Below are 72,089 nucleotides of genomic sequence, written 5' to 3'. Positions count from 1 at the left end.
GGACACTTGTAGAGAGATGGCGAACATTCCAATGGCAAATCACCTCAGAGAATGTGTATGCACATACAGATGACTGGATGAAATAGGAGCAGCAATATGTATCTCAAAAACCCATGTTTTCAATTTTATGAATTTAACTTGCTTGTGGGACATTGCGGGGCCCACAAGGGATGCAGAAAGAGACTCCTGCACTTGTGTAGGGTGAATCCTGTGCTTGTGTAGGGTCTTCTACGCTTTTGTAGGGAGACACAGGCACAGGTTACATGACACAGCATAGGACTCATCACACAGGCACAATTGTGTAATGTAAACCCTAATTTTGGTCAAAACAACATGCAAATGATCCGAAAAGGGGGGATAAGGGTAGGATAGGTCAGAGTAGCTTAGAAACACCCTGATTTGTGGATGAAATGAGGAAATGCAACCCATAGGAGCAAACCCTAAACTGACAAAATATTCCCCAATTGTGATGTAGAGTCGACAGTATCCATTGATCACGCGGGAGAACTGACCAGACTGCTTCATGTTACGACATAGACTCAGAAGCGCAGACAGAGATACATTAGCAAGACTTGGGATAGGAGGGACATCATCCTTGAGACATGGCAGGGATGAGGAGGATAGAGGGAGCACCCAGTGACAGAGGCATGTACTCCTTAGGACAGAGACAGATGTAGTTTGACATTTTGTAGTTAGCCTGCAGGCCATACTTAGGACAGACAGTCCAATTTTGTACTCTGATATTATTGTGACATATGATATGATATGCATTGAGATGATGGGATGCAATGTGTTATGACTTATGTGTTTACTTTTCATGTATGGATGACTTATGCACTGTTTATTGTGGAACATGTATGGATGCATTTGTATGTGTTGTTGATACATTTATAATATGAAATGGATAAAATGCTTGATATGAGGCTTGATGTAATGCAAATGTACTAACCAAATGGATGCAGGATGCAACATATGTTTGTGGAAATCAGAGCACTAAACCAAACTGACTATCCGAACTGATGGAAGAAATGTTAGTAAGAAGAAAATGAGACGGAGGACAGTTAGAGACGAAGGAAAACTTGCTTTCAGTAATGCACTTTGTAGGTGAGAACCTTTATTTTAATGTAGCAAAATGGATGCGTAGCATCATGTCATGGAAGGCCAAAGCTGAAATGCAACCCTTTTTACAAAAGACAGACACATCACAGACAAACAACAATCACAAAAAAAGAAAGGGACCATGAACCATCCCAGTCACTCTAAATCACTCAGTGACATCATCGAGCAACATAGGAACATGATCGAAAATAAATCAATAAATGATAAGACTCACTAATTCCAACAAGTCAAAAAAACCTCTTGATCTTCATTGTCAAAAGTTGAAAGTGCTGATAGGACGATCATGCTGTCTGGTTTCAGGACATGCGGTACCCCGTCTAAGACAGGACATAGTCTAGTTTCGAGTATACCACACCCTGTATAAGACTCATGATAGTGTGCCAAGGACAAATAAATTTGCGGTTGATTGACATGACAAGTGCAATCAGTTTGAATGTCTGGTTTGAGTGAAAAGTTCATCTGTTTAAGCGTGATTTCTTTAAAGCACAGTGTATGATTGCATGGCATTGGAGGGATGCTCAAGGATCTGTCTATGCACAAAGGGATCATTTATTGCAAAATGCTTTTCAAGTTTTTACAATTTTGTTGTGTTCATTTTTTTATTTTCTTTTTCAGGACTTTATTTGACTTTTTAAGGATTTTTTTCAGGACATTTTTCAATGTTTAAGAGATTTTTTTTAGGACATTTTTCAATGTTTAAGAGATTTTTTCAGGACATTTTTCAATTTTTAAGAGATTTATTCAGGACATTTTAAATGCAAAAGTTCCAGTGATTGATCATGACAAGGGGAATGAACCCAATGCGCATCTAAAAGATATACATAGATCAGGACCAAAACATATGTACAAGAAACCGGAGTATGCAAGACAATGATGTTGACCAATAACAGGCCTGGAATAGGACATTGGGTCAAGACGAAGATAGACATGATAAACCGGCCAAGAGAAAGCAGAGCTAGAGGTCATGATAGATGACGGAGCAATAATCTCATTACTCATGGCACCTGATTGCCAGGTTTTCACCATGGTACTTGCCCAAAGTGCCTGTTTGCCAGGTTTTCACTAGAGGGCGAATCATTTTTCTTTACTCTTTTGCTCTTTTTTTCACTTTTTTTTTTTTTTCTGTATTTTGCTTTTTTCACTTTTTTTTTGTATTTTTTCAGGATCATATTTGAAGAAGTGCTGATAGAAAATTATGCCCAGTACTTGCGAAGATGCATGTTGTTTATAGGATCAGACAGAGGTTCACCTTCTGGGGTAGCAAGCTGATATGCTCCTAAGCCATATGCTGCAGTTACTATGAAAGGCCCAACCCAATTAGGTTCAAACTTGCCTTTGATGATGTCAGTAGACTGTGCATTCCTGGGATTTGCCTTTAAAACTAGATCTCCCACTTCGAAGTGTCGCCCTTTGACCTTCTTATTAAAAGAGCGACGGAGACGGTTTTGATATACTTGCAAATGTGTCAGAGCTGTCTGACGTTTCTCATCTAACATCTCAAGCTGGTGCAACCGAGAGACTCTGTGTAACTCATCATCAATTATGTGTTGCAAGGAAACATGCAAGGAAGGAATCTCCACTTCCAAAGGTAAAATGGCTTCTGCACCATACACCAAGGAATAAGGTGTTGCGCCAGTAGGTGTGCGGATAGAAGTGCGATAAGCCCATAGTGCTGGATTCAACTGAACATGCCAATCTCGACCAGCGTCATTGACAACCTTTTTCAGGATCTTGTTAATGGTTTAATTGGATGCTTCAGCTTGACCATTCCCCTATGGATAGTATGGACTAGAGAAATGGTGTTGGATATGAAACTTTTCACAAAGTTCCTTGACATCTTTATTCTTGAAGGGCGACCATTATCAGTGACTATGGAAAGAGGAACCCCATACCGGCATATGATATAATTCAATAGGAATTTTGAAATTTGCACACCAGTGATATAGGTCATGGGGATAGCCTCGATCCATTTTGTAAAATACTCTGTGGCTGTAATGATAAACTTGTGTCCATTTGCAGATGTCGGGTGAATCTTGCCAATAAGATCCAATCCCCATTGAGAAAAAGGCCACGGAGATATGACAGAATGAAGCTCTTGGGCTGGTGCATGAATGTAATTTCCATGGATCTGGCACTTGTAGCACTTCTTAACAAAATCATGAACATCCTTTTCCAGAGTGGGCCAATAATACCCAGCACGAATCAACTTTTTGGCTAAGCTCAGACCATTGAAATGGCCCTCGCATATACCATCGTGAACCTCGTGTAAAGTCATTTGTGCTTCATCAGAATCCAAACACCTGAGGAGGGTATGGTCAAAGGAACAATGGTAAAGGGTGTCGGCGATGATGACATATTTGGCTGTCTATTGGATAAAGGCTCGGCGTTGGTTAGCGGAAAGGTTGGGTGGTAAGGTTTGGGATTTCAAATATTGATATACATCATTGTACCACGGGGAGTTGGGACCAACAAGAACGCACATCACATCTATTGTCGGAATGTCAAAAGAAGGAACCAGCAACTGTTCAACCAAAAATTCACATTTGTCCATATTGTTTGGCATATTTAACATGGAAGCAATCGTAGCCATCGCATCTGCTGACTTATTTTGCATTCTGGGAACTTGACTGAAATGGATAGCCATGAATTTTGTCTTGAAGAAATCTACCATGTGCTTATAGGGAATAAGCTTTTCATCTTTTGTTTCGTAGTCATCATTCACTTGTCGGATGACTAATTGAGAATCTCCATAGACTTGCAAATGCGTAATGTTCCAGTGGACTGCTACTCGGAGTCCTATAACCAGTGCTTCATACTCTGCAATGTTATTGGTACAATGAAAAGTTATCCTGAAGGACTTGGGAATAGCATCACCTTGAGGGGTGACAAACAAGATGCCGGCTCCGGACCCGAACTTGGTATGGGATCCATCAAAGTATAACTTCCATTCATTAGAAGATGTAAGAACAAATACTGATTCATCTGGAAAATCTGTCAACGTGGGATGATCATCATAAATAGGAGCCTCTGCAAGTTGATCTGCTATGACTTGTCCTTTAATTGCCTTTCACTCCATATACTCAATGTCAAATTCACTAAGAATCATGACCCACTTTGCTAGGCGACCCGTCAAAGCTGCTCAGCTAAGCAAGTATTTTAAGGGATCAATTTTTGCAACCAACAATGTTTGGTGGCTTAACATATAATGTCGAAGCTTTTGTGTTGCAAATACCACTGCTAAGCATGCCCTTTCAATAGTTGAATAATTTAGCTCATAACCTACCAGTGTCTGGCTGATATAATAAATAGCTCGCTCTTTGTCATTCTCATCTTGTTGGGCCAAGAGAACTCCTAATGTTGTTTCAGTTGCAGAGATATGCAATAAAAATGGCTTTCCTTCTATAGGTGGCATTAGGATAGGCGGCGACAACAAATATTCTTTGAGAGCTAGAAAGGCTGATTGACATTGCTCAGTCCATTTGAAAGCGATGCCTTTATGCAGTAGATGCTAGAATGGATGAAATTTGTCGGCCAACTGAGCTATGAAGCAGTGAATTGACTAGACCTTTCCTTGCAGACTGCGTGATTGACGGAGATTAGATGGAGGAGGCATATCCATTATTGTTTTAACCTTGGCAGGGTCGACCTCAATGCCTTTGTGAGAAACAATGTACCCTAGTAACTTGCCAACTGTGACACCAAAGACACACTTCTTTGGATTGAGTCTAAGCTTGTATGTCTCCATTCGGTGAAAAATTGGGCCCAAGATGGCTAAATGACTATCTCTTGTGACAAATTTGCATAACAAGTCATCAACATAGTCCTCCATCAAAGTATGCATGAAATCATGAAAAATTGTCGTCATCGCTCTTTGATAAGTTGCGCCTGCATTTTTAAGACCAAAGGGCATCACATTCCAACAATAAGTACCCCAAGCATAGGTGAATGTTGTCTTATGTTGATCTTCAGGAGCAATGCGAATTTGGTTATAGCCGAAGAAACCATCCATCAATGAAAGCATCTCATATCCAGCAGTCATGTCCACTATGATTTCTATGTTTGGCAGTGGAAAGTCATCTTTAGGGCATGCTTTATTGAGATCCCTAAAATCTGTATAGAGTCTAATGCCCCCAGTTACTTTGCTAACTGGTACTAAATTTGAAATCCAGTCTGCATAATCGATGGGTCTGATAAAGCCCACATCTAGTAATTTTTTTAGTTCCACCTTGACCAAAAGAGCCACCTGGGGATGCATCTTTCAAAGTTTCTATTTGACAGGCTTGGCATCGGCTTTCAATGGCAAATGATGAAGGACTAATTCTGGATCGAGGCCAGGCATATCTGCATAGGACCATGCAAAGTTGATCTTCTTCTCAAGAAAGAAATTGACAAAATCTATATTTTCCTGTTCTGATAGAGAAGCAGCAAAATGAATGACCTTAGGGTTGTCTGGTGTACCCAAATTGATTTCCTTGGTCATTTCCACTAGCAATGTTGATTTGTCCTAACTGGATAGGGGTATGTCCACTCTTCCACCTTTGGGCGCCTCAGAGAGGTTTTCACCCACAGGTACATCTTTTGTTTTTACTTTTGTATAATTAGAGAGTGCCTTACGGTTTTCACTCAAAGATCTATTCTTTTGATTTTTTACCGTTTCTTTTCTTTTTTCATTTTGATGACTAGAAGAGGGAGTTGACTCTCCAAAATATGCTGTGGAATCCAGGTCAATAGCAAATCCTGCCTTATGATCACCTTGTGGCATGCCTTCCTGTAGTCCAAGGAATTCTGCAATTGCTTCGTCATTTTGAAAATAGTCCAATGTGAGTGGTTCTTGTTGGTCATGTTGGATAAGCTAGGGATAGATGAGGGGCACGTCATCATCGATTGTAAGGAGAGAAAGGGTTGATATGGTAAAGATGTTAACATCTGTGGTGTCACTATCTGAACTGCTTGTATCTGATTCAGAGCTTGGATCCCAGAATGACTCTATCCAAGCATGAGGACATGTTTTAGGAAGAGGAGTTATTTCATGTTTGTCTTCCATAGGCAAATTATCAAGGTCAATGAAAATATTGTCGAGGGCATAGGAGCTAGAAGAAAAAGAACTCCACTCCCATTCATTGGAATCAGTTTCGGGTCGAGTATCCTCAGGTGTTATTTCATCATCAGAGTCACGACCTTTTCTACACATGGGCACTTTGGAAGATGAGGGTCCAATTCGCAACGGTACAAAACCTAACCCTAAAGTTAGAGGTCGCATCTTGGGTATAACAGGTTCTAGCCTACCATTATTGTTTAGGCCTAAGCCACTGCAGCCGTCATATCCTTTCTTTTGCAGCATAGTAAATCCTTTGTTGTATCATTCCACTGGCAACCTAACAGGTGGGGTCTCAGTTGGACCTTTGTAAAGCCAATCTATGACATCATCATCTAGAGTTTCTTTGTCAAGTTCACCCCATCTTGTAAATGTAGTGGGAGGCTGATATTGAATAATGACCTTAGGTTCCTTTTGCAATAAATGTGGTTTTCCATACGATTTTGGAGATATTGGTAAATTCCCGATGAGGAATGTTTGATCCATTGAATATTCTCTGCATCCTTGGTCCTATATTTTCAATTTTCCTTTGACAGCATCTAACAATTCATTAGGATCCACATAACTATGTGGTTTGGCCTCTCAATTGACTGGGACTTGCTGCTGCGGAGAATCCTTCAGAGTAGCACAAAATTGAAATGGATTAGGATCTCCTGGAATTGTTATCTCAGTTCCATTGTAAGGATATTTTAAACATTGATGATAAGTGGATGGAACTGCTTTCATTGCACGGATCCATGGATGGCCAAGAATCATATTGTAAGGGAGATCGAGGTCCAAGACCTGCAAGAAAGTGTTTTCTGTCACTGGACCAACTCTGATAGGCAATGTAATTATCCCTTTGGATGGGCGCTTAGCATCATCATATGCTTTTATTGTTATTCTTCTAGAAGCATCAATATCATTTTCTGTATATCCAAGGCCAATGACCACTCTCAAGGTGCAAATATTAAGACTCGCTCTGCCATCTATCAAGACTCGTCAGATTTTGCAATTATGGACAAAGACTTCAAGGTGTAAAGGATCATTATGAGGGAGCTTATCAGGTGAGATATCATTATCAGAAAATGCGACATTTTGGGAAACAGCTAGATGTCCAATCCGGACTTGAAACTGGTCAACATCAATATCTGTCGGGACAGTGGACTCAATTAAAGCTTTATCCAGGACTACACAATGCATGGGAGACATTTTCAATAACTCAAGGATTGATATTTGTGCAGGTGTCTTTCCTAGATGATCCAAGAGATTATACTGGCTTGCAGGAGTTGGTTTGGGAGGAGCTGCAGGAGCTCCTTTCAGGACTATTTTAGATTGACGAGTGGTGACCGCGCAAGAGGGATCTTGTCCCTTTATTCTTAGGGTGGAAACATACTCATTTGACGCTCTGAAATAATTGATGACATTATTATAACCAGTATTCGCATAATTTGTTGTTTGGACAGAGTTGGAAGAAGATGCTTTGCTCTTGTCATGATCAAGCAAAGGAGTTTTGAAAATAGTATGATCAGTGTTAGAGGTCGCATGGGGTGGATCTACCTCAATTACTCCTTGCTCTAATAAATCTTGAATCATATGTTTCAATTGAAAACATGACGCGGTTTTATGTCCTTTGGACTAATGATACTCACAGTATGCATTATCATTCCACCAATGCGGTTTTACCACTGGTTCTGCCTTGATATCTGGTAGCTTAATAAATTTTGCTTGTATTAATTGCTTCATTACCGACTCAATAGGCTCTCCTAATGGTGTAAATTGTCAAGGAGGCCCATCCCTTGATCGGAAAGGTTTGCGCTGTTGGCTTTGGAGTTGGCGTTGTTGTTGATTATATTGTTGAGTATGCTATTGTTGAGTTACATTGCTCATTGGTGCTTGATTTTGTTCCATAGTTGACATATTAGGAACACTCAATTTCTTGATCGTGAATGGGGGTTGATTTGCATTCACCACTCTTGCATCAACAACTCCATCATTAGTGACATTCTTGTTCTTATACCAAAATCTATTTCTGTCCCCTAAATAATTTGTGTTGTCACTGTCTTTATTGAGCTTGATAATTCCTTTAGCTACAAGAGTCATTTCAATGCTCATTCCTTTCTTAATGAGTTTCTCAATAGTACTGGGACTTTTTAGTTTTAGTTCATACATCATTTCTGGGACCAAATTTTGGATAAACAGATTCACTTGTTGTTCTTCAGGTATATCTAGGGAAGAACGACTATACAAGCTTTGCCATCGTTGCAAGAAAGTCACTAATGGTTCACCTTGCTTTTGCTTGGTGTTGCATAAATCTGACATGGTCACATCACTGTCGATGTTGAACGCGAAATGAGATAAAAACTTTTGAGCCAATTCCGACCAAGTCTTTATATTTCCTAGCAGATGTGAATACCAATCCATGGCTTGTCCCATGAGACTTCGTGCAAATAAGCGCATTAAATATGTCTCCTCATAACTCACTTCTGTACATGCCACAAAAAATGCTCGAATGTGATCTTTTGGATTGCCATTCCCTTTATATTTCTCAAAATTAGGTGCCTCAAAATGCTTAGGGAATGGAGGCATGTATACACTCTTGTCAAATGGATTAGGACATAAATCTTGATCTGTATACAACTTCTTTGTTCCTTTAGTTTCTAATGCATCAACTTTTCATTGCAACTTCTCAAGTTGTTGCGCAATTGTATCAGATTTTGGAGGTCCATCATTAATCCCAGTGGGTACTCTTTGTCGATACATCGTATTTCTGATCGGTTATTGATACTCTGAAATGGCCATTTTTGGTGTCTCCGGCATATAATGTTCTTGGTACATCTCTTGTTGTTGTGGTCGTGCTATGCCTTGATATTGACCTTGTTGTTGTGCTTCTTGTAGCCTAGGTTGACATTGCAATTGAGTATTTTGTTGATACTGCACAGGTGCCAATTGCGAATGTGAAGTAGGATAGCTTGTTTGCCTTGGCACATATTGAGGCACATGTTGGTGTTGAGGCTGATGAATCAGAATTTGTTGATTTTGTGCCAATTGTTGTCGCGGTGTGTATCCCATCATTTGTAAAAAACTTTGTTTAGGTGGTTTTCGTTGCTTCTCCTTAAGATGGGGTATAGCACTTGCATTAACTTTCTATGTTGTTTGTCCAATCCATTGTGATGGTTGCAAGTTTGCATTAACTTGTAATGGTGCCGAAGGCGCTGCAATTTGTTGTCGAATGTGATATTGTTGTTGTTGTACATTGCTTGTTTGCACATTCGATTGCACTTTTTGTGTATTACTCAATTGTTGCAACAGTTGTTGTTGGTGCAAACCACTATCTGTAGCTCTTTGTGTCACCATTATCGAAGGATTTTTCGCAATAGTGTTTGGCAAATGTATTGAACTTAATGGGACATAAGAACTTTGTTGCATCATGGAATTTTTTTGGGCACTGGTGATATCAGGCATTCCAGTTGTGAAGCTCTCTTGCATTTTAGATTTTGATCCCATTTTATACATATAAGGAACTACTTCTTGTTGAGGGATAGTTGTCAATATTTGCGTGGTCTTTATTTGATCTTGTGTTACAGGTGTTGTGTTGAATAATGGATTATTTATTGTCTCAAATGGTGACTTTTGAGCAATAGTCACTGTCAATGCCTTTGAAGCACATTTACTCATCAAGGTAGGTTGAGTTTCCTATTGTGCATTTTCTTCATTTGGATGCGAAGAGAAACTTAACAACTCACCGCCTTGTTGTTCTTGCACATTGATTTGCTCACTTGAAGAGGTCACATTACTCATCATGTTAAGATACTTTTGTGGAAACATCTTAAAGACCTTGTTCAAGAACTTATCCATTTTTTTTGTTATCTTTGGATCTTGAAGGAAAATGTCAACATCATCAGAAGCATCAGAATCGGATGAAGAATCTGGCTGGATATTTGGATTCATTTCTTGGTGAATGCCTTGATCTGAACCAAATCCTTGTGAGAGGGTTTGTTCTTCATACAATGTTTGTATTTCATGTTGCAAGTTTGGTTGATTCCAATTGAAAGGTGCATTTCCTCTTGGAGTTGGTGGAACACTCCCATGTCCTGGTTTCATAGGTACAAACATTGGTTCATATAGTGGAGGTGGTCCAAGTTGAACCATTCCATATGGTGGTAGTGATGTTTTTGATGAACCTTCAATTTGTACTGTTTGACTGGTTTGAAATTATGAATTTGATATGTTGTCAATGGGTTGATACGTTGGTTCACCCATCTTTTTAGATTTTGATCTTGTTTCAATAGGCATGTCACTTATGCAAATGCAATATTTTTGGAATTTTTCAAAGACAATATATGATATGCAACTTAAATTCAAACTAAATGAATGAGAATGCAATCTATGGCAAGAATGTAACCTATGTTTTTGGTTGTTTTTCAAGATTTTGACAAACTTTTCGGAATGCAGATCTAAAAGAGACCCTTAGGAAATTGAAAATGATGTCTAGACCTCAAAGGACAAAAGGACCAAGTGACAAAAAGACAAATGACAAAGTCTCCCCTATATGCTTGGATACTAAGCTAGGTTTGACCAAATGACATTGATGACAAAAAGACAAAAGTTGGATAAGGTCTAGACTTCCTAACAATGACTTAGGGTTTATCAAAGATCTGGATTACTCAAGTATGACAAAACCTAATTTTGACACTATATGCAAAGGGACAATTACTATGCAAATGACCTTAATATGATATGATAATAACCTAAAACTTAATGAAGAGACTTAGGGTATGCAAAGTATGACAATGGTATTACTCTAATGCAAGAGGACACATGCAAATGGATGACCCTTATTGATATGCAAAGGAGTATGACTTAGGTTAAACCTAACCTTGGTACTTGACAATGAACTTTGCAAAATGCAACCTAGGATGAACCTAAATGTAAGTGACATGAATGTTAAGACAAGATTTTGAACAATGTTTGATAACCATGTTTGAAGGTGTTTTGAAGTTTGTTGGATGCAATGCTCTTATGTTTAACCTTGTTTTGAATCAATTTGCCTTGTTTTTGAAATGATATGCAATTCAACTTTTGACAAACAAAGAAGACAAGATATTTCAACTTAGACTCAATACAATCATGCTCATTCACATATTTCTTATGGTAGGCAGGGACATTAGGTACTTGAGAGGTAGACTTGTTATGGGATTCAAGGAGAATACATAGATGCTTGACCCCACAGGCTCCCCTCCACGGCACTCACTTCTTAGGGCAGCCAAGCATCAGTCCCCATGGAAATCTCCCCATGGAAAACTTAGTATCTCTTCCAAGTATCTGAACTTGTCCTTCTCAAGCAACTAGAAGGGTTTTTGGCCTCTAAAAACAAGGTGTTTAGTAAGGATTTTTGTTAAGCGTTACTCCTTGATGTCACGCAAGCGTGATTGAGACATTAAGCCCATCAAGATACCAAACAAATGTAGTCATGCAACCACAATTTAGATCGTGAGGTCCTGCTTAGATGTTGATATGAGAAAGAGTTCAAGGGTCATCACTTCCCAAGTAACTACAATTCCCACGTAACCCTTCCTTCAAAGCTTTCGCCCATCATGTATTTGTTTATAGTGAGTTAGAATGCCAAGGTATTCTAGCCATACTCACTTTGGGTCGTTCCCTTCTCACGATTTATCACTTGCTTGCAAAAGCAAATGGTCGGGAAGGCAGACCCTCTAAGGGTGACAAACAATCAAAGACATGAGCGTGGTATTGAAGATCTGGATTTCTGATCACCCTAAAAAGGATGAGAGCATACTCTCCTACTCCAATGTCAAACTCAACAATTAAATCAAGCATAGATTCATTCCATCCTATTTAGAAATCACTAGGTGCCTAAACATTAATTTCAAACACAAAGTTTAGTTGTAGTCCAAGGCAACTTGCAAAACCCAAGTCAGAAGTTTGAAATGTTTAGTCTTTGACTATCGAACCTACACAAAAATGTGTTAGTAGTTTCATTTGTTTGTCTTTGCCATGCGTATGCCAAGGTTCTGCACAGAGAATTAGTACCAAAAACCAAAAAGCAGAAAACAGAATGCAAAACAAACAATTTTCAAGTAAAACACTGCATTTTTACCTCTGTTTCTTGACTTTACACGGGCGCAGAAGTCATGACACAGGCGCAGAAGTCATGACACAAGCGTAGAATGTCTTTAACACAGGTGCAGGTTGTCTCACACAGGCGCAGAAGTCCCCAGAAAACCCTACACTACCCTGTTTTTGGGTTTTTGCCCTGCAAATCAACTCAAAAGCACTCAAAAACACAGTTAAGGGGTTAGATGGTTAGTGTTCACGTTGGTTTCACCAATTAATGTAGCTAGGAAATTAGGAATCATCACAAACAATATAAAAACTAATCTAGCCCAATCACGAAAGCTTAAATGTAATGATCTATCCTAAACACACTCAATAAAGACATGAAAATAAAACATTCAAAACTAAAGATTATGCAAACCAAATGTGGATCTGAATGCTTCCTTCATGCGGCTCCATTGTTCTTCTTTCTTCCCCAAATAGCTTTGTTCTAGATCTCACCTACTAGTGCATGATCATAATATGAAAGCAAGTAGACAAGATGATTGCTCAAGAGTACTCGAAGCGTGATTTGACAAAGTGATTATAAATTCGATAATCTGATTAGGGGATTAGATTGAAGAAATTCATCCAATTTATAGACAAATTGGAGAGATGGATCAAATTAGCATGATTCAATTCAAATATAAATTGCAAATCAAAAATGTCAATTATGACAATTTATGACAAATTATGCACTTTCTATGCAAAATTTGATTGATTGATAATTCATGACAATTTATGACAAATTTCTATGTCAAAATTGATTGATTGTCAATTATGACAAATTATGACAAATTTCTATGTCATTCCCATGAAATTAGGAGAAAAATAGGAGAAAATTGAAATTAGGAATTAGAAAAATAGAAAATTAGAAATTGATGAAAATTAGGAAATAGGAATTAGGTAAATTAATTAATAATTTGTCATTTATTAATTAATTCACAAAAAGAGGAATAATTAGCCAATTAAATGAACATTTAATTGCAATGAGAAGACTTAGGATAAATAAATAATTTATTAATCCTAAAGGGAGAAATGACAAACAAGGTTAAATGATTAAATCATAAAACCATAGAAGATGAATTAGAAATGCAAAGACGACAATTAGGTCTTGACAAAGGATAATTGATATCGATTCGATCATGATTTTGGATTGATAAATGATTCATACTGATAAGTGATTTGATTGATAAATGCGCCAATTGACGAGGAACAATGACTAATTGATCCAAATTGATATAATTGAGAAGGACGACGATCGATGACAAATCGATCGCAAAATGACAATATTGACAAGTTGATAAGGATCGACCAAAATCATGACTGAAAATTGGTTATCAACAAGACCTAATTCGAAAGCGAGACAACTAAAGAATGCAGAAGAAGGACTCGATGCTCGCAAATGATAAATAACAAGTGCGCAACATAGAAGAAATGTTAATGTGACACAAAAACTCTAAAATGAGGCAATGCACAAATGTTAAAGTATGACTCCGCAAGCGTTGACCATTTTTAGGTGTCTACAGTTTAATATTTATTTGATATTTAATGTTTGTCTAATTCTTTAATTGATTTATGAGTCTTTGGATTATTTTCCCATTTGATTTATTTAATTGTGGCTCATGTTTTATTTATTAGTTGACTTGTATATTAAGTGGGTTGTATAGATACACTTTAGAATAAAATAATAAAACATTCCCACCTAATTGTAAAAGCATGATTTATATTTACCTTACCTACCCTCTTCTTTTATTGGTTGAATTTGGAAAGGGAGGTAAAATTATATTATATGGTGGGGTTGGTAAAATATATTATAGATTGGAATATTTTGACTGGCCGAGATTGAGGCTAGGGTTTTTGGTTAATGTTTGTCTTTTTATTTTCTTTTTCGTGAAGTTTTCAGGGTTGGCTCTCCTCTAGAAATTTTCTCCAGTAAGTTTTCTTCTTCGCTTTAGATTTCTTCTTTCTTGGTTTTTGGCTGGAGCTTGGATTGGTTTGGTTTGGCTTGTGGGAGCTCTTCTTCAACTTCAATCCATTACTTCAAAGTTGCAGTTTGGAGTTCTTCACTTTGTATTTTGGTTTCAATGGCTTCTCTATGTATGCATTATGTCTGCATTCTTTTGGGAATTGGGTTGAAATAATGTTATATGCTATAGTTTTATTATTGCTAAAAGAAAATATTTGGGGAGAACTTTATATTATTTGGGTTTTGTATAGTTGCTGGAAAATAAGTATTTGGTATTTCCTATGTATGACAATCCTGGTTTTGTGAAAACTCTTGTGAAGATATTTGATTAAATCTTGGTCTATAGTTTGAGATATTTTATTGTGTTTATACCCAAGTGTTCATTGTTTTTGGGTGTCTCTATTCATATGTTTTTCGAGCCTTTTTGTAAAGTCTGTATTTTATTATTTTACCCAAAATTTTCTGAGATTTCCGAAAGTCTTGTGCAAAAGCGTTGTCTTTTTTCGACAGAAGCATTGTATTTTTTTGGGCAGAAGCGTTGTCTTTTTTTTGGCAGAAGCGTTGTCTTTTTTTTGGCAGAAGTGTTGTCTTTTTCGGCAGGAACCCTTATCTTTCTTTCGATAGAAGCGTTGTTCTTTTCGGCAGAATCGCTGTCTTTTTCAATAGAAGCGTTGTCTTTCTTTTCGGCAAAAGCGTTGTCTTTTTTTCAAAAGCGATGTCCTTTTGGTAGAAGCGTTGTCCTACTAGGAAAAAATGCTAACCTGCCTGTGTGTTGTATTTTGTGAGTTTTTGGTCATTTCCGAAGAATTTCCCGAATGGATTTTTGTACCAAAGGCTATTTTTGAGGTCCATTAATGCTTTCTAGATTTGTCTTTTATCAGTCTTGATGTATTTGATGGTTTATGTATATTTATTTCTCTATACCATTGTGGGTATTTTTGACTTTCTTCCATGTGGATAGGCCATGGATGATTGAGATGATTTTTATGTTGTTTTGGACCATCAAGTGAGTAGTCCTTGCTATGATGTTATTCTTTATTTGATGGTAGCATTTGATGGCTTGTCATGCTTTGTTTATTGCTATCCAAAAGGCTCATTTTGATATATGGATGTTCTTGTAACCTTGCATATGTTGTGAGACGCTGCTTTAAGTATTGTTTTCATGTATTTATGTTGATAGAGCCTCTTGTGATTTATTGTTGGGCTATGTTAGTAGGAGTGGGCTTCCTTGTGATGATTGGGGTCACGATTGATAGGCTTGCATGAGGTTCCTTGTAAGGATGCATGAAGTCTAGACCACCAGGGCACATTTGAGTTTTCCATGATTTGTAAACAACTGGTAACATTGAAAATGAATTAATGGGGATGAGTATTTATAACTCATTTAAACAAGATAATGAATAGTTTTGGAGCCTCGTGGCTTAGTCCTAGGGAGGATGTTTTAGGATAAGCATGAGAAGGCCGTGAAGATGGTAAGCTAATCTCCCTTGGTTTCTCATAGGTTGAGATGGCCCCACATGTCCTTCAGGCTAGTGCCTTGTGTTATTATGTTATTATGTTGTGAGGATGGCATGTGATGACACTCCATTCCTACATGTGTTCCCCCTTTATGATTTATGATTATGCTTATTGGATACATTTATGACCTAATGAGTTTTACGCCTCTAGGAGTTTATTCTTGTGGCTCTGTGTGAGTTCTTGCTTGACAATCCTTGTTGGTTAGTCTCTTTGGTTTTGAGTGTCAGCCTAGATGTAGAGTGTGTGTCGGTACCTTGTGTCATCTCCTAGCAAGGGGGTGGTTCCTTTGGTTCCACATGGTCAGGTGGTTTGTGCTTTTAGACCATTGGGATGTTCTTGTCTTTGGTTTCTTCTTGCATGGAGGAGGATGCTTCTTCAGATAGTTCCTGGTTAATAAGTGCAAAAAGAATGTAAATGGTGATGTGATTTATGTAATGAAATTCTTATATAATGGTTGTAAAAGAAATCGTGTTTATGAGAAATGACTATGTTGTTCTAGTTGTAGTGATAACTTTGGTTACGGTAGGTGATTGCAATGATGAACCTTGAGTGGTATTGTAACTCATTTATATTAAATGAAATGGGTGCATGAGATGTGGATAAGTATTGTGGTTTGGAATTAAATGATGCATTTTGTATTCTTGATGAGCCATGTTAAAAGGAAATAGTGTAAATGTCATGATAATGGTAATAGCCTAGAAATGGTGTATTTAACTAATGCTTTAAGTAGAAGAAATGTTAGGCCTTGGTAGGATGTATGAGTACGAGTAATATTGGTAGATATCTTAGGACATGTTTATGTTTCGTGATTAAAGAATTTGAAATTATAGTATCATACTTTGTAAACAGTGATCTAATGGTAGGATTGAAATCTTATAATGTTGGGGATGTAGTTGAATGTTCCTTATGAAAATATTGTATGGATGATCTTAAGAAATGAATTACTAATCTTATTAATGGTAATTAATAATGAGTGTATGGGTAGGCGGTAAAATGAATGCTTGTCTTTTAGGAAAGGATTATGATGAATCATGTGTTATGGTTTAAGATTATATCTCCATTTGGTGGATGCTATTAATTGTTATGGATTTAGGATAATATAACTTAGTTGTGTTGAGATGAATTCATGTGGTTACTTAATTTGTAATAAGATGTTGATTTATTGATATAGTGTAAGAGATCTTATGAGTACCAAATGAGATATGGAGTTAAATGTTTAGGAAGACTTTGTGAGTATTGCCTTATGTACTTTCGGAATCATGATGAAGTAATAGGAATGCTAGGAGCATAGAATCATAGATGATTATGTGGAAGTTAATCATAAATGGAAATTATGTTAATGCAATGTAAGGGTTAATCTTGGTATGTGAATGGTGATGTTAGTAGTCGAAGGTTGGTTAATGGTATTAGGAACATTTGGACTTGGTGTATAAAATGAACCTAAGAGAAAAAGGGAAGTAGCTATGCATTGAAAGATAGAATCTCATATTAAATGAAAGATTAAGTAGATTGCATATCATGAGTGTTAGGTATTTCTATGATGCACCTATGTGTGTATAATGATTAAGATTATGAGGTATTGATCTAGATGAAAGTAAATGTTCATTGCTTATATAGGTAGATTAAGCAATGGTGTTGAGATACCCTAGGGAGCTAGTAGTAATGATTTATTGTATTCTTCTTGCATAATTGTTTGAATAGCCTGAGTGAATTATTCTATGTTCATAACACTTGAATTTTGTTGTGTGCTCGCTGCTTTGCTTAGGTGATGTTATGTGTTGTATTGTTAAAAAAAAAATTAAATTAGTGTGTATTTAGCTACATTTCTCTGGGGTATTTTGGTGGGCATTACATTTGGTATCAGAGCCCAAGTTGCAACGCTGGGATCTATGGTTAAGGATGTTTCTATTAGTCTTTTGAATGTGCCTTGATGTTCCTTGAATTAAGTTACTCTTTGAGATTTGTGTTAGAAGAAGTGTTATTGGAATTTTTGGAATCTTAGATATCTATGCCTTGTGTATCTTTAGGAATCATAACTTTAAGTAGAGGGTGTATTTATTCCATATGCATGTCTTCAGAATAAGAGAAGTGTCTATATGTTCTTACTTGCTCTGTAAATTTCTAGTGCTTACTTGAATAGTTAAGGTTTCTTTCCTTATACATAATTAATTATGTTGCAGAATGAGAAAAGTATAGGAGTTGAGAAAATACAACACCACAGGAGCTTAAAGATCTTCTGCAAGCCGAATAACCTGTTACAAGGAGAAGCAATGAAGCAAAATCTGAAGAACATACAAAACACAGAGAATATGCTCAAAAAGAGAGAGCTCAATATTCACAAAAATATGTAATGTGATTCTTACAATGAAAAGAAAGAACTCAACCTTTAATAGGTCAAGAAACCCTAAAAAGGGAAAACCTAGGTTTGCACATAATAATTAATTAAAACAATTAATTATATGCACCTAAAGTTAGCTTAAGTGTAATAGAGATAAAGGGAACTTAAATAATTAAACAAAGAATGTTTAATTAATCAAGTAAATACCCGAATACTCTAACACCCCCCCTTAAGCTAGACTTAGGGAGAAGCTAAAACCTAGAACAGCTACTGAAAGCAATAAAGATGGGTCTCGGCAACAAGGCCTGATCAGGTACCCAAATACAATGAAATCTCTATGAACTGGAGAAATAGAGAAAACCACGTGGGAACAAAACTCTACTCCAAAAAGAGATGGAAAAAATATCACTGAAGCATGAAGACCCTGCAAACTCTGTCGAAGAATAACTGCTGATCTGAAGAACATCCACTGAACTAGAACATGACCAGGTAGAGAAGACTATAATCTGTATGAGTGCCCTCAAATGACACTACTCGAATCAGGAGGCAAACAAGGCAAAACAACTGAAATCGAAGATACAGATGGCATGAGAAACCAAAGCCTGAAGAGCTGATCAATCGAACCACGGAAGCATTAGAACCTACAGATGGCATGAGAAACCAAAGCCTGAAGAGCTGATCAATCGAACCACGGAAGCATTAGAACCAACAGGATAAACCTCCCCATAATGCAGAAGTGGGAGAGGGACAGGAACACTGAAAAAGACAGCCAAAAACAACTGCATGACGAAGAACCAAGAACATCAAAGGTGCTGAGACACATCATCATGAGGCGAATGTCGTGGAAGGAACACTCACTTGACAAAGGAAGATGGCAAACAAAGGCAAACATCAACCCCCTCATGGCACTTGATCAACAGTGCATGTACAACAAGACACAAGATATGCAAGATTCCAAGTAAACAATGCATGATGGCACTTTATCTCAGTGTGTTTGCATAATTACAAGCTACAATGATAAGAAGACTGGAAAATAGAAACGAGAATCAAAACAGAGACACCCTACTCAGAAAAGAGATCCCAGGACCTGAAACAACCACGATATCCACCAGAGTGCTGAAAAGAAAAAAAACTGAATAAAATATGCATGGAGCAGAATCTGGAAAAAAAAACTCATTTTTCTGGAAAGGACACAGAACACGCTTTCCGAAAATATAAAGTTTTCGAAAAACGGAGGTCAGATGCTCATTCTATGTCTCCCGAAGTGCAAAAAAGAGACCTCACTTTGACTGTAAAAAAACATAGTCAAACAGCAAAATTGGAATAAAGTACCAACACCATGAGGTCAGCCTCGGAACCATCTTTCCGACGCCTATTCGTTCACCAAAATTCGACTCCGTATGCCCAAGATAGGGCTAAAAAACCAAACACCCCCTTAAAAGGCCCAAAAAAAGGGGTCTGGTGGCCTGTTGGTGGTCTGGTGGCCAGGGAGCAGAGATCCGGTGGCACACCGGTGGCGGCCGGAAAAAAAATGCGGCCGGGGAGCGGACGGAGCCGGGCTGCCGGCAGTGCTGGTAGGCGGTGGCTGGAAGGTGAGTGGCGGTCGGGCTGTGACTGGCCGGCGGCGGCAGCGCAGGGAGGCGGAGACAGTGGACTTGGTCGGCGGGGAGCCGGAGCGGCGATATGCGGTGGCCGGCGGGGGCAGTTCGCTGGTGGCGGGAGACTCACCGGCGGAGGAAGATCGTGGGCGGCGGGAGCCGGAGGAACAGCGGCGGCGTCCGAAAAAGGACAGAGGGGCCGCCGGCGAGGGCCGCAGGGGCCGGACTGACAGGTCTGACAAGCCTGTCAGTCCGGTACCCTGCGGTACCCACAAACCCCAAAAAAAACTTTCCCAAAAAATTTTTATCTCCCCTTTTTTTTTTTTCACCTTTTTTTTTTCAAAAGAAAATTTCGGCCTGCATGCCGTAAAAAGGCAAATTTTTTATTTTTTTTTTAAAAAATTTCTCGATCTGCGTGTCAGGGCCGTACGGCCTAGATCTGAGAAAAAAATTGCTCCCAGAGGCTCAGGAACCAAAATAGGTCAAATTTTATATGACCATAGGGGTTTTCAGGCCTTCTGAGCACGATGGTGAGGTCCGTTTAGGCCCAAAGTGCTCAGAAAAAAAGCTCAAACCCTAGGTACACAAAAAAATTCCTGAAACCCCAAATCTACTTCCAAAGCCAAAAATCTCAAAACAAGAACAGGCAGCTACAGATCCACGCTCTGATACCATATAAGAGTTGAGAAAATACAACACCACAGGAGCCTAAAGATCTTCTGCAAGCCGAATAACCTGTTACAAGGAGAAGCAATGAAGCAAAATCTGAAGAACATACAAAACACAGAGAATATGCTCAAAAAGAGAGAGCTCAATATTCACAAAAATATGTAATGTGATTCTTACAATGAAAAGAAAGAACTCAACCTTTAATAGGTCAAGAAACCCTAAAAAGGGAAAACCTAGGTTTGCACATAATAATTAATTAAAACAATTAATTATATGCACCTAAAGTTAGCTTAAGTGTAATAGAGATAAAGGGAACTTAAATAATTAAACAAAGAATGTTTAATTAATCAAGTAAATACCCGAATACTCTAACAAAAAGAATGTGTGTATCCTCTTAACTAATACGATGATCATAAAATTAGTCTGTTATGTTGATCTTCCTATGAATAGAAGGATGAGGTGTTTGTATTATACATTTAGGAAGAATTTAGTATAGATCATGATGTGAAAATCGAAGGAATTGTATGTGGTGCTTAATAGAAGTAGTTGGAATGCCTTTTTCCTTTTTTTTAATCTCCTATGTGAAATGCAAGGAAGTTAGTTGGTAATGTAATGATTACCCCATAGAACTATTGGTTGTTTTGGTATATGTGTGATTTTGTATGTAATAAAAGATCGTTTGAGGAAATCATGGCTATCAAAGGATTTGGGATTGCTAGTGGCACGTGTATTGGTAGGAGACCTGATGGAAGTTGAAATTGCATACCTTTAAAAGTGGTAGATGTATTTGGCATGACTAGGAAATTCAAACTGAGTTTGCATAAATTTGTGTGTACTGATTTGTGTGGCAATATCCCTTCTTTTCTCTTCTCTCTTTGGGGTAAAAGATTGAAATACTTGGGTATTATTGATATTAAGTAGAAGGATTGGATAATGATTTATGAATATGAATTGTATACGTTAAAGGGAAGATTAGATGAAATTAATCTGCATTGAAAACTAAAAATTAGGTATTGCATTTATGATCCTTGTTCTTTAAAGGGAAGAATTGATTAAATAGAATATCCCATCATTTAATTAGGAAATGTATCGCAAAACTAAAAGGAGATAAACATGTGTATTGAAGCAAGGATTGGTGCATTGCATATGTAGAAATCAAAATAATATCATTGTGTCTTTATTTGGTTTGGCAAGATAAAAGTTTTCGCTTTGTGTCGGAATTGTGTGGCATTGAATAACTATTTCTCTTAACTAGATGGATAGATTAAGAAAGGTTACTATATCATTGCCATAATTGAATTTTAAGAAGTGCTTCCTTATCAAATTCTAATGAGATAAAATGATAATTAGTTATATATGAAATTGTATTGGGATTTTAAATGTCAATTTATCTTGAAATGTTAAAAATACATAGTCGATGAATGACAGTAATCAAGTAATAATAGGAAGTGATTTTAAATAGAATGATGCGTGTGTTCTTGTAATTTAAGTGGTACTAGATGAAAAGAAAACTAAGTTCCAGAAGTGGGACTGAGATATTCTAAACTTAGATAACTAGAAGTATGTCAGAAGATTATTATTGGTAAGAGTAGAAATTGATATTAAATTTTGGCTTTTGTAATGAGACCTATTTTGCTTGTTTAAATATATGATTGACTAAATTGCTTAAAGACCTTATGAAGGAATTTCTAATCTTCTATAGGTTATTAGTTGTGCATTAATGGAAATGATTTGTGTTGTAGTTTACTATCAAGTGATTAATTGAATCTCTAACCTTTGTTTTTGTTATAACTTGGTGAATATGATCATGGTAGAGATAAGATATCTTGAACATTAGTCATGGTATGAGTATATTCCTTATGCATGTGTGAGTGCATAGTTGCTTTATCTCTTCCTACCTATGTCAACCTTCATAAAGGATAATTGCCTAGATTTTTGAAAAATATTGAATTGCTTTAAAAATAATGAAAAGAATATGGACATATGGATAAAATAGAAGTCTTAAATATGGCGTGCACTCTCTAACACATTCAAGGCATTTCACCCTTGGATGTTGTGTAGCGCTTACTCCCTTTGGTGTGGCTAATGTTGGTCACCTCGTGATATGGGTTGGATGAGTCGTTTATTTTGCCTTGAGTTAATTTATGATTTATGTGATGTGTCGTTAGGATAAATGTGTATTTTTGAGATTTCTTTACTTTTGGATGACCATTGATTTCTTCTTTCTTTTATTTTTCCCTTGTGGTGGCACTTGTCACACTTAAATTTCTTGATTGATTTCGCCAGCAACTTTTCTTCTCTTTTAATTTAATGAATTGATTTGAGGATATCTCCTTTGACCTCCTCTTTTGTTGTCTATGGTGGTCATTTTGAGTGTCGATATATTATGGGCCCAAATCTTGAGCCAGTGTTGTCTCTATCATGTTTATTTTGCACCTTTGATAGTGTGTGTGAGGGAGGACATCACAGAAAAGTGCACTAGACTAAGAAAACAATTAGATAATGTTGCTATTAGTGGAGTAAATGGAAGGTGCTAATAAGATGAAATTTATTGGTAACTTTCTAAAGTTTATAGTAGATAGAAGTGCCTTGGAATTGTGAAGTCTGAAATTTATGGAATAGTTAAATAAAAGAAATTGTTGATTTCTTGCCTTCAAAATCTTTGTGTACACATAATGGATTAAGGATGTCTTTTGATTGATTTGATTGGATAAGGACTGCATCTAATGTTTGTATAAATTGTAGTGCAATGTAAGCATGGTGGAAATTAGGACATTTGAATGCCATGAAATTTGTTCTTTTAAATAAATAGGCTATTTATGATGGGTTATTGTGTGATGTCTTGAGTACATTTAATTTGAGGAAGCTTATTTCTGAGAAATTTTCCCTCATTTAGGCTTACGACGCGATTTGTTCAATACTATAATAGGTGCATATGTGTAAGATATTGTGTAAATGTATATCTCTCTCTCTATTTGCATGCAACTAGATGTTGAAGGAGTGTTACTATGAATATTGGTGTAAAATATAGTGATTTCTTCTTATTGATGCTTAACTTAGTGACTAAATTTACAGTTTTGTATTGCAAGTGTGGTTAAAATGAAGTTCCCTTGTAAATATTTTAATAATTTAGTATAGATATCCTATTTAATAGAAGTTGGTGCTTCATTAACCTCTTGTGTAATGTGTTTATTACAAATAATTGAAGCATAAGGAGGAAATTTAGTTGTCATTATTTTTATTGGAATTAAAAAATATTATAATATGTATGTGTTAAAAGGAATTTTTTGATTTATGTGTCCTAGTTGTCACCCTAAATCTTACGACTTCTGGGAGTAAGTCGAGTCTAAGGGGGGGAGGATGTAGTGCCCACCCTTAACTTGACTTGTTTTGACTAGAGTTGACTTTTAATTCATGCATGATAGACATTATTGGGCATAGGCTATTTCAGATGATTTATATGATGTCGATACTATCATTATTGATCGCGTGATTTATTGGACAATATATACTTATTATGTGATTGATTATCAAAAGATTATAATGATCATGTGATTTGATGAGCATAAGTGTTGATGGATGTTACATGCCTTACTGTAATCATGACTTATACTAATCATGCACTTGATGATGTTTTGATGTACTGACCATATTTGATGATTATTAATGATGAGTTGATCTTATGGTGTATTTGATTGTTGTATGACTGTCTTTGGGATAGAGACAATGCAACATCACTCATTGCGAGTAGGATGTGTCATTGTGATTCTCTAACCCTTGCCTGTTATAATATATATGCATATGTCGTATCGTTGCTTTGTGGATGCAGGATTTGCAGGTACCAAACATCGACTCCACCTGGCTCCACAGGTCTAAGCGTGTCTTTAAATCTCAATGGCATGTGGTTCAGAGTTGACACAAATTCCCCTCACATACTCTAGGTCTAAGTTGTTCACTATGAGTCATCAACATCTTGGCACAAGTTGCCACGTCAGTTAGTAAGCTTGATTTCTTCTATGTCGTGAGTATGTTAGTATTGGTTGGTTAATCCTATTATGTTGAGGCTAATTGATTATTGATGGGAGATTACATAGTTAATAATGTTTATTCTATTTATTTTGATTAATAGCGATTTGATTATTTGATTATCTAATGTTTAATTTAATTTATTGGATTCTTGCCTTTTTGGGTATTTAATTATCTCATATTTAAACATTTACTTATTTTAATGATGATTTAATATTTATTGTTTAGCTTATGTTGTGGTTTTATATTTATTTGTGATTTGACCTTTTATTGGTATTTAATTATTTATTTAATTGTCTATGGTTTAATATTTATTTGATATTTAATGTTTGTCTGGTTCTTTAATTGATTTATAAGCCTTTGGATTATTTTCCCATTTGATTTATTTAATTGTGGTTCATGTTTTATTTATTAGTTGACTTTTATATTAAGTGGGTTGTATAAATACACTTTAAAATAAAATAATAAAACATTCCCACCTAATTGTGAAAGCATGATTTATATTTAGCTTACCTACCCTCTTCTTTTATTGGTTGAATTTGGAAAGGGAGGTAAAATTATATTATATGGTGGGGTTGGTAAAATATATTATAGATTGGAATATTTTGATTGACCGAGATTGGCGCTAGGGTTTTTGGTTAATGTTTGTCTTTTTATTTTCTTTCCCATGAAGTTTTCGAGGTTGGCTCTCCTCTGAAAGTTTTCTCCAGCAAGTTTTCTTCTTGGCTTTGGATTTCTTCTTTCTTGGTTTTTGGTTGGAGCTTGGATTGGATTTGGTTTGGCTTGTGGGAGCTCTTCTTCAGCTTCAATCCATTACTTCAAAGTTGCAGGTTGGAGTTCTTCACTTTGTATTTTGGTTTCAATGGCTTCTCTGTGTATGCATTGTGTCTGTATTGTTTTGGGTATTGGGTTGAACTAATGTTATATTCTATAGTTTTATTATTGCTGAAAGGAAATATTTGGGGAGAACTTTATATTATTTGGGTTTTGTATAGTTGCTGGAAAATAAGTACTTGGTATTTCCTATGTATGTCATTCATGGTTTTGTGAAAACTCTTGTGAAGATATTTGATTAAATCGTGGTCTATAGTTTGAGATATTTTATTGTGTTTATACCCAAGTATTCCTTGTTTTTGGGTGTCTCTATTCATATGGTTTTCGAGCCTTTTTGTAAAGTCTGGATTTTATTAGTTTACCCGAAATTTTTTGAGCTTTCCGAAAGTCTTGTGCAAAAGCGTTGTCTTTTTCGATAGAAGTGCTGTCTTTTTTTTGGCAGAAGCGTTGTCTTTTTCGACAGAAGCCTTGTCTTTTTTTTGGCAGAAGTGCTATCTTTTTCGACAGAAGTGTTGTCTTTCTTTCGACAGAAGCGTTGGTCTTTTCGGGAGAAGCATTGTCTTTTTTGGCAGAAGCATTGTCTTTCTTTTTGGCAGAAGTGTTGTCCTTTTGGCAAAAGCGATGTCCTTTTGGCAGAAGTACTATCCTACTAGGCAAAAATGCTAACCTGCTTGTGTGTTGTATTTTGTGACTTTTTGGCCATTTCTGAAGTATTTTCCCGAATGGATTTTTGTACCAAAGGATATTTTTGAGGTTTGTTAATACTTTACGGATTTGGCTTTTATCAGTCTTGATGTATTTGATGGTTTATGTATATTTATTTCTCTATACCATTGTGGGTATTTTAGACTCTCTTCCATATGGATAGGCCATGGATGATTGAGATGATTTTTATGTTGTTTTGGACCAGCAAGTGAGTAGGCCTTGTTGTGATGTTATTTTTTATTTGATGGCAACATCTGATGGCTTGTTATGCCTTTGTTTAGTATGTCCTTGTTTTCCACAGTAGTTGCAAACAAGTTTCTTTCCTTTGATGTTCTTCTTGTTTCCAGCTCGCTTTGATGATTCTCCTCTCTCGGTAGTGTGGATTCCCTTCTTGGTAGAGTCTTTTCCTTTGTAACCGAGTCCTGCAACTTTGTTGGGTCTTTTTGTATTAAGTTGCTCATCCAACATCTTTGATGCTTCATAACTCTTTTTTCAGTGTTTCTTTGGATTTCTTCTTTGTTTCAAGTTCATCGGTCAATCTTGATAGTTCAAGTTTTAATGCTTGGTTCTCATCATCTTTCAGATTTGCTTCATGATGTGCATAACCCAATTGATCTGACAGATTTTGCTGAATCCCAGTCAACCTTGTGATTTCATCATTCTTTTCAGATACTAATGCTTCAAGCTGTTGTTTTTCTCTTTCTAGATCTCTTACTTTATCCTCAGTTGTCCCCAATGCATCAAGATTTTTAGTCATCTGTGTGCTGAAATGTTCATGTCCTCTTTTCATTGCTTTTAGTTGATCAGTCAGTGCTTTGTTCTTTTCTTTCAGTTCTCCAATGATCTCTTCAGTCTCTTCAGATATACTATTCTCGGATGATGTCTCAATTTGTTCCACTAACTCTTGAGAGTCCTGCAAATCATCAAACAATCTTCTTTTGACTTTCAATGATTTTTGCATTTGTCTTTGCATGTCTGCAATCACTTGATTAGCATGATCCAACTCTTCTTGTAGATACACAATCTCCGAGATTGTTTATAGCCTTCCATTGATAAGATCTTTTTCTTTAGGCTATTAATCCCTTTTCCAAGATTGAAGCTCTACTACCAATTGTTAGGCCCAATATGGAAAGCTAATGTACTGAGAGGGGAGGGATGGATTAGTACTTCAAATCCTTTCTTCAAAAATATCTTTAATGTTATGCATAAACCAAAAACTGTTGTAACATAACATAAAGCTAAAACAAATAAATAACAATCATACATGATTCACTCCATAACACATATATTTTGGTTATGCAGAAACTCTTGGTTAGAGAGAAAAATTGCGATGGGGATGGCACCCACAACTTCACTACTGCAATAATAAAGGTTGCTCGATTAGAGCTACATGTTTAGCTATTTCTGATAGCTTACCGTATTAAGAGTATCAAGATCGTTAGATAGACCTTGCTAAAGGATTTTACAACACTTGTTCTAAATGTTGCACCTGGTTAAAGGCTTTACAATTTATAAACTTTGTTAGAGTCTTTTACCCTGTTAAAGGTTTCTCTTACAACTCAAAATATTACAATAAAATCTTTACAAATATCTGCAACTTTACATCTGAAATGTTATAGCAGATTCTATGTGCTCAAAATGAGATTACCTTGCTTATAGCATACCTCGGTAACCCATAAAGTAACTTGGTAAACCCTTCTGTTTACTCTGTTCCTTGACTATTCTCTGAAATCCTTCTCGGTGACCTTTGTGTCTCTAACAGTCACAATACTTAGTGCTTCCTTATCTATTGCACATATCTTGCTTCATGTATCTCTATGATCCTTAATTCATGCTATATAAATAGATCTCTTATGTCGGTGATCTGTTCATTGCATCGATCTTACAAACATGGTTTATCAAATAAATAACCATACAAAATATTTCATTGGATAGATGACCTCAAGATCATACAAAATATTTAAGTGCAATTTCCAATGTGATAACGGTTCTTTGTTCCTCGATCTTGTAACACGTTTCCCATGTGTGTCTAGGTTCAATGAATCTGGTAACACATTTCACTCGGTGTGTGTTCACTCTGTATATCATTTGCTGCTCGGTAGACATGGAGTGTTACTCAATAGACAGCTCGGTGTATACTAGGCTCTGTGACTACTTTCTTCTATAACAGACTGCTCTATGCTCACCAACTAAATATTTCGGTAGTAGTAACCGACTAGAGTATATAGAATGACTTTGGACATAAAACTAATGGCAACTTAGTAAGTAGTAACACTAACCTCTTCAGGGGAGTTCTTTTTATTTTTCTTTCTGCAAGAGACAATTTCTTGGAGCTGAGGGGGGCTAGCATTATGTTTAGCAGTAGGGTAGGCCGATGGACTGGTATTAGTCTTATTCTAGACGAAGATAGAATAGAGTGGGTAGAGGGCGAGGTGGAAGTTGTAAAGGCACAGGATGAGACCTTGGTGAAGGATGGGGAAATCTTTACCCTTTTTCTTGGCCTCGACAATATCCTTGACATTAGCATCTAGAGAATGCAACAAGAAAAACAGAATGGAAATATTGTCCTTATTTCTCAGATGGTTAAGGAAAGGGAGATGGTAGTAATAAAAGATTCTATACCTTCCCTCTAATGTGAAGTATTTCATCACAATGTAACAGACCTCATCCCATGGAGATGAGAGCTCCTCCCGGTTGAAGCTGCCCGCCCTCTTCACCGGGTTTTTGCCTTCATGGAAGAACTGGTTCAGGCTAGTGGTATCCGCAATGCGACTCTTCTTTTTCCATTTTCTTCCCTCCATAGATAGACTCATTGCCTATGTAATAAATTCTTTAGTAATTTTGAAAGAGATGCCCCCCATAGTAACTCTTTTGTCCTCCCATGAATTCAAAAATTGCTTGGACAGTCTCTCATCGTTCCCCTTCATGCTTTCCATAAATTTATCAATGTCGCCTTCCGAATAGATGAACCACACCGCCAACTTAGCTTTAAAATCATCAACTTTATCAGGTTCCATTCTGAGCCTGTACCCCCCCCCCATTTGTGTTTCTTCTAGTTTAATAGAGTAAATGTGAGACCTGCTAGCAGAATCATAGAGCCGAAACAGGGCCAAAGCAAGGTTGTAATAAAAATTGTGTCAAACTTGAGATAAAAGCACGCAATAAATAGTGTGATTATTATCCCTTATGTCCGAGTAGATATCAAATTTAGGAAATCTACTAGAAATGTGCGGACCTTCAATCCAGCTAGTATGATTTGACCTATCCCATCTATTGCCTTTATCGCCGTTAGTTAGCTCTGTCGGGATATTAATTAGGAAATAATCATTCCTGATGTCAGTACTATCATCATAAACACAACCCTTATGAGGGTGGTGACAAGGCCCTCCGTGGTTACATGGCAGACTGGGCCCATGATGGGCGGGATTTCCTTCCCAATTTAAAATTTAAAAATTGGCTCTCTTCATCTGAAAATGGTTACATGAATTTCTCATTGGACTTGGGTTTTTTTCCTCTCCAAGATCACCTTGGTGGTTACTGGCAGTAGACTGGGGTCCCTCCAACATCGTAAGTTGTTCTGCAACCTTCCCACCGCCGCCATGGAGTCCACAGTCACATTCCCTTCTCTAAAGACATGTCAGATGGTGAAGCCATCAAGATTATCTAGAAGGATCTTGACATCCCTAAAAATGAAATCAACTCTCCATTCAATAGTAGATCTCCCCCTCACCATTTCCACAATAATTTGCGACTCACCTTCAATTTCCAGTTGTTTAATTCCCATGGAATTGGCAAATTTCAGACCCCATAGGAGGGCCATTCCCTCCTCTTGTGTGATAATATTGTTCTTTAGGTTACCAGCATAGGCTTCCATAGTGTTCCCCAAGTGGTCGTGGATGATTCCACCACCCACTTGACAGGCATTTTGGGCAGATCCATCAAAGTTCAGTTTAAACCAATGGAGTTTTTGGGTTAACCATTTGGTCAATCTCCTTTTGTTTTTAGTATTGTTGTTGAAGATTTCAAACTCTGGGGGGAGCTTCCAACTTTCAGCAATTTTTTTCTCCATCCAACTAGGAGGATTGGGGGGGGTTTTCCACTTTGTCATCGATATATTCTCTGAAATCATCTTGAAGCAATTGTGGAAGACACTATCAGAGGGGGTTTCAGTATCTCTGAAGATTTTGTTGTTTCTCTCTTTCCATAATGCCCATCAGATGTGTGGAGGTATTTGCCTCCATAATTGGAGGATGAGGGGGTGGTGGGAGGGGGGTTTCCATCCATAAACAAACTGCTTAATGTCATTCTAGAAGACCCATTGTAGACCATATTTCTCAAGGGTTTTATTCCACAGATGTTTAGAAAAGGGGCAGAGGATGAACATGTGATCAATAGTTTCCTCATCAGCTTTACATAAAATGCATCTATTGGAGAGTTGGAAGCCCCTCTTTTTTAGGTTGTCCTGGGTTAGGGTTTTTCCATGTATTAGGGACCACCAAAAGAAGTTGATTTTGGGGATCAGTTGAGAGTTCCATATCTTCTTCGAGCACTCGACATCAACAGGGGGTCTCAGGAGCTGTCTGTAAGCAAATTTGACCGAGAAGGTGCCTGATTGGGTCTCTTTCCAAATGAATCTGTCTTCGTGAGGGGCCAGGGGGATTCTAGTATCCAACATAATATGTTGTAGATCTCGAGCCATGGGTAACAGGTTGGGCCTGTTAAGGAAGAAATGGACAATGTTCTTCCATCCTCTCCTTCTTGGTTCCATATAATTAGCAATATAATCCCCTAGGAGTTCCTTTAGGTAGTACATAATTTGGTGGAAGCGAGTGTTAGCCAGGGGCCTGTCCTCCACCCAAAAGTCTTCCCAGAACCTAACCTTGCTACCATTTCCAATTTGTCATTTCAAACCTTCTCATATTATCAATCTACTTTTCAGGATGTTATTCATAGCTTAGATCCCTGGGGTAGGTCTCCCATACTCAAGTTATAATAGAATTGCTCCTAATCTAGGTACTTTGCCCTGATAATGTTACACCAGTCCGCCTCACCTTTAGCCAGGGTCCAGCCAATTTTTGCCATTAATGCCTTATTCAGGGCATTTATCTTTCTTATACCCAGTCGACCCATGGACTTGGGTAAGCACACATTGTCCCAAATGACCTGAGCAAGGCATTTTTTCTCCTCCAATCCCGTCCACAAGAAGGTTCTTTGGATTTTCTCAAATTTTTCCCCCATGGCCCCAGATATTTTGAATATGGACATAAAGTACATCGGGATTCCCTGGAGGGAAGCTGCAAGGAGTTGAAGCTTGCCCACGCTACTAAGGAATTTTCCTTTCCAACTAGCAAGTTTCTTTTGCATCCGCTCAAGGATAGTGTTCTAGAAAGTGGGTGTGACCTCTTTGACCGTGAGGGGGAGAGTAAGGCAAGTCCTTGGAAGGGCAGCAGTCTTGCACCTTAGAATTGAGAGAATTTTGAGTTGGAGGTCATTAGGGGTGTTGAAAAAGAAGAGAGTACTCTTCTCATAATTAATACATTGCCCCGAAGCCTTGGCATAATCAGCCAGTAAGTTCTTCCATTGTTTAGCCTCCATGACGGATGACTTACCAAATAGAAAGGTGTCATTGACAAATTGTTGGATATTAGAGGGGGGGAGCGTAGAAGTAGCTTTAAATCCTTAAAGTCTGTCATTGGTCACCAGATCAACCACATTTCTACTCAAGACTTCAGCAAAATGTAGGTATTTGTTTATATCCTTTGGTTATTTTATTAATGGGCTTTTATAATTAATTGTGCCTATGGTTTATTTATTATTGGTTGCTTATAATATTATCACTATTTCTCTTTTTAGTCTTTTGGGTTAATAAATATATTCTCGCTACCTACCCTATTATTCTATTGGTTGAATTATTGGGTAAGTTAATTAAATAATATTTTATTATTCTTACCTTGGTTTTTGGAAAGGGTTGGTACAAAATATAATTTAATTGTTTATTTTGATTGGCCCTCTTGGGAGTTGTGATTGTGAGGATATTATTATTTAATTGTTTGTTTATTTATATTATTTGTGGTTTATATTTAATTGGAACATTTATTTATAATGTCTTTGATTTATTTTATTGGGATTTAATTTATTATTATTGTTGATTATATCATTATTACATTCTCTTGTTACTAATTGAGTAATTAAATATTATGTTTATACCTACCCTATTATTTTATTGGTTAAGATTTGAGGTTAAGTAAATAATATTATTTTATATTTTTACCTCGAATTTGAGTAGGGTTGGTATGATTAATAATATTTTTAATTATTTTGATGTTGGTCGTGATTGGTTAGGGTTTTGGATTAATTTTTATATATTGAGTTTTATGAGTTTTGTTGGGGGTTGGCTTGCTGGAGTTTATTTTCATTATTGTGAAATTCATGATTTGGATTGGATTTGAATTTGGAATTGGAGCTTGGATTTGGGATTGCGCTTCATCGAATTTCACTGTCCATTTTCTGCTATTACCATGTTAGAGGGTTTATCCTTCTTTGCAATTATTTTCAAAAAGCTTGTTTGGAAAAGATTGTCTACGGGAAATTTTGGAGTTGCTAAGAAATTTAAATAAATCAATTATAAATGTGTTGATTGGGATTATTGTATTCTTTGGTTTAAATTTTTGGAAATGCTTGCTGTGAATTTTTGGGTGTTTGGGAGCATCACAGTGTCACGAAAATGTTGTTTAGTCCATTATGTGTTTTGCAGAAATTGTTTTATGCGCGACAAAACCCTGTGTAAGCGTCACAGTGTCACAAAAACATTGTTTAGTCTGTTATGTATTTTGCAGTAATTGTTGTATGTGCGATAAAACCTTGTGTAAGTGTCACAGTATCGCGAAAATGTTGTTTAGTTTGTTATGTATTATGCAGTAATTGTTGTATGTGTGACATAACCTTGTGTAAGCATCAGAGTATCACGAAAACGTTGTTTAGTTTGTTAGGTATTCTGCACTAATTGTTCTATATGTGCGATAGAACCTTATGTAAGCGTCATAGTGTCACAGAAACTCTATTTAGTCTATTATGTATTCTACAGTAATTGTTGTATACGTGACAAAACCCTATGTAAGCATCACGATGTCCCAAAAACGTTGTTTAGTCTGTTATGTATTCTGCAGTAATTGTTGTATGTGTGACAAAACTTTGTGTAAGCATCACAATGTCGCGAAAATGTTGTTTCTTCTGTTATGTATTATGCAGTAATTGTTGTATGTGCGACAAAACCTTGTGTAAGCGTCACAGTATTGCGAAAATGTTGTTTAGTCCATTATGTATTCTGCAGTAATTGTTGTATGTGTGACAAAACCCTGTGTATGTGTCACTATGTCGTGAAAACATTGTTTAGTCCATTGTGTGTTTTGAAATAATTGTTGTATGCATGATAGAACCCTATTTGAGCACCACAGTGTTGCGAATGCATTGTTTAACTTGCTAGATGTTCTATAGTAACTATTATATGCACAACAAACCCCTGTGAATGTGTTGCAGAGTGTCGTAAACACATTGTTTGATTCTGTACTATTGTTTTGGCTTTTTGAGTCACATTGTTTGGGTCTATTTTTCGTATCAGAGGCTTATTTTGATGTTGTTTGAGTAACCTGAGGTGATCTGAGATTGTGTTGTTGATTTTATTGAATTTTTGTATTTTTTTGGTTTTTAATAAACTGGCTTACGCCTTTTGGCAAATTTTGCAAGATGTGTTATGCCTTGATGTTATTACTCTTTGGGGTCATTTTGTTGGTATCATGGTTTATATGCATGATGTGTGTTCCACGTTTTTTATAAGGTTAATGACATATGTTATTCATGTCATGAGTTTATATTGATTGATAAACCCTGGTTATCTAGTTGGATTATTTGAGATCCCTTGTTTATGTGTTGTGCATTGTTGTTACCCTAAGGTCTAGGTTCATATTAGGGGGAGTGGGCTTCCAAGTGGGTGACTGGGGGTCATGAGGATTAGATTTCTAGGTTACCTAGGGTCTAGACCGCCAAAACACCTCATTGGGAGTTTACCTTGTAATCAAGTGATAGTATAAATAATTAATCTTAATGGGATGGGTAGAGGTAAATCACCATAATAAGATAAGAAATGGATTTGTGGCATCAACTCATGTCCCTGGTGTGATTTATGGATCCAGGAATGGTTGGGTAGACCTTGGTGATCCAGGTAAGCCGAACTCTCTAGATATCCTCAAATGTTGAGACAACTCCCCATGAGTATCACAGATATCGGGACAGGTTCCCATGGTAGCTACATGTGATGACACTCTGTCCCTATATGTAGGTCCTAGCACCTTGAGTCTTGATTTGCAAGTTGCCTCTAGAGATTTTGTGTTGGAGGTCTTATGTTTTCTTTGAGTGTTGAGTTAGCCTTGTGTTGTGTTTTTGGTTGTATCCTTTGGTTGTTAGGTGTCAGCCTAGATCTAGAGTGTATGTGGGATCTTGTGTCATCTCCTAGCATGGGGGGTGGTTCCTTTGGTTCCACATGGTCAGTTGGTTTGATGCCTTCTTCCATTGGGATGTTCTTCATTGGTTGCCCTTGTGCGTGGATGTGGATTCTTTCATTACAGCTCAGTGATGGATTCTTGTAGCAAATTATTGTAATATGATTCATATGGCATTGTATCTTTTAGAATTTATGATGTGATTGTATATGTAGTTGAGAGCCATGCTCCTTGATGTAAATGGTTGATGTATATATAATGATAAGTGATACATTAGGTCATGATTATAATACTTGTAAGAAATGAAATGTGGTATCTTGGATATTGCTCATTAATGGAATTGATTCAATGGTATACACTTAGTGATGTGTGAATGATTATGATGTTTAAGGACATGAATTAGTAGTGTGGTCATTAGCATTGGAAATGGAATAATGGTATTAGGATGTTGACTAAGAAATTGGGATTAGGAATATTTGGTATTGGTGCTCTTAAAATGAATCATAAGGGTTATATGGGTTTTGCATTATTGATGAATGGAAATCATGGTTATTGGATTAGTGAAGGATTCTTATGTGTGCATGAAAAGAGATAGTATTAGTTGGTTGGAATGCTCTAGATTGTGGTAGTGAATGTGATGTATGCTTAGGTTGATATGTTCTTGAGGATGTTGTAGGTAATGATGTTGAGATGGCCTAAGGAATGTTATTGATGTATTGTGTATATTTCTACTTGCTTTATGTGCTCTTGTAGTTAAGTTCATGAAGACTAATTTTTTATCATATTCATAAATATTAATTGCATATAAGTAGTCGATTATATATGTTGTAGTAAGTGGTATTTTAAAAAAAAAATTATCTCTATTTGTATATTAGATGGTTAGTTTCTCTAGGGTATTTTGGCAGGGAATACATCTGGTATCATCGCTAGTGTTGCAAACACTCGGATCTTTGGTTAAGGTTGTTTCTCTTAGTCTTGTGTGGTGTGCTATAGTGTTCTCTTTGACTTGAATTGATCTTTGAGATTGGTGTTTAAAAGGACATTAGAATTTTGAAGATTTTAGATGTTTATGCGATGTGTTCTCTCTCTAACCCTTCCTAGAAACCATAATTGTGAATAGTCTCTTAACTAATGTTGTTCTTATCAAATTAAATTGTTATAAATCCTTAATGGAAAAAAAGATGAAGTGTTTGTAATATGTGTAAATGAAGAACTTGTATGAGATACTTTATCTTTCCTACTATATGTCCTCTTTCCTTAAGAATAGATGTTTAGACTCATGTAAGAGAATGCATTGCATTAAAAATAAAGGAATATGGTTATGTAAATAAATTTATGGTCTTAAAGGTCTGATGTACACTCTCTAACACATCTAGGGCATTGTACCCTTGAAAGTTGTGTAGCGGTTACTCCCTTTGGTGTGACTGATAATGGTCACCTCTTGATGTAGATTTGGATGAGTTGGATATATTGCCTTGATTTACTTGGTGATTGCATGAAGTGTCACTGGAGTTAATTTGGTTTATGGATTTCTATAATTCTTCATTCATCTATTTTGTTCTTATGGTCGCACTTGTCATGCTTTATTTCTTGCCGATTTTGGTAGTAATTTGTCATGATTTAATGTTGAATTTGATGATCTTTTCTTTTAGACTTTTCTCTTTTGTTGTTGTTGTTGTTGTTGTTGTTGTTAGCACATATTTTTGCAAAAATATTTTGTGCTATCTATTGATGTTTTATATGTATATTTTCATCATAAGAGCATTTACTACTGGATTGTATGTGTAAGAGATATGTTGTTGTGTTAGAGAAATCCAATTGTAGCCTGAATCTACATGAACAAGTATCACTTGGGAATATTAAGGAATGGAATTAAGTATGGTGACATTGTGATAACCTTCATCATGACAGTCTTTGCATAGCAAGAACACATTTTAGGGTTCATCACAGAAGCAGGGTCATGAGTACATTCAGGGATGATTTCAGTGCCTTAGAAGTCCATTAGCATGGTTGTGGAAAGTCACATTAGTGAAAGAAATCCTTCTCTTCATAAGATATAAAATTATGTTTATCGGCGTAAGTCACCCCGATAAGATTGCCTAAGGATAAAAAGGTGCATGTCGATCAACAAAAATCACACCGATGAGTCCGATGGCATTTTCTCAAGGTGTGATCAATAGGAAGAAGTTTGGCGAGTTAGTAATCCATCGGGAAAAAATACACCGATAGCATAACAAGAAGGCAGAGTCATCAGCATAGCGTTCACCATTGAAAGCATGGGGAAAAGCTTACCCTGACACTCGATGAGGTTATCAGCAAAACTTTTGCCGATGTCGAATGGAGTGGAATACTTGTTGGTAATGTCATCGGGTCATCAGAAAGTGTCATCTTATGCTACTCTGATACCCAATAGACTAGGTGGTGAAGGCAGTGTTATCAGCTTGACCTACTCCTGATGGTTTTAGGTTATGCCGATACCCGATGGGTAAGACAAGCCGGGCACGGAGAAGGAGACTTGATCGGGATAAGTTACATCGATCGAAGTCGAAGTCATCGAGATATCATCGTCTCATCGAGAGGAGACATCTTTTGTTACACTGATACTCGATGAGAAAGTAGAGATAGGTGCGAACAAGGAGATCTCATCGGGGAAACATATGCCGATAGACCAAAGGAGTAAAAAGATACATAGGTGTGAAGGCGATGACATCAAGTCATCGAAGAAACATAAAATGAGTTGTTTCGATACCCGATAAGGTGACCCGGTGTAACAAACGAGATGCGGACTCATCAGAATAACTTCTAACCATCAGAGGAACATATTCAAAGCTATGGAGATACTCGATGGGCAGAATGCCACTGAGGAATAGAAGGAGGGTACATCGGAATGACCTACGCCGATGTGACATAAAGGTGAAAGTAAAGCCTAGCTAGAAGGTGGAGCCGTTGGGAAAGTTATAACCATTGGAATGAGAGAAAATGAGCTATGTTGATGCTCGACAAAGTGATCAGGGAGATCTATGTCGATCAAAAACACAGGTGGCGCCAAGTGATTGAATCATCAAGAGGAGTTATGCTGACTAGCCGTTGTAAAATCTGATTTTAATGAATCCACCCGCCATTATTAAATACAGGCAACAAATAGGTCTGTGCTTGCACGAGGCAAATCATAGCACCATTCCAATTGAGTAAATGCTCCTGATGTATTAAATATATATATGGATGTTGGTATAAGAAATTTGCATAACAGATTGAAGCGAAACTAAAGTGCAAAAATTTGAATTTCAAAAAGCTTGAAGGATTCAAATATGGAGGGTTCTAGTTCCAAAGGCAAGAGGAAGATCACTGAGGTTTCTGAGAGTGCCTCAAAGAAGTATAAAGGTGGAGAAAGTGTGCAGAAGCGAAAGTTAAATCAAGACATGGTCGAAAAAATGAGCTCACTAGGAGCCAAATCCCAAAGATCTAAGGCTAATTTGACTATTCGTGACCAGCTAGAAGATGATTTTAAGGAAATTGGTGATGTCTAGACCAGGGTTAGAGGCCACAAATTGTTCTTGTACCATTACTCATGAAGGAGAAAGCCAACCCCAATTTCAAACCCATGGACGATTGGATTAGGTAAACTAGTGGTCCCTAATGTCTTTGTAAATATTCAATTGATGAAAAAACTCACTAGGGCTTATAATTCCATAAAAAGATGTATCCAATTACCAAATGGCAATGCATTCATCCTTCTTTCAGTAGCTACCATTCATGAGGTTTTTGGGCTTTGTTTCAAATCCGATGTGCCTCTGTCTTTTGAGAAACTAGAAGAAGAATATACGAAGATGGACACTGTATACAATGGGTGGAATTTGGCCATACATAAGACTGAGAAAGGGAAGTTGACAGATGAAGACAAACCCCTGTCTGACATCAACATTTTCAAGCAGTATTTGCAGTATACGTATATGGCATGTGGTCAAGTGGGAGAAGTTGAGGTTCTAGATGTGGCTCAAATAGGACCTTTAGTACTTGTTGCAGATACACAAATGCATAATCCAAGACAGTTTGATTATGCTGCATACATTGTCGAGAAAATGCATGAGGGTTTCTTGAGTCTTCAAAATAAGCCCGATAAATCTTTTAAGTTTTATTCATTGTTGATGCGTATTATCTTGTTTTATGGATGACCCAGGGGGTTGTGGCCTAAAGAATTGAAATTAAATATTCATGGTAAAGATGGGAAAGAGTAGCTAGTACAATTGCGGGTATCACTATGGGATTCTCGGTTCATGAGATCCTATTACATAAAATTTGAAGAGTTTTTTATTAACCATTATACAGAGCTTTTGGGGTTTCATGTGATGGATCATTTTCAGAAGAAATTAAAATATTTCTTAGACCCCATGAGCATGGAGATACAAGGGTGAATCATAATTGGGGTGATTGGTATGTATGCTAAGACTTTACATATGTTAGGATTTTTGGATTCGAAGGTGCTCCCTATGTGCTACCAAAGCCTACGCTAGACTGAATTGCTTACCTAGAGATTGTGAGACAAATGAATGTCTCTAATGCACATCATTTTGGGGGTGCCCACAAGCAAGTCTTTTTACCTAGGACTTTGCATTTTGGTGATTTCATGATTTTATCCACAAAGGCATATGAAGTTATTGACAGGAGGTTAATAGAAGACTATAATCTCTATGAGCACACAAGCAGAAAAAATTATGACCTGGAGGGCTATATACACCCGAGCAGAAAAGGGAAAAATATTGGTGTTTATTTTCATGAGCATATTGAATCCTTGGATATCTTCAAAAACAAGGAGTGTGAAGAAGCTATGCAAATTTTTCAGGATTTGAATCAAAAATTGGATGAAAAAAGATAGAGATTGTAGGAGATGGAGGAAGAGGAAGAAATTGAAAGTGAATCAAGAGAGAATGAGGTTGTCTCGAGATTCAAAATGCCTGAAAAGGAAGAGGAACCTAAAGCACATGACCAAATTGTTGCAAGAATGAATGTTGATTTGGATGTTAGGCTAGAAGAGCATACATCTTTTGTGTCAGATGATGAATTTATTAGGTCGAAGGAGTTTAAGTCCTTCTTGTATCATTTCAAAGGAAATAGGTTAAGAGAAGAAATGGTAGACATGACACCAGAAAATGAGGTAGAGATGCTTAGAAAGTTGAAGGCAGAGATTAATTCAAAGTTAGAAGGCATGACCCATCAAAGGGGAATGTAGCTTCTTGTAGAGGCAGGAATCATTCTCTTTCCAGGCTGGGGCCTAAGTGCATCATTTATTTTTGATAGCCTATTGCATTCAAATAAGAAGGATTTCAAGTTAGACATTCATGTTGTAAATGGTATTTTTATTGGACCAAGATAAGATCTAGATGATGAGGCTATGCTTTTGTGGGCCCTACATCCTCTGAATAAGAGGCCTAAGATTATAGATGTGGTTAAGAGAAGAAATGGCAGACATGACACCAGAAAATGAGGCAGAGATGCTTAGAAAGCTGAAGGAAGAGATTAATTCAGAGTTAGAAGGCATGACCCATCAAAGGGGAATGCAGCTTCTTGTAGAGGTAGGAATCATTCTCTTTCCAGGCTAGGGCCTTAGTGCATCATTTATTTTTGATAGCCTATTGCATTCAGATAAGAAGGATTTCAAGTTAGACATTCATGTTGTAAATGGTATTTTTACTGGACCAAGATAAGATCCAGATGGTGAGGCTATGCTTTTGTGGGCCCTACATCCTCTGAATAAGAGGCCTAAGATTATAGATGTGGATAAGGCCTTTGGTCACATGATGAAGTTACAGGTTGGTGAAGTGGATCCCATGGTCACAACGGATATGGGAATTGATATTTCCAAATTAAATAAGGCACAGATGAAGATGTTGGCAAGAGAAACAGGGAAATATAGGTCATTGTATGGGGAACTCTTGAGAAGTAGAGGTCAGCCTGTACCCTAAATAGCAGATGAATCAAAATTCAAGAAGAGGTGTGAGGAATTGCATAAAGAAAACAAGAAGTTGAAAGAGAGAATGCAGTATATAAGGGCAGAAATAGCATGTGTCTTACTATCAAAGAGATTTGAAAAGTTAAACGGAGTTCTTGAAGGTTTTTGGACAGTTTACCAGAAGAATATGGATAACAGTTTGTCACATAACAGACTTTCTGACATATTACATATGCTCCCGCAGGATAAGAAGGCTGGCCAGATAGATAGTGCAATTATTAAACAAATCCAGAGACCGATGAAAAAACATGAGAAGTCTGATGCAGCCTTGAAGGTTGAATATGATGATTGTCAGGAAATTGTGTAGCATGGTATTCCAAAGGTGATGGATGAAACAAGGCAGTTTAAGGACAAAAATGTATTGATTACAGAATGTCAATCATTACTTAATGCTTCCTTGGGTATTGCACAGGCTGATACCTGGACATGGCAGAGACAATGGACTAGTTGGAAAACTTTGTGACTATAGAGATGGTAGTGCAGGATATCATCTTCAACTCCAATACTTACAAGGATGAGGCCTACCTTTGACATATTCAAAAATGTGGCTTGGTCTTGGATGGCCAAAGATAACTTGTGTCAATTGTAATGTGTTTTGTAATATTGTTAGTTGTTGTAGCAGTTAGGGAGTTATTAGTTAGGTTTTATCAGTTTTATTCTATACTAATGAAAGGGTGTGTCCTTTCATTTATGTCTTTTGAGTCGCCTATGTATAGGGAATCATTTTTGTATACAGGATGGGGTACACAAAAAGAAAAACTCGTATCTTTCAAATTGTTTGTTGGGACTAGTAGTGTTATGTAAAACAGGTCTATAGAAATGAAAAGTCATTATGTGCAAGCAAGTATATCACGAAGTACCTGTGAGTCTATAGCTTTTGTATACCTTTTTATTCCAGAATTAATATATAAGATTTGTTGTCTTTATCTTCTGATCATTTTATGTCACATGGTGTTGATGAATCAACTTCTTTGGATAAATCTAATTAAGATTTGCTGCATTGTGCTATCACATGTTGTTGTGTAGGAAACATAATTGTTTTTGTTATTCTTGCAACACATAATGAAACCATTGCATTGATAGTCTTGCATATTTGTAAGTTTTTCAAGCTATCTCCAAAGTTGATTGCAAATATTTGTCCACTAAGTAACATATAAATTGTCAGATAAGGCACTGGTCTATTGTTAGTTTTTTATGAACAAGTTTGGTATGCATCAGGGAAACATACTTCTTATTTTTGTCAGTATTGCTTTTTCATAATTACTCAAAGTTTCAACAACATTCTTGTATAAGCATTCATTAACTATTAATTACATTCAAGTTTTCAGATTGAAGCAAGTTAAAAGCACATAATAAAGCATAGTTGCAGGAAACATTTTTCCATTCTTTCACACAACTAAATTGATAAGTTTAAATACACTATAAAGAAGTCTCTTTGTGCTTTGGAGATTAAGGTATACCCACCTAGGTCTAGTGGAGCCTAAAGTGCAGAGGAATTTGGTCTTTGACCATTCCCGTTCATTGGCCAAGGCTGATTGAGAAATCAGTAGGAGATTTGGCAAAGCTCTAGGATTTCCATATGTGGTTTTGGGAACAAACAGATTGGCAACTCTGCTAGGGAGTTGTCATAGGAAGTGTTCAAAATCTTTGGTGGTTTGTTTTAGACTCTACTAGAGGAAAGAGCCCATAAGATTAATAAAAAATATATATTGTTCCTCTTAGGAGGTGGCGACTCTACATTTAATACATGAACAATAATTGGTATTTTGAGAAAGTAAGAGAAATCCCTAGGAATTTATCAATAAGGTTAATGTAGGGGAGAAGGTCTTTGCACAAGGGACAAGATAATCTTGTTTAGTTGAGCCCAAAGAAAAGAAATCAACACCAAATATGGCATTTGGGGGTTATAAGAAGTTTCCTAGTAGAGAGGATGCCTCTTCATCTAGTGATAAATTTGAAACTTTGGAGGAAAATCCATTTTATACCTTAAATGCAAAAGAGAATAATGACGGCCATGATGAAACCCTGACTGCTGAGGAACAAGAGGAGAGGCAGTGGGATGCAATCATACTTAAAATGGCTGACTTAAATGGAGATGAATCCAAAATGGCAAAAGCTCTTAAGAGACAACCAGATTGGGTATTGCAAAAACTTGGATAAGAAAGAGATATCATTCAACCCTAAGTCAAATAGGGTTGAAGAAGAGAAAGGAAGAGGTGAGGGAATTAGACTAACAACCCCTAGGTATAGTCCCCCTCACATGAGAAATACGGAACAACCATTTAGGATCTATAATAATCCATTATTTGATGTTTTGGATAATAATGAAAAAAGGGATAGATGGAAAAATATACCCTACAATGAGAATAAAAGCCAGTATAATAATAGACAATGAAATAATCATAATGATGAAAGAAGAACTAGCATTGGGGGAATTACTGGTAACTGGAATAATAGAGATATGACCAACAATGTAAGTAATAATAGAGTTAACATTGGTAATAATGGAAATTATGGAAACAATGGTAATGGAAACAATGGAAATGGAAATAACAATAATCAAAATGGTGGTGGAGGCAACAATGGAAAAAACGGTAATAATGGAGGTAACAGAAACTATCAAACTAACAACTATGGTGGCAGACCACCTATGACTATTGAAAGGTATAAACAATTGAATTTCAGTGGGATAGTTGGATAACCGAATCAAATTTCAAACGATTTAAGGTTAGCCATTCCTAAGTTCACAGGAAATGGAATTGATTCTATAGAACAACATGTAATAAATGTAAAAAATACCATTGAAGAATTTGAAGTCCCTTATGAAGATGTTTTTATGAAATTGTTTGTTTAGTCTTTAACAGAGGATGCAAGAGAATGGTACAAAAATCTTCCTGATAGATACATTGGAAGCTTACAGGAGTTTGTGACATAATTCTTGGAAGAGTTCGGAGACCATAATGATACTTCATTTGCATCTCATGAATTGACAATCATAAAGAAGAATCAAAATGAATCAGTCTTCAAATTTAATAAGAGGTTTAATAAAGTGCTTAATAGAATACCAAGGGATATTAGACCTGTTGATTAATTTTTTATTGACTTTTATTTGAGTGCTTTTGACAGCAAGACTCACTATGAGATTCTATCTCATAAGCCTACCACCTTGTAGCAAGCATTTAAGACAACCACTACCATTGAAAATAGCAGAAAAGATGCTGGGAGAATTGGCAAGAGAGATGATCCAAAATTATATAATCTCAGAGCAACAAAAAAGGATGAGTTTAGCCAAATCATGGACATGCTGAAAGACATGAAGGGTAAGCAAAATCACAATGAGAAGACGCCCCCATATAGAAGCAATAAGCCAATGAATTTACAATAGGTTAAGATTGCACGACATGTCATATAACACAAACTAGAAAGATGGTAAGCTGGTGAATGCAAATCTAAGAAAAGAAACTTTTGATCCATTGAAGAAAGTAAACAATTTTGTGGAGGAATATCCATGGTGTGAAGTCTACAATTTACCCCATGTTGCAGAACAATGTATGATTGCTCAAGGTTTTGTAGAATAAAAGGACCATGAGGATGAGTATGAGCCCATAGTGAATGTACTTTCATCAAATCCATTTTGGGGTAGGGATGAGGATTCATCCGAGGATGAGAAATCATCAGATGTACCATGGAGGAGAGAGAGACAACAGTACACTGTACAACAAGTTTTCACTGATGATGATATGGACACCCCGGCCTTGAGGATATTGTTCCATGATGAAGAGCCAGTGCATTCCTTGAGAAATTTAATAGATGAAGAAAATAAACCTTATACTGTGGCAGCAGTAGCATAGACAAAAAGCAATTATCAACTAAGGAACAAAATAGTGAACCCAGAGCAAGGTAAGCCATCTGGGATATTTGCAAAGGTTCCTAAAGCTAGTGGAAAAAAATACACCATCGCCAATGAGGAAAAGGAAGGTGCAGTAGAAAAGGTCAAATAAATAGAACCCCCTAAATTGACAAAACCGATTGAAAGGAAACAAATTAGTAAGCCACTTTCTAATTGTAGATCATTTATGTCTCAAGCTTTATCGCATGTGAAAGTATCTTTGCCCTTTCTTGAAGTACAAAAAATGAAACAATCAAGATTTTGTCTAACATTGGTGAAGTTAATAAAGAGGATCATAGGCCAAGAGCTGAAGATCCACCTATTGTCTATTTGGGAACTTCTATCACTAAAAATCTTACCCAGGTTGATCCTTTTTATCTAACCTTGTTGATTAACAATAAAATGGTTAAGAATTGTATGATAGATTCAAGTGTGACCGTGAACATAATGCCAGAAGATGTCATGAAGGAAATTGGGATGCATGTAGACACTCCCTATGGGAAATGTTATGCTATGGATAATAGATCAGTTCCAATTGTTGGAATTATGAAGAATGTGGAGTTTCGATTTCCAACATGCCCATATGTATCATATAGAACAAATATCACAGTTGTTCAAGTGGCTCCAAATTATGGGATGTTACTATCAAGACAATGGTCAAATTTGGTAGGGGGATATGTTCAGTTAGATTTGTCATATGCAACCATCCTGATAAAAGGGGAAAATGTAAGGATTGAGAGCCAAGATCATTCTACCGGATAGAAGAAGTTGATCCAAATGAGACAACATGTTTCCTCCAATCAGTTATAGATAACTTTTAGGTAAGTATTTCTAAACCCATTCAATGCAAAACTAATAAGCTTGAAGATACTATTGAAGCACATGAGGATAAAATTTGGAAAATGTGCTTTGATGGTGCTTGCAGTAAAGAAGGAAATGGAGATGGTGTTGTTTTTGTTTCCCCTAATGAGAGATCATTCAAATATTCTTTCTTGTTAGCCTTTGAATGTACAAACAATGTTGTTGAGTATGAAGCACTCTTGTTAGGTCTTGGAATAGAAAATAAACATGGTATAAAACTACTAACAATTTATGGTGATTCAAAGTTAGTTGTATCTTATGTAAGGAAAAAATTTGCTACTAAAAATGTAAGGCTTCGAAATTATAGAAATGAGGTGTAGGAATCTATTGAATCTTTTGATGCCTTTTCCATAACATGGATTGAAAGATCTAACAATATTTTAGCAGATTTTATGGCTAGCCTAGAAGTTAAACATAATATTATTCCTTTTGATGACATTACCCAAGTTGAAATAAAAAATAGACCTGCAGTACCAGATAACATAAAGAACTGGCAGATATTTGATGATGACAGGGATCTTCTAAAGTTCTTATTTTGTGAGGATCAATATGAGGGCCAACACATGGATTGGAATGCATATGTGGAAGAGGAGAATGGTAAGGGGTCTCTGTTCGGGAAAGACATTCTCCAGCTTAAAATAAACAAGATTCCAAAAGGGTTAGTGGAACTAGAGAGGTTGTTTGACAATAAAGACATGGAAAATTTCAATCCCAGCACTGGAAGTTGTGAAGAAGTGGAGAAAATAAAATTGGGAAGTGAAAAAAATCCCAGAGAAGTTTACATTGGGAAGAAGCTTACACCAAAAATTAGAGCTGCATTGGTCAGTCTGTTAAGAAAATATAGACATGTTTTCGCTTGGTCATATGATGACCTCAAGGCATATAGAGAGGATTTGTTCCAGCATGAAATCCCACTAAAGTCAGACGCAAAACCATTTAGGAAAAAGCAAAGGCCTATAAATCCCACATTGGCTCCCAAAATGAAGGAAGAGTTGATGAAGATGAGGAATGCAGGGATTATAGAGCCTATAAGGCACTCCACATGGGTGTCAAACTTGGTGCATGTTAGAAAGAAGAATGGTGATATCAGATTATGTGTAGACTTTAGAAACTTAAATATATCATCTTTAAAAGATAATTATGCTCTGCCTAACATGGAAGATTTGCTGCAGAAAGTAATAGGGAATGAGCTACTTTCTATGATGGATGGATTCTCTAGTTACAAACATGTGAAGGACAAGGAATCAGAAAAATACAAAATAACTTTCACTACACCATGGGGCACATATGTGTATGCCAGGATACCATTCGGACTTACCAATGCTGGAGCTACTTTTCAAAGGGCCATGGATGTAGCCTTTGAAGACCTCATTGATTACATTTTAGTTGTATACTAGGATGATTTGACAACATACTCCAAGAAAGCAGAAAACCACTGTAATGATCTAGAAAAGATTTTCATCAGAGCACTAGAATATGGTATTTCTTTAAATCCAAAAAAGTGTCATTTGGAGTCACTGAAGGCAAATTGTTGGGCCATATTGTATCTAAAGATGGAGTAAGAATTGACCCTAAGAAAATTGCAGCCATTGATAAAATTTAGATTCCTAAAACAGTCAAAGCCATTCAATCATACTTTGGACAAATTAATTTTGTGAGAAGATTTGTGTCAAATTTTTCTGAGATTGTAAAACCTATTGCAAAGGTGCTGAAAAAGGGTGCAGAGATAAAATAGACTGATGAAGTAATTGAGGCATTTGGGAACATTAAAAGGGCCATCAAGGAAGCACCTGCACTTAAATCTCCTGATTTCTCCAAACCTTTTCAAGTATTTTCTTTTGCTTCATTTCATACTATTGTTGCAGTTATGTTACAAAAGAATGATGAAGGTCATGAACAACCAGTGGTGTTCTTTAGCAAAACACTACAAGCTTCTGAGTTAAATTATGATATAAATGAGAAATAAGCATATGCCCTAGTAAAAGCTATAAAATCTTTTAGACCATATTTAGTGGGAGCTAATGTCATTGCCTATGTTCCTAATGCAGCAGTTAAGGATATTTTCAAGCAGACTGAAACTAGTGGGAGAATATGCAGGTGGATTAATCAAATACATGAGCTCAACATTGACATCTAGATTACTAAACTAGTAAGAGGTCAAGGTTTGGCTAAACTGATGTAATAATCAAATTTGGAGGCAACACAAATAAATCAGGTAGAGTTGGAAGAGGCTCAAATAAGCATTGAAATGTGTTCTTGGTACAATAATATTGTCTATTATTTAAAACACATGAAGTGTCCAAAGGATTGAAATGATAATAAGAAAATAACACTTAAGCTCCAAGCATCTAGGTATGTATTGCTTAAGGGTGATTTATATTGGAAAAACAGGGATGGTATCCTTTTATTTTGTTTGGATGTTCATCAAGCACAATATATTTTAAAGGAATTACATGAAGGTGTATGTGGGGGATACTTTTCAATGAAGACCACTGCCCATAAAATACTAAATACTGGTTACTATTGGTCACAAGTCTTTAAGGATTGTCATATTTATATTAGAAAATGTGAGGCTTGCCAAAAAAATTTCAGGAAAGCTTAAATATGATGGAGCCCTTCCACTTAGACCCATGCAAACTGAGGAACCTTTTCAGATGTGGGGTATTGATTTCATAGGAGAAATTGCAAATAAATCTAGTGGAGGACACAAATGGATTTTGGTAGCCACTGATTACTTTACCAAATGGGTAGAGGCAATTCCTACAAGGCAAGCTATGAGTAAGGTGGTAACAAAGTTTCCTTTGGAGAATATATTGGCAAGATTTGGGGTACCCCACAAGAATGTTGTAGATAATGGGATGTGTTTTAGATCCAAAGAGTTTGCTAGTTTTTGTGAAAATCACGGAATCACTTTGTCATATCAACACCTTATCATCCCCAAGGGAATGGACAAGCATAATCTAGTAACAAAAACTTGTTAAAGATCATTAAAAGGATGTTAGGTGACAACAAAAGGGCATGGGACTCAAAGTTGAATTTGGTAGTATGGGCAGATAGGGTAACAATCAATAAATCCATAGGGTTTGCTCCTTATCAGCTTATTTATGGTAAAGAAGCAAGGTTGCCTTTGAACAACCTACTCCCAGTATATAAATTTGTTTCAGAAGAATATTTAGAAGAAGTTGATTTCATGGAAGACAAGCTGGTCCAGTTGGTTGAATTGGATGAGTACAGAAGAGAGGCTCAGGAATAAAATATACAGAGGTAGAAAATGGTGAAAGCATTACATGACAAGAAGGCTTCTGATAGGAGTTTTGAAGGAGGAGAGTGGGTGCTCAAGTGGAATGAAAAAGACCAAGACAAGGGAAAGCATGGAAAGTTTGAAGCCCTTTGGCTAGGACCATACATCATAATGGATAAAGGAGGAGAAAATTCATACTTTTTACAAGACACTGATGGTGAAATTCAGGAGTTTCCAATCCATGCATAGTATCTTAAGCACTTATTCTCCTAAGGAACATGGAGTATCTTTGTACTTTAGTAGTGTAGCCTTTATTTTTTGTTTTTGTTTGTGTGTTTATTGGTTTTCTTTCTAGAGATAGCTAAGATCTTGCTATGTCCCTAAAATGGACATACATCCCTAGAAAGAGCCACTGTTAGCACATATTTTTGCAAAAATATTTTGTGCTATCTATTGATGTTTTATATGTATATTTTCATTATGAGAGCATTTACTGCTAGATTGTATGTGCAAGAGATATGTTGTTGTGTCAGAGAAATCCAATTGTAGCCTGAATCTACATGAAGAAGTATCACCTGGGAATATTAAGGGATGGCATTAAGTATGGTGACATTGTGATAACCTTCATCATGACAATCTTTGCATAGAAAGAGCACATTTTAGGGTTCATCACAGAAGCAGGGTCATGAGTACATTCAGGGATGTTTTCAGTGCCTTAGAAGTACATTAGCATGGTTGTGGAAAGTCACATTTGTGAAAGAAAGCCTTCTCTTTATAAGATATAAAATTATGTTTATTGACGTAAGTCACCCCGATAAGATTGCCTAAGGATAAAAAGGTGCGCGTCGATCATCGAAACTCACACCGATGAGTTTGATGGCATTTTCTCAAGGTGTAATCGGCAAGAAGAATTTTGGCGAGTTAGTAATCCATCGAGAAAAGCTACACCGATAGCATAACAAGAAAGTAGAGTCATCGACATAGCGTTCACCATTGGAAGAATGGGGAAAATCTTACCTCGACACCTGATGAGGTTAACGTAAGAACTTATGCTGATGTCAGATGGAGTGGAATACTTGTTGGCAATGTCATCAGGCCATCAGAAAGTGTCATCTTATGCTACCCTGATACTTGATGGACTAGGTGGCGAGGGCAGTGTTATTGGCCTGACCTACTCTGATGAGGCGATACCAAAAGAAGGAGAATACCAAGTCATCGGGGTAACTTAAAACCATCAGGGAGAGGTGTTTTAGGTTATGCCAATACTCGATGGGAAAGACAAGCCGGGAACGGAGAAGGAGACTTGATCGGGATAAGTTACACCGATCGAAGTCGAAGTCATCGGGATATCATCATCTCATCGGGAGGAGACATCTTTTGTTACACCAATACCCGATGAGAAAGAAAAGATAGGTGTGAACAAGGAGATATCATCATGGAAATGTATGCCGATAGACTGGAAGAGTAAAAAGATACACAGGTGTGAAGGCGATGACATCGGGTCATTAGAGAAAAATAAAATGAGTTGTTCTGATACCCGATGTGACAAACAAGATGCATACTATGAAGGCAGACTCATCAAAATAACTTCTAACCATTAAAGGAACATATTCGGAGCTATGTTGATACCCGTTAGGAAGAATGCCATGGAGGAATAGAAGGAGGGTACAATGGAATGGCCTACACTAAGGTGACATAAAGGTGAAAGTAAAGCCTAGCTAGAAGGCAGAGCCATCGGGGAAGTTATAACCATCGAAATGAGAGAAAATGTGCTATGTCAATGATTGATGAAGTGATCAGGGAGACCTATGCCGATCAAAAAGACTAGTGGCACCAAGTGATTGAATCATCGGGAGGAGTTATGCTGACTAGCCATTGCAAAATCTGATTTTAACGAATCCACCCGCCATTATTAAATACAGGCAACAGATAGGTCTGTGCTTGCATGAGGCAAATCATAGCACCATTTCAATTGAGTAAATGCTCCTGATGTATTAAATCTATAGATGGAAGTTGGTATAAGAAATTTGCATAACAAATTGAAGCGGACAAAGAGATTGAAGTGAAACTAAACTACAAAAAAATGAATTTTAGAAAGCTTGAAGGATTCAAATATGGAGGGTTCTAATTCCAAAGGCAAGAGGAAGGTCACTGAGGTTTCTGAGAGTGCCTCAAAGAAGTCTAAAGGTGGAGAAAGTGCGCAAAAGCAGAAGTTAAATCAAGACATGATTGACCAAATGAGCTCACTGGGAGCCAAATCCCAAAGATCTAAGACTAATTTGCCTATCTATGACTAGGTAGAAGATGAGTTTAAGGAAATTGGTGATGTCTAGACCAAGGTTAGAGGCTATGAATTATTCTTGTATCATTACTCATGAAGGAGAAAGCCCACCCCAATTTCAAACCCATGGACGACTGGATTGGGTAAACTAGTGGTCCCTAATGTCTTTGTAAATATTCAATTGATGAAAACACTGGCTAGGGCTTATAATTCCATGAAAAGATGTATCCAATTACCAAATGGTGATGCATTCATCCATCTTTCAGTAGCTACCATTCATGAGGTTTTTGGGCTTGGTTTCAAATCCAATGTGCCTCTTTCTTTTGAGAAACTAGAAGAAGAATATACAAAGATGGATAATGTATACAATGGGTGGAATTTGGCCATACATAAGGCTGAGAAAGGGAAGTTGATAGATGAAGATGGACCCCCGTTTGACATCAACATTTTCAGGCAGTATTTGCAGTATACATATATGGCATGCGGTCAAGTGGGAGGAGTTGAGGTTCCAGATGTGGCTTGGATAGGACCTTTAATACTTACTGCTAATACACAAATGCATGAGCCAGGTCAGTTTGATTATGCTATTTACATTGTCAAGAAAATGCATGAGGGTTTCTTGAGTCTTCAGAATAACCCCGACAAATCTTATAAGTTTTATTCATTGTTGATGCATATTATCTTGTTTTATGGATGACTCAGGGGGTTGTAGCCTGAAGAATTGAAATTAAATATTCATGGTAAAGATGGGTAGGAGAAACCAATACAACTGTGGGATTCTTAGTTCATGAGATCCCATTACATCAAATTTGAAGAGTTTTTTGTTTAACCATTATACAGAGCTTTTGGGGTTTCGTGTGATGGATCATTTTCAAAAGAAATTAAAAGATTTCTTAGATCCCATGAGCATGGAGATACAAGGGTGAACCATAATTTGGGTGATTGGTACGTATGCCAAGACTTTACATATGTTAGGGTTTTTGGAATCGAAGGTGCTCCCTATGTGTTACTAAAGCCTGCACCAGACTGAATTTCTTACCTGGAGATTCTGAGACAAATGAGTGTCTCTAATGCACATCATTTTGGGGGTGCCCACAAACAAGTCTTTTTAGCTTGGACTCTGTATTTTGGTGATTTCACCATTGTATCCACAAAGGCATATGAAGTTATTGATAGGAGGTTAATAGAAGACTATAATCTCTATGAGCATGCAAATAGAAAAAATTATGACCTGGAGGGCTATATACACCAGAGCAGAAAAGGGCAGAATCTTGGTGATTATTTTCATGAGCATATTGAAGCCTGGGATATCTTTAGAAATAAGGAGTCTGAAGAAGCTATGTGAATTTTCTAGGATTTAAATAAAAAATTGGATGAAAAAAGACAAAGACTGCAAGAGATGGAGGAAGAGGAAGATGTTGAAAGTGAATAAGGTGAGAATGAGGTTTTCTTGAGATTCAAAATGCGTGAAAATGAAGAGGAACCTAAAGAACATGACCAAATTGTTGCAATAATGAATGCTGATTTGGATGTTAGGCTAGAAGAGCATGCATCTTTTGTGTCAGATGATGAATTTATTAGCTCGAAGGAGTTTAAGTCCTTCTTGTATCATTTAAGACATTAGAAAATGAGGCAGAGATTCTTAGAAAGCTAAAGGCGGAGATTAATTCAGAGTTAGAAGGCATGACCCCTCAAAGGGGAACACAACTTCTTGTAGAGGAAGGAATCATTCTCTTTCCAGGATAGGACCTTAGTGCATCCTTTATTTTTGATAACCTAATGTATTAAGATAAGAAGGATTTCAAGTTAGACATTCAGGGCATAAATGGTATTTTTATTGGATCAAGATATGATCTAGATGATGAGGCTATGATTTTGTGGGCCCTCTATCCTTTGAATAAGAGGCCTAAGATTATAGATGTTGACAAGGCCTTCGGTCACATGATGAAGTTAAAGGTTGGTGAAGTGGATCCCATGGTCACAATGGATATGGGAATTGATATTTCCAAATTAAATAAGGCATAGATGAAGATGCTGGCAAGAGAAATAGGGAAATACAAGTCATCGTATGAGGAACTCTTGAGAAGTAGAGGTCAGCCTATACCCCAAATAGCAGATGAATGAAAATTGAAGAAGAGGTGCGAGGAATTACATAAAGAAAACAAGAAGTTGAAAGAGAGAATGTAGAATATAAGGGCAAACACAACATGTGTCTTACTGTCAAGGAGATATGAAAAGTTAAATGGAGTTCTTGAAGACTTCTAGACAGTTTACCAGAATAATATGGATAACAATTTGTCATATAATAGACTTTTTGATAGATTCCATATGCTCATGTAGGATAAGAAGGCTAGCCAGACAGACAGTGCAATTATTGAAAAAATCTAGAGACTGATTAAAAAACATGAGAAGTTTGATGCAGCCTTGAAGGTTGAATATGATGATTGTCAGGAAATTGTGTAGCACGGTATTCCAAAGGTGATGGATGAAACAAGGCATATTAAGGACGATAATGTATGGATTATAGAATGTCAATCATTACTTAATCATTCCTTGGGTATTGCACGAGCTGACACCTTGGACATGGCAGAGACAATGGACCAGTTGGAAAACTTTGTGACTATAGAGATGGCAGTGCGGGATATCATCTTCAACTCCAACACTTACAAGGATGAGGCCTACCTTCAGCATGTTCAGAAATGTGGCTTGGTCCTGGATGGCCAAAGTTAACTTGTGTCAATTGTAATGTGTTTTGTAATATTGTTTGTTGTTGTAGTAGTTAGGGAGTTATTAGTTAGGTTTTTATCAGTTTTATTCTGTACTAATGAAAGAGTGTGTCCTTTCATTTGTTTCTTTTGAGTCACCTATGTATAGGGATTCATTTTTGTATACAAGAGGGGGTACACAATAAGAAAAACTCTTATCTTTCAGATTGTCTATTGGGACTAGTAGTGTTATGTAAAATAGTTATGTATAAATGAAAAGTCATTCTGTCCAAGCAAGTATATCATGAAGTACTTGGGAGTCTGTAGCTTTTGTATACCTTTTTATTCCAAAATTAATATATAAGATTTGCTATATTTATCTTCAGATCATTTTATGTTACATGGTGTTGATGAATCAAGTTCTTTGGATAAATCTAATTAAGATTTGCTGCATTGTGCCATCACATGCTATTGTGTAGGAAACATAATTGTTTTTGTTATTCTTGCAACACATAATGAAACCATTGCATTGATAGTCTTGCATATTTGTAAGTTTTTCAAACTTTCTCCAAAGTTGATTGCAAATATTCGTCCACTAAGTAACATATAAATTGTCAGATAAGGCACTGCTCTATTGTTAGTTTTTTGTGAACAAGTTTGGTGTGCATAAGGTCCTCATCAGGGAAACATACTTCTTATTTCTATCAGTATTGTTTTTTCATAATTACTCAAAGTTCCAACAACATTCTTGTATAAGCATTCATTAACTATTAATTACATTCAATTTTTCAGATTAAAGCAAGTTAAAAGCATAGATTAATGCATAGTTGCAGGAAACATTTTGCCATTCTTGCAAATAGCTAAATTGATAAGTTTAAATTCACTATAAAGAAGTCTCTTTGTGCTTTGGAGATTAAGGTATACCCACCTAGGTCTAGTGGAGCCTAAAGTGTAGAGGATTTTGGTCTTTGACCATTCCTGTTCGTTGGCCAAGGCTGATTGAGAAATCACTAGGAGATTTGGAAAAGCTCTAGGATTTCCAATCTATGGTTTTGGAAACCAACAATTGTCTCTAGTGGTCATTTTGAATGATGAGTATTGTGGGCCCTTGTGTTGTGTTAAGTGTAGTCTCTATCATGTTCACATCGAATGTCTAATAGTGTGTGCAAGGGAGGACACCATAGAGAAAAGCACTAGACTTAGAAAATAATTAAATAATGATAACATTAATAGAGTAGATGGATATGTTAATAAGTGAAAGGTAATAGCAAATTTTTGGATTTTATGAAATATCAGATAGAAGTACGTTTGGATTTAAGAAATTTTCAATAGTTAAACATAAATGAACTGTAGATTTTCAATCTTGAATGAGTACCTATGTGTAAAATGTTGCATAAATGTATATTTGTCTTAATTGCATGTAGCTAGATGTTAAAGGAGTGTTGACATGCTTTAATGGTTTGAATTATTGTGATTCATGTTTATAGATGCTAACTCGGTGATATAAATCATAATTTTGTCTTGCAAATGTGGATTAAATGAAGTTTTCTTGAAAATATTTTAATGACCTAGCATGCTTAGTGTAATTAGAAGGAGTATAGTGACTTGTTTTATCTCTTGTGAAATGAATTCACCTTGTATAATTGGAGCATAGTAAGGAAAATTTTGTTATCATTATCTTGCTTTGAGCTAGGAAATGTTAAAATTAAGAAGATTTATTGATTGATGGATCCTTAATTGATGGATCCTTAAAAGAGAAAGATTAGGTATATTGTTTGTAATTGTGTTAAAGGAAAGATTTTAATTTGTCTATGTTTAATAAGTTTTAGATTAATGTGTGTATGTTTTCAACCTAACTTTTGCGACTTCTAGGAGTAAGTCGAGCCCAAGGGTGTAGGATGTAGTGCCCCTCCCCGATTCGACTTTCCTTTTTGTGCATCGATAGACTATATTGGCATAGCGTGGACTATTTTGTGATGCTATGATTGGGTTTTTATGGATTTATTTATGATTTTGATGTTTCTTTATTGGTGATAGACATATTATATTTGCACTTGACATTATGATTTTATGAGTATGATGATGGACTCTTATTTGATGATCTATATGTACTCATTTCATGTGCATGGTTAATATTTGTTTATGGTGATTTGATGATATTTTATGATTATATTGGGTACAATGATGTCTATGATGGTGCTTGACTGTCATGACTATCTTCTAAGTGTATTCGTGATAGAGACGATGTCATATCACTCATTGCGAGCATGATATGATGTTGTGATTCTCTTCACTTGCTTGTTTAATTACGTTATATGCTATTGTATATGTATTGGTGGTGACAGGTTTGTAGGTACTAGACATCGACTCCACCTGGCTTCACAGGTCCGAGCGTGTCTTATCCCAACGGCAAGTTGATCAGAGATGACATGAAAGCCCATTCTATACTCTAGGTTTAAGTTTATTACCCTTGTCAGCTTGGAGTCTTGGTGTGAGATATTTTAGCGTCTAGAGGTCTCTTGAGTTATCCTATGTTGGTTTTCTTTGAAGTGTTATGATTATTGGTTTAATTATTAGTTAATTAATTGATTTATGTAGTTTCATAATGTTATATTAAATTAATGATTTACATAGTTAATAAATAAAATAAAATAATTGATATTAATATTTAATAATAACTTAATGAGAGATTATTATAATTTTATCCTTTGGTTTTATATTTAATTTAATGATTTAATACCAAGGATTGGGTGGGTGCAAGAAGTTGAGTCCCACTTTTGGGCAAAAAGTGGAAGTGTTTTCTCTATTTTTCAATTTTTCTGTCGATTGATGTCAAAATTTGAGGCACTTAGAGTTTGAATCTGAAAAAGCTTTAGTAATAGAAAATGTAGTGCTCGGAGTCTAATTTTTAAATATGTAATTTATTTCAATACCCACATGGTAGAAATTGTTTTTTAGTAGGCATATTCAAAAACCACTTTTTTAAAATGTCTGTTTCAGGACCGTACCACACGTGTACGACCACCATATTTTGACGTAAATAAAAGAATCTTTGCAAATCCTTCTGGGAAAAGATACCTAATACACCAAATATTGATGAGAATATTTTTTCTTATTTTTATATTAAATATATTTTTTTAATTAATTTTTAATTGACTATAAAATACATTTTCAAAACATCTAGTGTACGACCACCATAATTTGATGAAAAATTCATATTTTTTTTTTTTTTTAAAATCTTCAAAAGAATTGTATGTAGATTGATGTCCTATAATTTATTTTCAAAAAAACCAAAAAACAAAAAAGTTATTAAAGTTTTACTAAACCTCACTATTTTACATTTAGGTACCACTTTTGATTAATAAATAATGCAAAAATAGTAAAAATAATTATATCACTATGAAATTTACATTTTTGAAATTAGTAAATTGAGAACTCTAATGGGTTTTTGTTTCATCAAAAAATACGATCAGGAAGACCTTCAAAAAATTACGGCAAGTCAGAAATCTGGTATTCCAATGCCTTAGCCATTATTTTGGAGGTCCAAGCATAGGCTTGGTCCCACCAAACCTAAACCAAAGCCAAAACCGAGGCATATGTGTGTTTCCTGGTCCATCTTTTATGAAATGGGTGCCCGTTATTTAAAATTAAAAAAAAGGGCACCCGTTTTGAAATTTATAGTACTTTAAGAAACGTGTGCCTGTTTTTAGAAACGGGTGCTCGTTTTTAGAAACGTGTGCCCATTTCTAAAAATCGTGCACCTGTTTTTTCTCTACGATGTTCCGATCCTAAACTGGCGCCTGTTTTTCAAAATGTGCACCTGTTTTATTTTTATGGGTCGGGGCTCCGAAGCTAAACGGGTGCCCGTTTCTTAAAAAATAGGCACTCCTTTCTAGCGGCAAAATTTTTTGCTTGCAGATTTCCGCGTAATTGGAACCCAACTTCTTGCACCCACTCGATTATTTATATTATTTATTTGTGGTTTTTATATTAATGTGGGTATTTGTGTATATCCTTTGGTTATTTTCTTAATGGGATTTTATAATATATTGTGCCCATGGTTTTTTTATCAATGGTTACTTATAATATTATCATTATTTCTCTTTTTACACTTTTGGATTAATAAATATATTCTCGCTACCTACCCTATTATTCTATTGGTTAAATAATATTTTATTATTCTCACCAAAGGATATGATGGGTTAATAAGTTAATTAAATAATAACAATAGACTATATTGTTATAGCCGAGACTATAATGTGATGTTTTTGATAGATGTTTATGGATTTATTCATGATTTGAATGCTTCATTATTGATGTTGGACATATTGTGCTTGCATTTGACATTATGATTACATGTGGATGGTGACATTTCTAGATTATTATGATTATGGACCCATGTTTGATGATTTATATGTATTCGCGTTATATGTGTGATTCATGTTTGCATATAACGATTGATGGTATCATACTATGTACTAACCCTATTTCATGATATGATGATGATTATGATAGTGCTTGTTGATTGTGAGTGTCTTCTACTATGGTTGTGATAGGGACATTGTCATACCATCCGATCATGAGCACGATATGACATTGTGATTCCCCTTCACTTGTCTTCCTATTTCATGATATATGTTATTGTATATGTTGTTGTACTTGTGTTGGTGATTGTTGGTGTAATTATTTATTCTTATAGGATATAATTACACTTTACTTAAGTTAACTTAGGATAATGCATCTCATCGTTGTTTGGATATGAGACACTTAAGGAAGTGTGCACATAGGGATGATGCTTGTAGGAGACATTCCACCTTTTGTGGTCTTATCTTGTTATTACATTCCACATTCGGTGGGTGATCCACCTCTTGTGTAATATTATATTATTTCTCCTACCTACCCCTACTTTTTCTTACCTACCCTTGTTTTTCATTGAGCCACATATCATGATTGTGTGCTCATATATCCATTTGGCCTTGCCTATATAAGCAAACCCATATTCATTGTATTGGTTAATCCAGTTTATCACTTTTTGCATATTGATGAGAATACAGTTTGTTCTTGTCAAACTTTTGTCTCTCTTTTGTGTTCTTTTCATTGTGCTCTTGATCTTGGCAAAATCTCACATGGTATCAGAGCCATTGGGGCTTCATTGATTGGTTTTGGGAGACATCTTGGAAGGCTTCTAATTTTGGATTTGAGGTACTACACATTTTGGAGGCATCCTAAAGTGTTTTGGACCTCTCCATTGCGTCTAGGAGGCCGTTTCCATAAAAATCAAGTATAAACTTGACCTATTTTGGTGAAAGTTGAATTTTGTGTGTTGGAGGAATTTTTTATCCAATTCGGGTGGTACGGTACGGATTTGCATAAATATTTTTTTTCTGTGAAGAATTTTTTTTTCTTTGATTTATTTAAAAAAAATTGTCGCAGTTTTTTGAAAAAAAAATATTGTATTGAATTTTTTTTTTTTATTATAGTCAGGAGAGCCATTAGCCCACCCCGACTCGTACTGTACAACCTGTGATTGCAGGTTCTGCCAACTGTACTACCCAGGTAGCGTCTTCTTCCGTTCCCCAATCATTGACCAACCCATGCTGTGACCATGTCGACCAGCCGCGGACGACATACCGCAACTCATTCGAGCTCCACCGTCGAATGCCGTGTAGCCTCTCCGGCCCCGCAACTCACCCGGTCATCACTTCCAGTGACCCTCCGACATAGTGACTACCTCCTGACCATCGGTGACCCCCGCTTTCCAGTTGAGCCGCCACTGCAACCTTCCTGCTGGGACGCCTCTACCACGTGGGACCCCGTCACCCATGCAGACCTTGCCCAGTCAGCAGGTTGACTCATCTGTACAGTCACTAGACCGTATTTGCCACGTCCAATTCTGTACAATACGACAACCAATCAAATTCTACCATGTCAGCATTTCCCGTACGATCAACCAGGGGGTGCAATGGTCATTTTGACAATAATACGACCATCAAATTTAACATAGTGAATTGTTGACGTCAGCCTGCATCAACACCTTTTTTGAAAATTTTAGACTCCTCTCCATTGAGCAGTTTTTTTTTTGGGTCAACTTTGGAGGCCCATAACTTGCTCAATTTTGCACCTTTTTGGGAGCAATTTTTATTATTTGGGCTAATTTTTCATTCTCTCCGTAGTGGTGTGGTTATTTTTGGATTTTGGTGTATAGGTTTTTTAGAATTGTAAGATTCTTTCAGCAATACCTGTCCAATCCTCAATTTTGCAACTTCAAAGGCTTCATTTGGGATCATACGACCTCCTTTTCAGCTGCTATTTTTTTCAAAGTACATATATTTTTGTCTACTTTCATAATCTGTTATCAGTTTGCAAATATGTTGAGTGGATATTGTACTTTCAAAATTGGTCTTTTTTGGCCTACTTGGTACTTGTAATTTACTTGGATCTTAGTTTATATCTCTTGCATTATCAGTTTGAGTCTCCTTTGGCCTCTTTGAGGCAGTTGTAATGTAATGCCTGCCAAAATACCCCAGATAAATGTAGCTAAATACACACTAATTTAATTTTTTTTTAACAATACAACACATAACATCACTTAAGCAAGCATCGAGCACACAACAACATTCAAGTGTTATGAACATAGAATAATTCACTCAAGCTATTCAAACAATTACGTAAGCGAAATACAATAAATCATTACTACTAACTCCCTAGGGTAACTCAAATGCAATTACTTAATCTACCTACATAAGAAATAAACATTTACTTTCATCTAGATCAATACCTCATAATCTTAATCATTATACACACATAGGTGCATCATAGAAATACCTAACACTCATGATATGCAATCTACTTAATCTTTCATTTAATATGAGATTCTATCTTTCAATGCATAACTACTTCCCTTTTTCTCTTAGGTTCATTTTATACACCAAGTCCAAATGTTCCTAATACCATTAACCAACCTTCGACTATTAACATCACCATTCACATACCAAGATTAGCCCTTACATTGCATTAACATAATTTTCATTTATGATTAACTTCCACATAATCATCTATGATTCTATGCTCCTAGCATTCTTATTACTTCATCATGATTCTTAAAGTACATAAGGCAATACTCACAAAGTCTTCCTAAACATTTAACTCCATATCTCATCTGATACTCATAAGATCTCTTACACTATATCAATAAATCAACAACATCTTATTACAAATTAAGTAACCACATGAATTCATCTCAATGCAACTAAGTTACATTATCCTAAATCCATAACAATTAATAGCATCCACCAAATGGAGATATAATCTTCAACCATAACACATGATTCATCATAATCCTTTCCTAAAAGACAAGCATTCATTTTACCGCCTACCCATACACTTATTAGTAATTACCATTAATAAGATTAGTAATTCATTTCTTAAGATCATCCATAAAATATTTTCATAAGGAACATTCAACTACATCCCCAACATTATAAGATTTCAATCCTACCATTAGATCACTGTTTACAAAGTATGATACTATAATTTCAAATTCTTTAGTCACCAAACATAAACATGTCCTTAGATATCTTCCAATATTACTCGTACTCATACATCCTACCAAGGCCTAACATTTCTTCTACTTAAAGCATTAGTTAAAGACACCATTTCTAGGCTATTACCATTATCATGACATTTACACTATTTCCTTTTATCATGGCTCATCAAGAATACAAAATGCATCATTTAATTCCAAACCACAATACTTATCCACATCTCATGCACCCATTTCATTTAATATAAATGAGTTACAATACCACTCAAGGTTCATCATTGTAATCAACTACCGTAACCAAAGTTATCACTACAACTAGAACAACATAGTCATTTCTCATAAACATGATTTCTTTTACAACCATTACATAAGAATTTCATTACATAAATCACATCATCATTTATATTGTTTTTGCACTTATTATCCAAGAACTATCTAAAAAAGCATCCTCATCCATGCAAGAAGAATCCAAAGATAGGAACATCCCAATGGTTTAAAAGCACCAACCACCTGACCATGTGGAACCACCCCCTGTGCTAGGAGATGACACAAGGTCCCAACACACACTTTGCATCTAGGCTGACACTCAAAACCAGAGAGACTAACCAACAAGGACTCTCAAGCAATAACTCACACAGAGCCACAAGAATAAACTCCTAGAGGCGTAAAACTCATCAAGTCATAAATGCATCCAATAAGCATAATCATAAATCATAAAGGGGAAGCACATGTAGGAGTGGAGTGTCATCACATGCCATCCTCACAACATAATAACACAAGGCACTAACCTGATAGACATGTGGAGCCATCTCAACCTATGAGAAACCAAGGGAGATTAGCTTACCATCTTCACGGCCTTCTCATGCTTATCCTAAAACATCCTCCCTAGGACTAAGCCACGAGGCTCCAAAACTATTCATTATCTTGTTTAAATGAGTTATAAATACTCATCCCCATTAATTCATTTTCAATGTTACCAGTTGTTTACAAATCATGGAAAACTCCAATGTGCCCTGGTGGTCTAGACTTCATGCATCCTTACAAGGAACCTCATGCAAGCCTATCTCTCGTGACCCCGATCATCACAAGGAAGCCCATTCCTCCTAATATGGCTCAATAATAAATCACAAGAGGCTCTACCAACATAAATACATGAAAACAATACTTAAAGCAGCCAAAAAATTCCACACATACTCTCATAAAACATGGAAGATTACAACAACATCCATATAGAAAAATGAGCCTCTTGGCTAGCAACTGCCAACATGTGCCAAATCAGAAAAGGTAAGCAACCGAATGTCACAAGGTCTAATGGTTATTGTTACAATTGCAATAAATATGATCACACATCTAACCAATGTAGGACAAAGTCTGCTAGCAATTATCAGAAGGCAAAATTCAAAGGATTTTGTAAAAACTGCAATAGATATGGACATAGTACCGAGAAGTGTTGGTTTAAGCAAAAGAACTATATGTGGTCTGCACATCGAGCAAATACTAGAGGCTACTGAACACACACAGATCCTAACCGACAATATTCTACAATACCATGGGATTACAATACAAGGATATGGTGTGAATGTTGTGGAAGATATGGACATATAAGTGCCAACTACTTTATAAGGTTTGGAATGAACAACCGAAGATCATGGAGAAATCCTGGTATGCCATGTTTTCATTGTCACAAAGTTGGACACTTGGCTAGATATTGCAGAGATCAACCTAGAGGAGACACTGAGGAAATAAAAGGCAAATTGCAGATGATTTGGAAAAAGAAGGAAATTGTGTCAAATGAAGAAAGCACCTTATCTACTGAGTTAGGTGAACCTATTCCAAATTAATCAGTAAAGGTATGAAGGGACTGCATTCTCTCAAGGTTAAATCTTAACAGTTCCTATTTTGTCATGTACTTAATTCAAAATCTGCATAAATAAAGATGCATTAGGAGATCTGAAATTTTATCAAGTCTTTTGGAAGCCTGTCTAGTCGGTAAATACAGGAAGTCTGGCTACTCGGTAAAAGCATAAAAAGGAAGTGGTACTGAGTGCATTTAATATTTTCTGACCTAACTGCATGAAGCCCGATAAGGTATATTGTGTACTTAAAGCTTTTGCACAGTCATTTTACACTTACCAAGTTTTCAAGAGAGTAGAGCAAAGCGATTCAAAGGCGATCAAACCTCCTCTGAAGCGAAATTCCAGGTATTTACATCAATCACAACGCATTGTCAAGCTAGTTTACCGATCATATCAGTTGTGAATATTTGTTTTACATTTGTCAAGTGGAAAGCGTCTGTTGTTTAAAAGTTTTCAAACCCTAAGGATCTTTTGTTAAGTGATTATCCGAAATTTGAAATGGCACCTAAGATCCAGAAGCCCATTGTTGTTGAGAACATTGAAAAGCCCTCACTGAAATACTCTCTAACTCCCAAAGTAGCATCTGAACCAGATGATAAAACTGCATTTTCACTCATTCTAGATAGGGTTTTACTAGTTGAGGATGTCAGATTCTTCACTAAGTGTCATGTCGAGGAACTAGGTCATGTTGAAATCAAGGACACATATGATGAATTGTGTACCGATGGGAAATTGGATAGCAAGTATGAACACATTAAAATCAAGGGATTGACTGAAGCCCTAACCTACCCGCGAGTCTTCAAACCCCAGTGGGTCAAGTTTGTTCTGATTAGAGTTCATGATGATTTCATGTGGTTAGAGGAGCAACCATTCAAAATCACCAAGGAAATCATTCATTTGATCACCGGTTACCCTATTTTTGATCATGCCCGAGCTCAAAAGATGATATCACAAAAGGAATTGATCACTTAATCGGAGTTGAATATGATTACAGAGGACTGAAACTGAACAATGTTACAGATGCGGAGCTGAAGTTTGCCATTAGAGTAATAGGTTATTATTTCTTTCAATCAGCAAAGGAAAACAGTGTACCCTGTGTAGCAATCGATTTAGCATATAAAATTGTGAAGAAAGGAATGAAAATTGATCTATGCGAAGTATTGTTGAAAAACCTATTTGAGAATCTAAACACCATAAGGAAGCCGAAGAAGGACAACTCAGCTAACACACTGAAGTTTGGATCACTTTTGGTATGCAAGTTTTTCTATTTTGAGAAATTCTTTCCATCAGTCGGTAATGTAGTTTGGGAGCTACACCGACCAATCACCCATCAAATCAATGACTTCATCAAATGGCTAGGTGATAACTTCAATGATATTATGGATGATTACTTTAGCAAGTTTCGGGAAAAGATGCATAACAAGTATAGAATTCCACCCCAGTTAGTAGAGAAATACAAGGATGATATATGCTTTGAAGTAGACACCGACTACTGCTATGTTAATGTTGTGGAACCGAGAACTCAATCTTTGCCACCTATGGGTTATGAGATTGATTTTGACATCACACAACAGCAAATAGATGCTTTTCTTACACTTCCAAGGCATTCTATAGAAATCAGGTATGGAACCTATGAAGAAGTTAAAGAGAAAGTTAAGATGAGCATTGTAGTACCCAAGGCTACAAGGAAGGCAACAAAAATGATCAAGGCATTAACGGACAAATTTGGAGAAGGTTCTTCCTCCACACCTATCAAGGGCACTATAGTCATCACTAAGGAGGAATCTGAAGCCCAAGAGGCAGCTATTACATTGAGCACCGAGTTGCCTAAAGGGAAAGTTTTGAAAAGGAAGAAACAGGATACATCAAAGGTATCACCGACTCCTTTAGTAAAGCACCCAAACACAAGATCATCTGCAACATCATCGAGTAAGAAACCAAAGAATGTTGCCGCACCAAAGGTAACAAAAACTTATAAGAAATCTACTCGAAGACTCATTTTGACTAAAGAGTCCAGTGACACCGAATCTGAAGACAAAAGTAACTTTTAGATTGTCAAGAGTAAAAAGGAAGAAGTACATAGTGTTGATAACTTTTGTGCTAATCTGAAGCAATATGGTGGATTTGGAGCACTCAAATATGTAAAATATGACTCCAGATCTGATGTAGAAAAGAGACAAATTAAAGAAGCCATAATCTACACTCTTCTGAAATTCTGATTGGTCCCATTGGAAGTAACTAATTCTCTTCCAAAAGAATTGTATTCGCATATTGATAACAGGTGGAAATATGCCATGGGCTCGGAAAAGAAGATGAGAGAAAGAAGTCTGGTACATCTCTTTCCAGACATGTCGGTAGATGAGATCAATGAACATCTGAAAAACTACCACACAAACTTCCTAGTCAAGCAAAGAGCCTTGCAATTGATGAATGGCCTTTATTTGGATGTAGAGAATGAGACCAAAGAAAAATGGCAGGAAATCTTTCAAATCAAGAATGCTGGTGAGCAAGTTGAAGTTGAAATAGTTGATGTCACCGAGCAAGATCCTGATATCACCGAGCAAGACCCTGCTAACACTATACAAATTAATGAGGATATCATGGACACTGAGGCACAAGAACAGGAAATGATAGAAGGGAATGCATATGCCAAACTGGTATCCAGTGAGTCAGTTTTGGACAAGTTCAGCCCTATCCTCCGGTCACTCAGCCTGTTTCAACCGAGGCCCCTCAAGATACTGAACAAGGAACAGAGGGTCACAAGTCTACAGAAGGAGAAGCTACTTCTCAGGCCACTGGGGAAGAGACTTCTCAAGCTCCTTCTAGCACTGAAAATGTTACAACTGAGATCCCGAGCAAGGATTCATCGAAGGCTACAATAGAGGTTCAAGAAATTGACAAAAGTGTTGCCTCTACCGAGCAACCTACCGAGGGTCAACAAGCCTCCCAAGCCATTGTGTTAGTTCAACCAGTGAAAGCTAAAGAAAAGAAAATGAAAAAGCATAGTTTCAAATTAGATTTATCAAAACCAATAGTGTTGCCAAATGTAGACATATCCAAATTAAAAGGGTAAGCACTCATTGAATTCGGTGAACTATGCAAAGCCAAAGCATAACAGGAAAAACAAATGGCTATTCAAAAGAAAAACAAAGTACTTCAGAAGGTGAAAGCACTATTAATAGATATGCTACCTAAAGCTACAATGTCAAAAGATGCAGCCATCCATATTCAACTGGATGAACTCCTCAATTAGATCAAGACATTTGGAGTAGACACATCTGAATATTTGAGCAAGTTAAAGGACAAAGAGCTCACTGCAAAAATGATTGAAGAGGTACAAAAAGCTATTGCTATTGGCAAAGCAAAACTTGTCAAATTTATTGTTGAGTTGTCCCCTCAACTCAAGCACATTCTTTATTTATTTCAGAAACTCTGTACATTTTCTTTATTCATTAAAGATATCAAAAATAAAATAGAAGTGATTGAGAAAGAGATCACCGATCTCTCAAATAAGTTGACCACTAAGCCAAATTCTATTCAGCATTTCTATACAAAGTTACAAAAGCTCATGGCTCAATAATTGGAACTTAGGAATGAAGAGCACAAAATAAGAATGGACATTATGACTCTTCAAACCTTATTCATTCCACACTTGTCCTCTGTCCAAGATCAGATCAACAAGGCCACCTCCCTATCCACTCAACCAGACGGAAGCACCTTAGATGGACTAATTTCACTGTTAGCTGACATTACAACTCAGAATTCACTCATGGATAGTGTTAAGGATGCCCTCTCTGCCGCTCTTACCAATGCAATGACAAAGTACAAATCCATTTTTGACCAGTTGCCTCCACTGAATGGTAACTAAGTTTTGATGTTTGTAAAAAAGGGGGAGTATAGTATCAAAGTATCAAAGGGGGAGTGTAGCATACAGGGGGAGTATACCAAGCAGTGAACCGAGCAGTTAATACAGAATATTGATCACAGTGCATGCATAATTAGAGTTTTGTACAGTATATTGATAAGGGGAGTATATCTGAATATACTATTTTATTGGCAAATGTATATACTATCTAATTAGTCAAATTTTGTAAGTATATAGATTTTTGAGTTATGACTTTGAAAGAAGTTTTGTCAAACATCTCAACTAATGTCAAAAGGGGAGATTGTTACTACTTACTAAGTTGCCATTAGTTTTATGTCCAAAGTCATTCTATATACTCTAGTTGGTTACTACTACCAAAATATTCAATTGGTAAGCACAGAGCAGTCAGTTATAGAAGAAAGTAGTCACAAAGCCTAGTATACACCGAGTTGTCTATTGAGTAACACTCTATGTCTACCGAGCAACAAATGATATATAGAGTGAACACACACCGAGTGAAACGTGTTACCAGATTCATTGAACCTAGACACACATGGGAAACGTGTTACAAGATCGAGGAACAAAGAATCGTTATCACATTGGAAATTGCACTTAAAGATTTTGTATGATCTTGAGGTCATCTATCCAATGAAATATTTTGTATGGTTATTCATTTGATAAACCATGTTTGTAAGATCGATGCAATGAAAAGATCACCAAAGTAAGAGATCTATTTATACATCATGAATTAAGGATCATAGAGATATATGAAGAAAGACATGTGCAATAGATAAGGAAGCACCGAGTATTGTGACTGTTAGAGACACAAAGGTCACTGAGAAGGATTTCAAAGAATAGTCAAGGAACAGAGTAAACATAAGGGTTTACCGAGTTACTTTATGGGTTACCGAGGTATGCTATAAGCAAGGTAATCTCATTTTGAGCACATAGAATCTGCTATAACATTTCAGATGTAAAGTTACAGATATTTGTAAAGATTTTATTGTAATATTTTGAGTTGTAAGAGAAACCTTTAACAGGGTAAAAGACTCTAACAAAGTCTATAAATTGTAAAGCCTTTAACCAGGTACATCATTTAGAACAAGTGTTGTAAAATCCTTTAGCAAGGTAGATCTAACGATCTTGATACTCCTAATAGGGTAAGCTATCAGAAATAGCTAAACATGTAGCTCTAACCGAGCAACCTTTATTATTGCAGTAGTGAAGTTGTGGGTGCCATCCCCACTGCAATTTTTCTAACCAAGAGTTTCTGCGTAACCAAAATATATGTGTTATGGAGTGAATCATGTATGATTGTTATTTATTTGTTTTAGCTTTATGTTATGTTACAGCAGTTTTTGGTTTATGCATAACAGTAAAGATATTGTTGAAGAAAGGATTTGAAGTACTGATTCACCCCTCCCCTCTTAGTACATTAGCTTTCCATATTGGGCCTAACAGTTAGAACCCCCAATAAAGTCACAATCCAAGAGATTGATTTTGACATGGAAATCACTGATGAGGCCAACACCCCCTGCTGCTCAAGCAAAATGGCCTCTAAACCCTCAGAAAAACCTCTAAGAGATCCCTCCTCACATGACATTGTGAACTCAAGCCCAAATGATAATGTGGTTTTGTTCCACCCTAACCCAACCCCCCACTCTATTAGTTCCACCCATGCCTCTGAAAGCCTCACAATTTCTAAGAGTCCGAAGACTGGCCCTGAGTCCCAAACGAATTCCCCCTCCTCGACTCTCGGGTTGGAAAAATTGATGGTTGTGGAGGAGGCAAGTAGCATAAAGGAGGAGGATGACAACAACCTGGTGGAGCTGGGGAAAAAAGTGGAGGCCCTATCTGATAATGTGCAGGATATCACCAGCAGGTTGGAGGCTGTGGAAACCAAAATGCATGATGTTTCTAAATTTGCATTGAATGTGATGCATTGTTCGGCTACCACTCTGTGCCTTATGCAGGAAAGTTCTTCCAAAGGCAACGACAAGGACAACAAGGACTACAAGGCCATGTTCAAATTCCTCACAAAGGAATGGGAAAGAAAGCTCCCCCCTAAGAGGAGCTAGGGGAAAAAGAAATGATATGTCTCTATGCTGTGGAAGGCTAGTTTTTTGTCTACTCCTAGCAGCCTGCAAGCAGATAGCTTTAGTCTATGTTTTTATTTGAACTTTTATGCTTATTGCCCTGCGTAGCATATGTCTAAAACTTTGTTTAATACCGTTTTATATCTGCTAAACTTACGTAGAATTATCATAGTTTTTGATAGAGGTAAAGGGTTGTAACTCTGCTGTTATTATCCTGACAGTGGTTCCGCCATTGTTTACCTTGTTGTTCCAATGGGTCAGCCCCCTTGTTTTTTGGCTACTTTTAATATAAAAAACAAATACCTACATTAATATAAAAACCACAAATAAATAATATAAATAATCCTTGGTATTAAATCATTAAATTAAATATAAAACCAAAGGATAAAATAATAATAATCTCTCATTAAGTTATTATTAAAAATTAATATCAACTATTTTATTTAATTTATTAACTATGTAAATCATTAATTTAATTTAACATTATTAAAATATATAAATTAATTAATTAATTAATAATTAAACCAATAATCATAACACTTCAAAGCAAACCAACATAGGATAACTCAAGAGACCTCTAGATGCTAAAACATCTCACACCAAGACTCCGAGCTAACAAGAGTAATCAACTTAAACCTAGAGTACAGAATGGGTTTTCATGTCATCTCCGATCAACTTGTCGTTGGGATAAGACACACTCAGACCTGTGAAGCTAGATGGAGTCGATGTCTGGTACCTGCAAATCTGTCACCACCAATACATATACAATAACATATAATGTAATTAAATAGGCAAGTGAAGAGAATCACAACATCATATCATGCTCGCAATGAGTGATATGACATCGTCTCTATCACAAATACACTTAGAAGTCAATCATGAAAATCAAGCGCCATCATAGACATCATCACACCTAATATAATCATGAAATAGGGTTAGTACATCATAAAATATCATCAAATCACCATAAACAAATATTAACCATGCATATGAAATGAATACATATAGATCATCAAATAAGAGTCCATCATCATACTCATAAAATCATAATGTCAAGTGCAAATATAATATGTCTATCACCAATAAAGAAACATCCAAATCATAAATAAATCCATAAACACCCAATCATAGCATCACAAAATAGTCCAAGTTATGCCAATATAGTCTATCGATGCAGAAAAAGGAAAGATGAATCGGGGAGGGGCACTACATACATAGTATGATATCATCAATCGCTATATGCAAACATGAATCACACATATAACACGAATACATATAAATCATCAAACATGAGTCCATCATCACAATAATCTAGAAATGGCATCATCCACGTGTAATCATAATGTCAAATGCAAGCACAATATGTCCAACATCAATAATGAAGCATTCAAATCATGAGTAAATCCATAAACATCTATCAAAAACATCACATTATAGTCTAAGCTATAACAATATAGTCTATCGATGCACACAAAGGAAAGATGGATTAGGGAGGGACACTACAAATGGACAACACAAGTAAGGTTAATGGACCTCCCAATTTTTTATAGTAATTTTTTTTCTTTAATTTTTTTTGTAATTTTCTTAATTGAAACTTTAATGAATGCAATGAAAAAAGTGATTTCAATAAATGTTTAAAGTCAAGTGTACTAAAACATAATGGTTTCAACAACCATCAATGTTTTGTTTTAAAGACCATCAATATTTTACTTTCAATGTTTTGCTTTAACTATTTATGAGGATAAGCAAAATATGAAGAAAAGAGGTTAATTTTATTTAAAATTATATCATTTATTAACACATGAATATATTAAATCATTTTCAAATTTGATTTAAAATCAAAATCAAATAAGAATCTTGTTCGAATATACAAATCTTCAAACAAAAAGAAATTTTATTATGAATATACAAAACGTACTGTCATGTATACTAATTCATGTTAGTTCTACAATTCTATTTTGACAAGTACTTCTTTATTTTCAAAAATACTTACAACCAAAGGGTTGTAGCTCAATTGGTGAGGGTGATGGTATGTTTCTTGATTATACCATCCACAAAAGACTCAAAATTAAATAAAAATCTTTTATGAATATAGAAAGCTTACTATTATATATACTAATTCAATAATCCAACAATTTTATTTTGAGAAGTACTTCATTCCTTTAAATATTATTAACAACCAAAGGGTTGCAATTCAATCAATCGAGCATAATTGGTGTAGGTGATGGTGTGTTTCTTAATTATACCATCCATAAAAGGCTTATACTATTATATATATAAAAAATCAATAATTCAACAATTCTATTTTGAAAAGTACTCCCTTAATTTAAAAATTATTAACAATCAAATGGTTGTACTTAGATCAGTTGAGCATAATTGGTGATGGTGATGGCATGTTTCTTGATTATACCATCCACAAAATGCTCAAAATTAAATGAAAATCTTTAATGAATACATAAAATTATATACATATACATAAACATAAAAGTTTATTTGGTTTAAATGAAGGAAAGGTAGACACATTAGCCACTTGATGGGCATTTTCCTTCATATAAAACCACCCTTTGAAAATTTTCTTGCCTTTTGATACTTTGAGGGGTATGATGACCCATTATAATTTAATTTCAATCCATATTTTAAAATATTTTATAATGAAAATTTAGCTCAATGGTTTTCACAAATTCACACAAGTCCATGAAAGAAGTAAAATTGTTTAGATACACATTACCCTAAATGGATGAAATAAATAAAAGTTTATTATGTCACTCTTTTAAAAAAGAAATGGACAACACAAATCCCATTTTAAATTGAAGCACTTGGAAGTAACATAAATATTTTAAATTTTAGATGTTATAAATTAATATAATTTATTTACCTTATGATAATTTGAAGGATGTGACGATCCATTATTGATTTACCATACTTAAAAAGATTTGTATTAACAATTTGACTCAATAGTTTTCGCATATGCACACAAGTTCATGAAACAAATTAAGTTGTTTATATACACATTATTCTATATTGATTAGTATGGAAGTTTAGTATTGTGCCACTCTTTTATAAAAAAAATGGACAACACAAGTCCAACTTTTTAAACTTGAAGCACTTAAATGTGACAAATAGTTTAAATTTTAAATGTTGTACAAACTAATAAAATATATAGTTTTTAGTTTAGTTTATGTTGACAAAATTTTTATTTATTAAATATATATATATTTGACAATATAATTCATTTTTTGAAAATAGTTTAGAAATTAAGATTAGTGGACCTCCCAATTTTTTA

This window comes from Cryptomeria japonica, chromosome 11, assembly GCF_030272615.1.
Source record: "Cryptomeria japonica chromosome 11, Sugi_1.0, whole genome shotgun sequence".
In the NCBI taxonomy this organism is placed as follows: Eukaryota; Viridiplantae; Streptophyta; class Pinopsida; order Cupressales; family Cupressaceae; genus Cryptomeria; species Cryptomeria japonica.
The sequence above is the reverse complement of the archived record's forward strand: the minus strand, read 5'-3'. Positions refer to the sequence as shown.